Raw genomic sequence first — 60,948 nt, 5'->3', positions numbered from 1 at the left:
TAAGGCATTTCCCTCTTTCTAAAAGGAGGCAGAGCTGTGAGATCAAGTAAAAAGGGTTACCTTGACTAGATTAACCAGTAGTTCCCTCCCTTCTATTTGTAAAATCAATCGGAGGGAGAGGGAAGATTTCTACAATCTGGGGTTGCTTCATACTATTCGTCTCTGTCTTTCATATTCACTCATATGAAGTCATGGGCTAGAGAAGAGAATCAGCCCCTTATTCCAGTAATTTGTATTTCATTCATGGGAGACTATTTGCAAAGATGGAAGCACGAATTAATTGAGAGTGAACAAGCAAAATGGCAAGTGACTATGGCAAGGGATGAGAGATCCCTTGATTGGCAGTTGGAAGGGGCCAGGGAGGAGCAGGAAGAGTGGGCTGCCTCTTTTTGCTCTTGAAAAATAAAATGACATGATGCTCTAAGTCTTCAGTGCAAGTCAGGCCTAAAGTTATGGGTGTGGTGCTGCCCAGTGTTTCCTTCCTTAGCTTGAGATGATGCCAAAGGAGGAGGCGGCTACAAGTAGAGAAACCTTTACTGAGGCTGCAATGGCTCTCAGCCCAGCAGGCTGCCTGAGATTTAAGTCAACTAAAAATGTGTGGGCTTGTGGGAGGGGGGTGCCCTGCAAGAATAGAGGGACCTTGAGGCTATTCTCTCTGACCCTTGCCCTGAATGGCCCTAAGTGGAAACTCATTTGGGGATGATTCTACCAAGAGCCTAATGGAAAGGGAACGAGAAAACTCACTTAAGCAATTATAGAGGCCACAGACAGTACTGGGTTTATGATAAATGTCTATTGTGTGATCCCAAAATCCATTTAAACCTCACTCGGAGCCTCTTGGGAAATAAAAGAGAAAGTGCTTTGAGATCAGAGTAATTACATTTGCGACAGCAGGCTATTATCAAAGAACTTTTTCCATGCGTGACCACTTTTGATCCTTATAATGACTATGGCAGGAAGGACAGGTTTTATTAATCCTCTTTTTACAGATGGAGAAACTGAGGATCAGAAAGTGAAAGGATACGTGGCTAGTTAATGGGTCATATCCATTTTTCTTTTTTGCTTAATATCCCTGCTTTGCCCCTCTAAAGACCTACTGCTAAGTCAGGGGATGAGAGGATATCCCTAGATTTCAGTACTTGCTCGGCGAAGGGATGAGCAATAGAAAGGGACTGAGTGATAAGTCTGTGGGACACTAGAGGGCGTCACAGAGTACCAAAGCCCATAAAGCTATTTGGAGGGGCGGCGCTAGGACCCGGGGGGAGCCTGAAGGCTATTTTGATCGGCTTTATCTCCCCGGATTCTCCTCCCCCTTCCCTCCAGCATCCTTTCCACAATGTGGCCAATCGGTGGCCTCCACATCCAGTTACGTCACCTAAGAACGCCCCCGCTTCCCAAGGTCCCTAACCCGGTTCTTGTTGGGGCTGCCCCGAAAATCGCCTTATTGGAAAGTCTCGGAATTGTGCCTTTTCCCGAGGAGGTCTGGGCATCTCCGACCTTCGAGAAAGACATCAAGGCCCGGAGGTTGCGTCTTCCTCAGTGAAATATGTCGAAAGATTCCGCAGGCACCTCCTCCGCCGCCGCCTGGATCCGGCAGCTGCGAAGATAGCTGCGGGGCCTTGCGACGCCGGCGGTCGCTGGCAGCTCCTATGAGGGCACCGTCGCCGGTGTGCGATGTCCGGCTGGAGTTGCCGCTGCCAGCGCCGTCGCCACAGTCACCTCTGGGAACTCTGAGCGAGGCTCGCGCCGGCCCGGCCCCGCGTCTCATGGCCGCTAGCGGCGCCCTGGTGCCTGATCGGCTACGCCTGCCGCTCTGCTTCTTGGGCGTCTTCATCTGCTACTTCTACTACGGGATCCTGCAGGAGAAGATGTGAGCGCCCCCGACCCGGACCCCGATCCCCGATCCCCGGGGCTTTCAGGCCCGGCTAGATGCATGATCCTAGCCTGGCTGTGGCTTCTCCGAAGCCTCCGCCGACCCCCTCCTCCCCTCATTGTCTCCAGCCCCTGGGAGGCCTCCCGCCCCATCCCCTGCTCCATGGATCCCTGGCTCCCTGCGACCCCTTCAAGATCCCTAGATTCTGTCTTTCCCAGGACTCAGGACCACGTGGATGGTATGATTTATGCCCAGATCCTCCACGCTTTCTGTGACAGGAGGGAATGACAGCTAGGCCCCGCTGTGGTCAGGGGGTGGGTGCAACCCATCACTGAGAACAATAACAGAAGCTAGCTAACGCTCGTTTAGCGCTTTTAAAAGGTTATCTCATTGATCTCCCACCAGAATCCTGGGAGATATTATTGTTCCATTTACAGATGAGGAAACTGAGGGTAGGAGAGGTTAAGGGACTTGCCCAAGGTCACGAAGCTAGTAAGTGTTTGAGGTTAACTTTGATCTCAGGTCTTCTTGACACCAGGTTCAGGTGCTCTATGCACTATATGGGTAGGTAAGGAAGTAAACAGAATATTTACTGGAAACCTTACCCTTACCCTTCACCCTCACCTGTGTTTAAAGTCACATCCTGAGTAAGTAAGAAAAGAGAGACTTGAACTCAGGTCTTCATACTAATGAGGCCAAAGCTCTTTGCATGGCACTAGCACTATCCAAGACCAGTGATCATTTTGGAGTAGTTCTCTTGGTTTTCTTTGGAGAGTTGACTTGTTGGAGTAATGGATTTTGGCTCAGGCTAAATATCATTTCAAGCTTACTAGCAATGTGAACCATAAGCATGGTGTTTAATTTCTCTAAGTCTCATTTGCATTATCTGTGAAATGGGAATAATAATAATAATAGCACCCATATCCTTGATGGTTGTAAGGAGCTGTCTATAAAGTCCATTGCAAACTTTTGAGCACTGTATTGATAGCAGCTGCTTTTATCATTATCCTTATTTCTTTTTTTTCCTCCTGTTTCCTTTTCAGCACCAGAGGAAAGTATGGGGAGGGTGCCAAACAAGAGAAGTTCACATTTGCCTTAACCTTGGTCTTCATTCAGTGTGTGATCAATGCAGTATTTGCCAAGATCTGTGAGTACTCAGTCAGGGAGGTATCACCACTAAGGCCTTGGGTGCTGAGTGATCCTTGCCTGCCCCTTTAGGGTCTAAAGTCCCAGAACCATGCTGATACTGTCCCTATCTAGCTTTCTGCTCTAGAGCCCTCTGATATGTTTGGGAAATGATTCCTTAGGTAAATCTTTTTGTTAGAGGTAAGAAAAGAAGAGAATTGGTATCTTTTGTACTTAACACCCTTGCTAAAGATATATTTATTTCTTTATTTTAACTTTTTTTCCCTATCAACTTCAGGAATTTGTTGACCTGGTTTTGTTTTGTTTTTAATGATTTTCTCTCTTAGAACCACCTCTTTCTTCTTTCTCTTCCCTCTCTTACTCTCACTCCTACCACTGGGTATATTATCCAATTTAATCTGGTATATGCCCCCTGTGAAATAAATAGCCATAGACTCAGAGAAAAGAGAACATGTAGTCCCTTAGAAAGTTTCCATTTTAATGGGAAGTAGAGTAGAAACTGTCCCTGACCTTTGGGAGCTTCCTGTCTTAATGAAGAAAATTTTTTCAGAATTTCCATGCCCCTCTGCCCTGTGGTCAGTCCTAGCCCTCCCAGGCTTCTCTTGTATGTTTTTTGTCTTCTCCCAGTGATCCAGTTTTTTGACACTGCCAGGGTGGATCGGACCAGGAACTGGCTTTATGCAGCCTGCTCTCTCTCTTACCTGGGTGCCATGGTCTCCAGCAACTCTGCATTACAGTTTGTCAACTACCCAACTCAGGTGAAACTTCAAAGGATGGTATATGGGTGGGAGGGTGGCCAAGAGCAGATGCTTTGGTTTTTATAACTTAAGAGCTCTTTGCTTAGATTTGCAGTTCTATCCTAAAAGAGAACAGTATTAAATTGCAGATACAGGGCTCAGACTCAGTGAAAAAGGGAGATTTTTTTGGGTAGTTGAAAAGAAGTGACCAAAAACCTGAAATGATGGCAGCACCTGATAGATCTTAGAGTTTGATCAATTGTACCTTCCCCTCCTCTTTTTTTAAGGTCCTTGGCAAATCCTGTAAACCTATTCCAGGTAAGCAATGCTGACTTCCTCATTCCTATTCACTCTGTGACTTGAAGTTACATCTCAAGTCTTCTAATCCCAGCTCTCCATCTCCCTCCTGGCCTGTCCTCTGACTCCACCTTGCTGTATGACTTTTGCTATCCTACTTATTATTATATTCAGAATTGAGAGATTCTGCCTTTGTGTTATATTAACTATAATTTCTCATTATATTAAAATTTAAGATGTTCTCTCTTCTGCCAGCCCCTAGCACACAAACATATTACTTTCTGTTCTTTTAGATGACCATAGTATTCTACATATATACATTTTTAAATCTTTACCTTCTCTCTTAGAATCAATACTGTGTGTTGGTTCCAAGGCAGAAGAGTGGTAAGGGCTAGGCAAATGGGGGTTAAGTGACTTGCCCAGGGCCACATATTGTCTCTGGACGTGGCTCTCAAACCACTGAGACATGTAGCTGCCCCCTATGTCTTACTATATTATATTTGTATTATATTAGAGTTAAATGTGTCTGTGAGATGCCAGTAGACAACCTAATACTTTGCTTTTCCCTTTCCTCCAAGGCCCTGTGGAATGCCTTCCTATTCACTTGTCCTTTGCTCTTTCCCTCCAGCTTGTATTATGCCCTTTGCTCTGCTCAACCTACTGCCTAATTAGCCCTATCTCCATGCTAGTCCTAGGACCTTCTCCCCATTTCCCTAATGCCCTTCCCTTTAGATAACACCTTCCTACACCAAGATATTGGAATCCTGTCTGTTTCCTGGGAAGGTGGCTGAATCTTTGACTCTGCTTCCTCTTGGCAGTTATGCTCCTTGGAGTGACCCTCCTGAAGAAGAAGTACCCCATGGCTAAATACTTCTGTGTGCTTTTGATTGTGGCTGGAGTGGCCCTCTTCATGTACAAGCCAAAAAAGGGGGTTGGAGCTGATGAGCATCTGGTTGGCTATGGAGAGTTACTTCTGGTATGAGGTCACTGATGGGGCAGTTGTAACATTCTTTGTCCTCAGACACTCAGCTTTTCCCAGATCAAGGGGCCTGACCCTATGGCGGCTGTTGGGGGAAGCCTGGATATTGAGCTGCCTCTTTCCTTCCCCAGACAGTGCATGTGAGGTTTAATAGCCAAAGACTGTGTCCGCTTTGTGTCAAGGAGTTTTCTGCTAACTCCTGGACCCTGTAGCAGAAGATGACTAGAGATTGTACTGTCAATTCTCAAAGGCTAAGAAGTATTATCTCTTTCGATTCTGCCACACCTGGGTTCTGAGAATTCTAGAAACAGGAAAAAGTCTGTTAGTGTTCTGAGTCAGAGTTAGGGCTCTCTACCCCTAACCATTAGCCTTGGTGATTTAAGTATTAGTGGGGAAGGGAGTTGTCTGTTTCTCTGGAAAATGCTAAATCACCCATCCCACTGCCCTGAGGTTGGCTAAGAAAGAAGCATGATTTGCATGACCTAAAGAGCTGAGATGGGGCATCTACCAAAGAGTCATGGCAAGGTGGACAGGGACCTGAACTTGGAGTCAGGAAGAACAGGACTTAGATCCTATCTCCTGGGCAAGACATGTAATTGTTCTGGGCCTCAGTTTCCTTATTGTCAAATGAGGGGCTTGGGCTCAGTGACCTCTTGGCTCCCTTCCTGTTCTAAATCTCCAATCCTGTGAACCTCTGTACCTTGGCCTCTGCCTTATGACAGCTGTTCTCAGAGAGGCCTTGAGGTTGAGAGCCATGGCCTCCCTAGGGCTCAGAGCTTTGCTGATCCTTTCCCCTCATGCTGCTCCCTCATTTCTCAGCTGCTGTCTCTGACACTGGATGGACTGACAGGTGTCTCCCAGGATCACATGCGAGCTCATTACCAAACAGGCTCTAACCACATGATGCTGAACATAAACCTCTGGTCCACATTGCTCTTGGGAGCTGGTAAGAAGCCAGTTCCGCTATTTCTACCATTTCCCCCTGGATGACAACCTCTCCTGACCTAGACTCACCATTCTAATAATGGCAGCCTTTCAGGTGCCCATCAGCCAGCCTTATCTCCAAGATTTCACATATCAGAGACCTTGAATCTCAGAGAAACCCCTCACACTCCCATCACACTTCCACTGCTTGTTATCTGTATTGAACACATGGATGTAGTGGGCAATGATTGGGCACCTGCTGTGTGCAAAGCTCTAGGTCAAGAGAAGACAGAAGGTGGAGAGGAAGTTATGGCTTGGAGTGGGAAGGCAGACCCTGCCTTCAAGAAACATGTAGTCTGCCAGGGGACCAAGAAGCAAATGTAAATTGAATCCAGTTCTACATGATGGTTTCTACTCTGGTTGCTTGAGTGGGTTTAACTAGTTAATGGTCAGGCTTTGCCCACAACAGTGAGTTCCTTGAGATCCTAATTGATCAAATCCAAGCACAAACAGGGAAATTTGCATGGTGGGAGACAGGAATAATTTTCAAGCCCTAAACTCAACTGTGCTCTGTGTGTTTTCTTTCCCAATCCTAATTCTCCACAGAGATCTGAGTGACTCCCTAGGGTTTGGGGCTTCCTGATACACATGTGAAGGGAGCAATTTGTAGTGGGGGAGGGGGGTTCCCAGTTCCTTCCTCACATCAACCTGGTGTCTTATTCTCCCCACAGGAATCTTGTTCACTGGGGAGTTCTGGGACTTCCTTAGCTTTGCTGAGCGATATCCCGGTGTCCTTTACAACATCCTTCTGTTTGGTTTAACCAGTGCCCTGGGCCAGGTGAGCTCCCCAGAATGAATTTTGTCTAGCGAAGAGAAGATCCTATGAGCTTCCTTGCTGCTTTCTTTTGAAGGCTTTAATCCTGATCTTGGCCTGAACTTCTCTTTGTATTTCTCTTTCCAGAGCTTCATCTTCATGACAGTTGTATACTTTGGCCCCCTGACCTGCTCCATCATCACCACAACCCGAAAGTTCTTCACCATCTTGGCATCTGTGATCCTTTTTGCTAACCCTATCAGCTCCATGCAGTGGGTGGGCACTGTGCTGGTGTTCATGGGTGAGTTTTCCTGAAGCAAACATCTGTCTGGGCCCCCAGCATCTGTGACAGAGGTGACAAGCTTTAAGCACGATGGATTCTGTTTTGAAGGCATCTTTTAGTGTGGGGGAATGGTTTTTTTTGTTGTTGTTGTTTTGTTTTTTGTTTTTGAGACTAAATCTCCCAATCTTGTTCAGGTTGGAAATTCATTGGCCTTTAATAGGCCTGATCCTAATACTGATTGGCACAGAAGCTTTAACCTGGGGCATTTTTTTTCCCATCCTGGGCCTATTCATGTCTTCTCAGGCAGCCCAGGAACTAAATCCATTGGGGCTGGACTTAGAACCAATTTCCAATTTGCATTAGCCTCCCAGAGCCATCCCACAGGCTCAGCCTCCCTAGTAGCTAGGACTACAGAGCTACACCACCCTGCCCAGTGTAGGAATACATTTATTTACTGATTTCATTCATGTCTATTCTCCCTGGTCAGTTGTGGACCCACACCTTATACTAATTAGTTCATCCTAGCCATGGTCTTAGTCAAAGCACCTTAAAAAATGATGCCAATGGGTCAGATAGATAGCCCAGTGGATAGAACATCAGGCCTGGAAACAAGAGGATCTGGATTCAGATCTGACTTCAGACACTTCCTAGCTGTGACCCTGAGCAAGTCACTTAACCCTTGCCCTTTTGTCTTTGAATTGTTACTGTGACAGAAAGCAAGGGTTAAAAAAAAAAAAGAATTTGATAACAAGTAGCTTTCAACCTTTCTGTATTTTGCCAGTATTTTCCATGCTTTTCTGTATTTTAAGATTATTTCAGATGTTGATTGAGCATGGCTTATGCTCCCAAGGGAGATTCAATACCAGTATCATGTTCTGTTTTATTTAAAACCTCTGGTTTCTTTTTAGCTTCATCTAATTTATTTCACATCCTGGCTGTGTGCAGATCTATAGGGCTGGGCATGAGACCTATCTCCCATGGCATTTTCTTTCCCCTTGGGGAAGCTAAGATCATTTCTTTCTCTCCCTGTAGGTCTTGGCCTGGATGCCAAGTTTGGCAAAGGTTCCAAGAAGACATCCCTCTAGGAAGATCCAGGGATTCACTCTAAGGCCATTTAATTTATTTTCCCAAATCTCAGTATCTCCCTGAGAACTGGACTCAACAAAGGGAGAGAAAGGGGTTCGTTTTTTGTTTTGCTTTTTTGTTTTTGTTTTTTGTTTTTTGTTTTTTTAAAGAAAGAAATCATAGATTCTAAAAAAAGGATAATGTTGGGTTTTGCCTTTTTTTAAAAAACAGGAATGAGTAATAACTTTTGTTTGTGATAAGATGGAGGTGGGCAATAACCTAGCCTACCTCAATAAAAAAGAAGAGGGAGATTTTGATCATTTCCCCAGTTTTCTTCCTCTGTCTTGGTCTGATTGGGTCAAGCAGGTGATTTGCCAACAGTGTAAAGATGGAGGGAATACTGGAGAGGTCATCTGTTCTAGCCAGTCCCTCTCCCCAGTCTCTGGGGAAAGTCTCAAGATCACCACTTCAGACAGTTCATTCTCCAATATTTTCTCTTTCTGGTGTCCGAGAAGTTCATAGCAAAAGTAAAAGCAACTGTTATCTCCTCCTGGATTTTCTCTTGTTGTGATGGGGATGAAAAGCGTCCATAGCTGCAGAGCTGGCTGTGAATTTGATGTTTCTGACACCTCTGTCTCCCTTAAGGGAGAAGAAAACTTTCCAAAATGGAAACCGAGCCTGTGTAGGAAGGGAACTGGGAAGGTGTGGGAATGAGTATTTTTTCCTGTTTTCCTCCTTGGCTCTCCTGCTTTTAGTCTACCTCCTGCTGCCCCCCCCCAACCATTTAATGTGCCCCCCCATGTATGGGGGAGGAGCAGAAGGATAAATCCTGTCTCTTCCTCTATTCTCCATAGCTGATAAAGATTCACTGCCCTGTCAAACAGTCCCCCGCCAAGGTGCTGCAATGCCAGCTTCTGCCTGCTGAAGGGGGCATTCACAAAGAACCCTGGCATGTTGCCCCAATTGAAGTTTCGTTGTGAGTGTGTGTGTAGGAGAACCGCCCGCCCAGTGCTGTCTTCAAAGTTGGAGAGCTCAATCCTCCAAAGAGCAAACTTTACACATGAAAGTGCATTTTCACCAGCTGCCTCTCTGACTCCATCTGTTCAGCAGCCCCAGCCCCTTGGCTCTCCAGATGGGAGCCCAGCCTCCTTCCTGAGCGCTGGCTTCACCTCTCCCTAGCCAACCTTTCAAGCCTAGGTTCTGATTTCATTAATCTCCCTCCCTGGGCGGGGAAGGGGTGTTTCTGATACTGTCCCAAAGGACTGCTTTCCCTTTAAACTCCACCTCCTTGGAAGAAGAGTTGTACATTACATCTGGTCACATCTCACTCTCACCTTCCCCCTTCTTCCTTCTTCCTCAGCTTTCTCCATTCAGAAAGCTTGAAGCAATTAGGTCTCTTCCTGCTGGTAAAGATTCTCTCCAAACCTAGATTCTCCAGTGACTTATCCTAGATGGGTAGAGCATGTTGTTAACAAGACTCCAGTCTTTGATTTGCTTCCCACCTAGATGAGTTAGCTCACCACCAAGAAAAACTTGCTGCTTAAAAAATTGCCTGCTGTTGGCCACCAGGGTACCAGGCAAGAGCGTGGATGGCTTAGCATGACCTCTCCCAGCTACGAGAGGATAGCTCATAACATGCATCCAATTAAGATGGAATAGGAGCACAAACTATAGTCATGACAGAACAACATGGTAGCCCGTACTGGTTCAAAGTGATGGGGAGGAAAAAGGTATTTTAGGTTCTACAAATAAAAAAGGAAGAAGAGAGATTAGAATGGAACCAGATTCTCCTTTCCAGACTTCTTTAGAAATCTATAGTATGGCACTGGATGTGGAATCAAGAGATTGTGGTTTAGCGGTATCCAACTCTTCTTGACTGTAGACCATCCTGCCCTTGAGGTTTTCTTGGCATAGATACTGGAGAGTTTGGCCATTTGTGTCTCCAGCTCATTTTACAGACGAGGAAACAGAAGCCAACAGCTTAAGTGACTTGCATAGGGTCACACAACTAGGAAGTATCGGAGACTGGATTTGAACTCAGTTCTTCATGTCTCCAGGTTCAGTACTCTTATCTATTGAGCCACCAAACTGCCCCTCAATCAGGAGGACCAGGGTTAAAATATTAAATCTGTGACCCCTGAGTATCCTCTTTGGGATTCAGTTTCTTCCTTTATAAATTGAGGAGGTTGGACTTGATGGCTTTTAAGATTTCTTCCAACTCTTAAATCTATGATTTAATTTGGGAACTAAATTTTCAGCCTGGCAGAAAAGGACCCTTGTGTGAACCATAGAGCAGCTAGGTGGCACATTAATAGTGCTCCAGGCCTAGAGTCATGAAGACTCTTCTTCCTGAGTTCAAGTCCAGCCTTGGACACTTATTAGCTATGTGACCCAGGGTAAGTCACTTATCTCTGCTGGCCTCAGTTTCCTCATCTATAAAGTGAACTGGAGAAGGAAGTGGCAAACCTCTCTAGGATCTCTAGAAACCCCAAATAGGGCCATGAAGACTCAGGTTTGACTGAAAACCAACTCAACAAGTGAAACATAGAGACTTGCCCAGTTCAATCACAGAAAACACTTATTGTCTTCCCTTTCTTCAAGAGGGCAGAGTGGCCTGTGGGTCACCATGCTACTGGAAAATAATACATCTAATTTGGTCAATGTGTTTCCTCCTTGTGGAATAGGCCTCCAATGCTAAGCAATCCAGGTCTGAGATCTCATTTTGCTCATAGCTATCATAGCCTCAGATTTGCAAATCAAAAACGGTTTCACCTGTGGCCCTCTCTAGGTAGGCTGTAGCAGGAAGGGAATCAAAGGGATGGTTCCAGTGGTTTGTTGTGGATTCTCCTTCCCACCTCCCCCAGATTTTTTTGACTGATTAGTGTTGGAGTGAATTTTTTGAGCATGATTACAGCTGTGCATTTGGGGGTATTGGCAGGGAAACAAGACCTAGGAAAACCAGCCCTGGCTCCAATAGTGAATGATAACCTATAAAGATGATTGTTAAAAACTGACTGCAAAGGCAGCTGGGTAGCTCAGTGGATTGAGAGCCAGGCCTAGAGATGGGTGGTCCTGGTTCAGACAAGTCACTTAACCCCCATTGCCTAGCCCTTACCTCTCTTCTGCATTGGAACCAATACATAGTATTGATTCTAAGGCAGAAGGTAAGGATTTAAAAAACTGACAAACTGACTGCAGAGGCAGCTAGGTGGATTTAGAGACAAGAGATTTGGGGTTCAAATTTGACCTCAGATGCTTCCTAACTGTGTGACCCTGGGCAAGTTACTTAGCTACTATTGCCTAGCCCTTACTTCTCTTCTTCCTTAGAACCAATATCTAGGATCAATTCTAAGACAGAAGGTAATAGTTAAAAAACAAAACAAAACTGCAAATCTCTACTCCAAAACCCCTTTAAAGTAGGAAGGAGCTGGCTTTATGTCTCTTGTTTAGAGGAAGAAACTGAGACCTAGAAAGTTGAAGTGAGTTTCTCAAGGTCAGTGGAAAAGCAGGGATTAGAATAAAGAACTTCTGCCTCGAGGCTCAGCATTCACAGTCTGTCTTTCCTCCATGAAGACATTGTGTGCCCTCTCCATCTTCCCTGGTGTTCTGCCTCCCCACTTCTGTTGGTCCTGATTAATCAGCTTTTTACATTTTATGAGGTACAACTGGTCACTTGCCTCAGATGCCCTGGCAGAAAAACTGTCCTGGGCCTCTATAAGATCATCCAACCCTCCCTACTGGGAGAATACCATCTGTCTCGAGGAGTAATCATCTTTGTATTTTAGAGCTCTCTTCCTCTGAGAGCACATGAGTATTTAACATCTTGTTTTAGCCACCCAACATCCATAAGAATTGAGAACTTGCATTGGTGGAAGGATGACCAGATCACAGGCCTGTGACTTCCCTCCCCAATAAAAAGATAAGAAGCAGATTCCCAGAACTGAATGATTCTTCCCCTGTGACGTTGGCAAATAAAGCCAGAAAAGATAAATACAGTACCAAGGTCACACAGTTAAATGCAGAGCAGAAACCAGAAGCCTCTTCTTTAATTAAAGGTCATTTCCACTGTGGGCAGCTGGATGGTGCAGTAGATAGAGACCTGGGCCTGGAGTCAGGAAGATGATGCTTCCTGAGTTCAAATAGTCTCAGACACTTGGCTGTGTGACCCTGGGAAAGTCATAACTCTGATGGTTTCAGTTTCCCCATCCATCAAATGAGGTGGAGAAGGGAATGGCAAACCACTCCAATATCTTTGCCAAGAAGACCCCGAATGGAGTCCCCCAAAGTTGGCCACAGCTAAATGATTAAACAACAATAATGAAATGTTCATTATACTAAGAGTTAGCAAGCTCTTCTGCTGTGAGGAGCTCCTAGGGGATGCTGCTAGGTCTCAAACGTGTAGGAGAGAAGGGAGATTGAAGAAGCATGCAGAGGAAAGGCGGGGGGATGAGTGTATGTGGTGTGTGGGTGACTGGCTTCTCGAAGGCCAAGCCAGCACAGCACAAGCAGATCCCACTAAGCCAGAAAGCCTTCAAGTATGTCTTGGCTGAGGACCAGCCATGCTAAATTTAGGGATGCTCATCGCCAGGTTGGTTGCAGATGATGAATTCTGGGGCTCCAACAACTCTTACAGACCACTTAAGGTCTAGAGAACTTAGAATCAACAAGTATTCATTAAATATCTATCATCTGTTTTCCATCCAGATGGTACAGTGAATAGAGCCCTGGGCTCTATTATAAAGAAGTTATTGTATTATAATCTATATAAACATTATATATAAACATATTATTACATTATAATATATTATTATGTTATAAAGAATAGATAAGACTCCTCTTCCTGGGTTCAAATATGGCCTTGGACACTGCCAAGCTGTGTGATCTTGGGCAAGTCACTTCACTCTGTTTGCCTCAGTTTGCTCATCTCAAATGAGCTGGAGAAGAAATGGCACACCACTCCAGTGTCTTTGCCAAGAAAACCCCAAATAGGGTCACAAAGAGTTGGATGAGACAAAATGTGGTTAATAGATAGAGGAAATGCAAATTAAAAATGAACAGTCCCTGCCTTCACACAATTTATATTTCAGGAGGGCAAAGGCTCAGCCTTTTTTGTTTGTCATGAAACCCCACCCTCCTGCCCCCAGTAGACTGATGAAGCCTATGGACCCTTTCTTGGAATAATGCTTTCAAAAACCCTTACCTTCCATCTTGTGGAATCAATACTAAGAATTGGTTCCAAGGCAGAGAGTGATAAGGGCTAGGCAACTGGGGTTAAATGACTTGCCCAGGGTCACACTGCTAGGAAGTGTCTAAGGGCACATTTGAATCCAGGACTTCCCATCTCTAAGCCTGGCTCTCAATCCACTGAGCCACTTATTTGCCCCAGAATAAATGCCTTCAAACACATTAAAAACATAGGACTACAAAGGAAACTATTAGATTATATTTAGTTATTATATTTTTAAATGTTTGGACCCCAGGTTAAGAATCTCTGTAAAAGGATCAAATCACATTGAGATAAGCAAATGCAACATATAAATGAACACAGTGATGGGGGAAGGGGTAGAACCCAACACCTGGGGCAATTCAGAAAGACCTTTTGAAGGAGGCGGAGCCTTGAAGGGAGGTCAGGGTTCTAAAAGGTGAGGAAGAAGAGCACACCAGGTCTAGGAGATATCCATCTCAGAGGCATGGAGGTAAAGGGTGGAAGAGAGAGAGATGGATAGATGATAAATGGATGGATAGACAGATAGATGGTAGATGGATATATAGATGAATGGATGGATGAAAGGATGGCTAGATGGATAGATGGATGGATGAATAGATGGATGGATAGATGGATGGAAGGATGAATGGATGAATGGATGGATGGAAGGATGGCTGGATGGATGGATGAATGGATGAATAGATAAAGATGGATGGATAGATAGGGAGAGAAATGGATGGATAGGTGGATGGAAGGAAGGAGGAATAGATGAATGGGTAGATTGATAACAGATAATAAAGAATAGATAATAGATAAATAGAGAGATGATAGATACACATGTATGCGTGTATGTATTCTATACATGTATGTTTGGGTAGATCATATCGCTACATACACATACATTAATGTATGTACACATTAACACATACATGGATGCATGTCATCATACACACACATATATAGATGTGTGTGTGTAATGACAGGCAGGCTCATTTGGCCAAAACATCAGCCCAGAACACTGGCCTGGAGCCAGTTCAGGAAGGGTTTATATTCCAAACAGGAGTTTGTATTTGATCCTATAGTCAGGGGAAGCTGGTGCAGCCTCTTCAGCAGAGTGCCACGGTCAGCCTGTGCTTTAGGAATATCAATTTACCAGCTTTGTGAAGGATGGATTTGAAAGGGGAGAAACGATGCAGGGAGACCAATTAGAAGGCCAATCAATCAATAGATAAAGCATGTCTGCCCAGTGGTGTGCTGGTCTGTAGGCATACAAAGATGTAATGCAAGTCTCAGGGGCAGCTGGGTAGCTCAGTGGATTGAGAGCCAGTCCTAGAGATAGGAGGTCCTGGGTTCAAATGTGGCCTCAGACATTTCCCAGCTGTGTGACCCTGGGCAAGTCACTTGACTCCCATTGCCTAGCCCTTATTGCTCTTCTGTCTTGGAACCTCTTTACAGTATTGATTCTAAGATGGATGGTAAGGGCATAAAAAAATACAGTCTCAAAGGTTTCTAAGTTCCTTCTAGCTCTAAAATTATTATTTTTTAAACCCTTACCTTCTGTCTTCTTTTACATGACTTCTTTGGTCCTCAGTTTCCTCATCTGTAAAATGAGGAGGTTGGACCCAATGATTTCTAAGGTCCCTTCTAGTTCTAAATCTATGATCCTGTATATAATGATTATAATTTTAAAACTCTTACCTTCTGACTTTGAATCAATACTAAGTATTGGTTCCAAGGCAGAAGAGCAGTAAGGACTAGGCAAAAATGGGGGCTAAGTGACTTGCCCAGGGTCACACAGCTAGAAAGTGTCTGAGGCCAGATTTGAACCCTGACATCTCTAGACCTGGCTCGCTATCCACTGAGCCAGTCAGTGGCCTGTCTCTAAAATTATGATCCTGCCTCCAGGAGTTTACACTCTATGGGAGGAAGAATGCACATAGAGGTATATGCAGAGGTAAGCATTGGGGTGGAGGGGATGAACAGCTCTGTGGGGGGATCAGAAAAGGTCTTGGTTGGTGGCCCAAACTGAGCTATGAAAGAAGCTGGGGATTCTGAAAGCCAGTGAGGATGAGGGAGCATATTCTAGGCCTGATAAACCTTCCCACTTGGGTAAACTAAGGCACATGAATATGTAATAAACCTGGAAAGTCAGGTTGTAAAGTTCTTAATGCCCAACAGAGGAGTCAGTATCTGTTCCTAGAAGCAATAGGAAACAGAAAGACTTTTCTCAAGGAGGAATGTGTCATAACCAGAACTTTGCTTTAAGAGTATCACTTTGGGAGACAGCTGGGTGGCTCAGTGGGTGGAAAGTCAGGCCCAGAGATGGGAGGTGCTGGGTTCAAATCTGGCCCCAGACACGTCTTAGCTGGGTGACCCTGGACAAGTCACTTAACCCCCATTGCCTGGCCCTCATGATGCTTCTGTCTTGCAACCAATACACAGTTTTGATTCCAGGACAGAGGGTCAGGGTTTAAAGTTAATTAATTAATTTAATAAATCTGTCTATGACTTTGGCTACTGTGTGGAAGATGAATGAATTGGAGAGGGCAGAGACCCATCAAAGGCTCTGGTAAGCAGAGCGGAGCATCTATACAGGCTCCCTTGATGGGACAAGGGAAGATCCTAAGAGGTATAGGTTTTGTGGGGAAAGAGAATGAATTCTGATTTGGACACATTGAGTTGAATATGCTTACAGAACATATGTGCAGTGAGGTGGCACCGTGCAGTCTCAAGATACTACTGTGTGACCCTAGATAAGTCACTTAACTCTGTCTTCGTTTTCTCATCTGACAAATGAGCTGGAGAAGGAAATGGCAAGTATCTTTTGTCCAGTATCTTTTGCCAAGAAAACTCCAAATGGGATCATGAAGAGTCAGACACAACTAAAAAAAATGACTCGACAACGACACAGGCCATTTGGGGTTTGAAATGTCCAATAAGCACTTGATTGTGTAAGAATCAAATTTGGGAAAGAGTCTGGGCTGGGTTTATCCGAGATTTATTTTCCCAGAATTGATCATTGAACTCATCATAGCTGATGAGATCACTCAGAATTTGGAAAGCTAAGAGGAAAAAGACAGAGCACACTCCCAGAAATGGGCAAAGCATGAAAGATGATCTAGCAAAGGAGACTGAGAAAAAGTGGCTGTACAGATAGGAGAACCAAGACAGGAAAGGTAGCCAACAGTTCAGGAGAGATCATGAGGGCCTGGACTAGTATGGCAGAAGAGGTAGATAGATGGGCAGCAAGGTGACACAATGGAGAGCGCACTGGGCATGGAATCAAGAGGATTCATCTTCATGAGTTCAAATCTGACCCTAGACAATTATTAGCTTTAAACCTGGGCACGTCGCTTAATATGTTGGCCTCAGTTTCCTCACCTGTAATATGAGTTGGAGAAGGAAATGGCAAACCACTCCATATCTTTGCCAAGAAAACCCCAAAATGGAGTCAGGAAGAGTCAAATACAACTGAACAATAACAATGATAGATGAAAGACGGGGACAGAATGAGAGACAATATTTAATAAAATATACAGTGAGGGAACAGGGGGATAAAAATTTAAAAATAGAAATTTTGAAGGAGGTGAAGTGTTGAAGAGAGATCAGGGTTCCAAGAGGTAAGGAGGAAGAGCACTGCAGGTAGAAGGAATGGTCCTTACAAAGGCGTAGAGACAGGAGCTGTGAGAGGGTGGGAAGGTGGATTCAATTAGACTTGGAAACTAACTGCATGTAGGGAAATGTGAGTGGGAGCAGGGAGGTAAGAACGACTGGTGTGGGGGCAGCTGGGTGGCTCAATGGATTGACCTCAGACACTTCCTAGCTGTGTGACCCTGGGTAAGTACTTAACCCTCTCCCCAACTGCCTACCACTCTTCTGCGTTGGAACCAATACACAGTATTAATTCTAAGATGGAAGGTAAGGATTAAAAAAAAAATGCATGGAGGTGGGATATGTATGGGGCAACTAGGTAGTGCAGGGGATAGAGAAGACTCATTTTCTTGAGTTCAAATCTTGACCCTTCCCAGCTGTGTGACCCTGGACAAGTCACTTAACCCCCATTGCCTAGCCCTTACCCCTCTTCTGCCTTGGAACCCATACCCAGTATTGATTCCAAGATGGAAGGTGGGGGTTTAAAAAAAATAAAGATCACCTGATGGAGCATGGTGGGGAAAGACAAAATATAACCAAGAATCGTCAGACCTTAATCTCCCCTATTTGACTCACTCAGGTTCCCAGTATTCTGAGATAGTAAATTCTGTGAGATAAAAGAGAAGTACATTATGATCCAATAGAAAAAAAAAAAAGGGTCTTGGGTTCAAATCCTAGCTTCACTTTTTGTTTGTGTGACCTCTATCTAATCACAAGCTCTCTACCCCAGTTTCTCCATCTGTTAAATAAAGGAATTGGATTTGTGCCTCAAGGAACATTTTAATTCTGAATTTAGGCTTCTGTCGATACCAGAATCCCCTGTGTTCACCCATAGAGATCCCTAGTCTTCTCTCCCCTTTGGAGCCCCCGATGATGGGACCAGGGAGGGCAGGCTCTGTGAGTGAGTGGAGGGATTGTTTGTGACTTCCTGCCCCCTGCCTGGTGCTGTGTGCTTTCAGAGCATCTGGGTAGCTAGAGCGGGCACTGGCACTGTGTCTCAGGTTGGCACCTGACCAGGCTCTCTCTATTTCCTCTAGTGCAGAGCCCTAGCACAGGGACGCTACCCAGACTGCAGCTCTCGGCTCACACGCACCATACAAACCTGAAGCTCTGCAGCCTTCTCTAAAAGCCTCTGCAAGGCAGGCACGAGGCGGTCCTAGGCCTCTTTTGCTTACAGGGGATGGCAGTGTGGCTCCAAGGTCATAGACCCACAGAGTGTTGGATCGGAACCAGACCTGGGGCACTATCTGATCTAAGCCACAGGGATGCTGGAGCCAGAAAAAGCCAACTGTTAAATTTTCAGTGTGAGTTTCTATCTTGACAATGGGAAAATGCTACAAATCGGGATTTGATTTATCATTTTGTCTGTTACTTGGACTTAAAAAAGGTGATGGGGAAATGTTAATAATGCAGATTGAACTTAAAAATATATTGGGAAGGGACAGGTAGATGACTCAGTAGATTGAGGGCCAGGCCTAGAGCTGGGAGGTCCTGGATCCAAATGTGGCCTCAGATACTTCTTGGCTGAGTGACCCTGGGCAAGTCATTTATCCCCATTGCCTAGCCTTTACCCCTCTTCTGCCTTGGAATCAATACACAGTATTGATTCTAAGATGGAAGGTAAAGATTTTAATTTTTTAATTTTAATTTTTTATTTAGAATATTTTTCCATGGTTAAATGATTCATGATTTCCCCTCCCCTTCCATCCCCCTTCTGGAGCTGACAAACAATTCCATTGTTCAAAGAAGGTAAAGAATCTTTTTTTAAAAGTGCATCATCAGGGATACATTTCCCTCCCAGAAAGTTAGTTGTTAACATTTACCAGCACATTAAGTGTCATTTGTACAGAAGAAGAAACAGGTCCAGAGAGGGAGAGTGAATTGTCTGAGGTCACACAGTGAGAGTGATGGCGCTAGGACGGAACTTAGAGGTCCAGGATTCTTCCCACTGTGCTCTCATTGAGAAAGGCACTACTAATCAGCTTCCCTGCTACAGAGCTCCTTTCACTGATCCCTCCTCTGCAGGCCTGACAGTGCAAAGCTGACCCAGCACCCCTCTTCTCCTTCACCTCCAGGAGCTGGCTCCCTATTACCCCTAAAATAAAAAATAAACTCCTTTGTGTGGTATTTATGGCCCTTCACAACACGGTGCCAACCAACCCTGCCAGCCTTCTTATAGCTTTGTTGTTCAGTCGTGTGTGACTCTTCATGGCCCCATGGACCATATTGTTCATGGGGTTTTCTTGGCAAAGTTTGCCATTTCCTACTCCAAAGGATTAAGGCAAACAGAGGTTAAGTGACTTGCTTAGGAAGCATTTGTCATGTACTTGCTATGTAGCAAGCACTGTGCTAGGTGCTAGAGATAGAAAGCTGAAGACAAGAACAGGCATCACCCTCAAGTAACTTATGTGCTTATGGGGGGAAACAATACCCACAAAACACCAAGGAATAAGGAAAGAGCAGCTAGGTGGCACCATAGTGCATAGACTACCGGGCTTGGAATCAGGATGGTTCATCTTCATGAGTCTAGACTCAGGTATTTCCTAGCTGTGTGACCCTGGGCAAGTCACTTTATCCCATTTGCCTCAGTTTCCTCATCTGTAAAGTGAACTGGAAAAGGAAATGGCAAACCACTCCAGTATCTTTACCAAGAAAACTCTGAATGGGGTCATGGAGAGTCACATGTGACTGGAACAACTGAACAACAACTAGGGAGAATAAAGAAAGGTGTGAGGGTGAGAGGTAAATAAATGGATAAATAAAGCATTTTATGAAGTGTTTACTAGGTGCCAGGCACTGTGCTAAGTGTTGGGGATACAAATAGGAAAATAACACAGTCCCTGCTCTCTCATTCTAATGAAGGAGACCACAAGGTGGATCCTGGGCATTTTCAGTAAATAATATCCTTTGTTCAGATCCAAAGATCTTGGGCTTACAGATCTCCAGCTAGAAGGGACCTCAGAGTCCACCAGCCTCATTCTGGAGATATTCCTGTCACATAGTTGCCACTTCATAAAAACTCATTGAATTGAGTTGAGGTAGGATTTCAACCCTGGAGTTCCTGACTCCAAATCCATCATAAGAAACTGGGGCGTCCAGCAAGAAAAGGGAGGGGAAGGCAGAGGCAAATGGGGAGAGAGTCAAAGAAAAAAAATGAGGGAAGGAAAGAAAACATGCCCACGGAAAGAATAGAATGGGTGAGAAACAAAAGAATAGAGGCATCTAGGTAGCACAGTATAGAGTACCAGAAGCTCCTAGGTTCCAATCTGGCCTCAGATACTTCCTGAGTATTTGACCCTGGACAGGTCACTTAGCCCCATTTGCCTCACCCTTGCTCTTCTGTCTTAGTTGTTAATAAGTCAGAATGTAAGGGCTTAAAAAAAAAAGGAAGCAAGAAATAAAGGAATAAAAGGTCAGGAAAAAAGAGGAAGAAGTGGAAAGAAGGGATAGGTCTAATGAAGAAAGTGGGAAGAAGCAGACAGCTTGAAAAACCAAGAGAAGGATGTATGTTATGAGAGATGTGAGTAGAGACAAAATGAATGCTAATGCCTCTTATTATCCTCATGTCTGTCAGAGGCCCAGAGAGGCTAAGGGACTTGGCCAGGTCCTCAGACATTGGATCTAGTTCCTACCCATTGCAAGATGCTGTCCAGAAGGAAGGATGATGCAGATTAACATGGGCTGACTCCATTGCAGAAGGGGTGGAAAGAAGAACAGTGTTGAGGTAATTAAGCCTCTGAAGCAAAGTATTTAATGAACTTCTTGGGACCAAGCACCCTGGACAGCAGTCTAGTTATAGGCAAGAAGAGGGTGAATGTGTGTGCTTAAACTAGCATCCCATCCCCACTAGGGCTGGAAAACTCAAGCAGACTGTTGTATAGTTCTTATACCCTACCTCCGTGGCACCAAGGGACATGGAAGAAATGATCCAGAAGCATTGTGAGGATCACAAGATGATAGATTTAAAGCTTAAAGGGACCATTTAATCCCCTGCTTTATAGATGAGGTCAAATGAAATACAAAATCATACAGATTAGGCTAGGTTTTGAATCAAGAGCTTCCGATTTTGAATGCTCTGCCTCTGAAACATCCAGTGTCTCCCCCATTCTCCTGTCAACAATTCTTTGAGTAGGCAAAAAGGGCCCCTAGGGGCAACTAGGTGGCTCAGTTGATAGGGAGCCAAGCAGGCCTGGGTTCAAATAGGACTTCTGATACTTCCTATCTGTGTGACTTTGGGCAAGTCATTTTTCCCTAATTTCCTAACCTTTCCCACTGCTCTGCATGGAACCAATACTTAATATAAATTCTAAAACAGAAGGTAAGGGTTCAAAAAAAAAGGAGAGGGGGGCCTGGTGTTCCAAATGGCCCAGAGGGCATAGCGAATTAAACAGAACATCCCTTTCTTTCAGTTTTCTTCTGGGAATGGAGGTGCAAACCTAGTCTCTGGCAGCAGGGGGCATTGTTTCCTTAAAAGTGTGTCTGATTCCTAGTCTTCTGAAAAGCATTGGGTCAATCCATCCAAACCTGGGATTCCTTTCTGATCCTTTCCCCTATGGAGCCACCTGTCCCTGGTCTTCATCATAAATAAAACAGTTGCATGCCCTTTACTCATTGCCCCTTCTGCTCTTTGCAAGGGAATGATGGAATGAGGGAGATTGGAACCCAAAGGCTTCTTGAAACCAGCCATTCCGCTAATGATTAGCGCATGAACTGTGTGCATGAAGTGAATGTGTGTGTATGTTTACTGCCTTGGTGGGTTCTCTTCTTGTCAACCTTTTCCTTGTGCCTAGAAGATGGGGGGTTGGAGGAAAATGAGGAGGAGGTAGGTACAGCTCATTGCTGACTGCCTGGCGTCTTCACTAGAGCTGCCCTAATTGGCAGCCAGGTTAGGGAAAGAATCCACATGGGCTCTTAGAACAAGTGGAAGGAAACATCTAGCAAAGTTGCATTCCATCTCCTCCGTCTCTTTCTCTTCCCTCTCCAAGCTCCCATCTCCTTCCATCTCCAAACTCCCCATAGCTTCTGTCATTCAAGGAGGAGTTCAGTTGGTCAGAGCAAAGATGGCTCATGCCCTTAGTTCAAAAGAGGTGCCCCAAATCAAACCTCAGCCACCTCTGAAGTGAAACCAGAGAGAATTCAGCTGTCTTGCTTTTTGTTTGGTTTTTATCATAGTGAGGAGATTTAGCCTAGAGCACATTAGAGGCAGAGATGATTAAGAGGAGTTTTCCTTCTCATAGCAGAGCAGGAGACAAAATCAACAATTCTGCCCATTGTGTACCAAGAAATTACTGCAACCTAACCATCAGCAGAATGGCTGGCTTCAGTTTTTTATCTCGCTCTCCTCCATCCTTCTAGAACTGAAACAATCAATAATCTCTCCCAGGCTCCCCTGGGGGTGGGGCAAGGTTAAGAGTCTGAAGTAGGAGTAAAACGTTTTTTCTCTGTATCAATCAAACCAATAATAATAATAACAACTCATATTTATAATCAGCCATATTGTCTTCTTTGATGTTTACACCATTAACATTTTTCACCCCAGACCTCACATGGTTAAGTGGCTATTATCTATTATCCTCAAGGTCATTCTCTCTCCTTTCTTAAGGAGTTCAGTGTCTGGCGCATTGTCTTCTTTTTCTTTCTCAACTCCTACCTTATACATGAGTCTGAAATCAGCCTCAGACACTTACTAGTGTAACTAGTTCTAGGATGACAGCAATCCCTTGATCCCCTGATGGTGGCAAGACATATATGTCACATTAGTGTGTGACCCTGAGCGAGTCACTCAACCCTGTTGGCCTTGGTTTCCTCATCTGTAAAATGAATTGGAGAAGGTATCTCTGTCATGAAAACTCCAAAATGGGGGCAGCCAGGCCTAGAGATGAGAGATCCTGGATTCAAATCTTACCTCAGACACTTCCTAGCTGTGTGACCCTGGGCAAATCACTTGGCCTCAATTGCTTAGCCCTTACCACTCTTCTGCCTTGGAACCACTACATAGTATTGATTCTAAGATGGAAGGTAAGGGCTTTAAAAAATACTGAAATGTCAATGAATGAGCATTTATTCAACAACTAGCTCACATCAGGCACTATGCTTGGCACTAGTGATGGAAAACTAAAATAAAGGAGACAGAAGATAAGGGTTAAAACAAAAGAAAAAAAAATCCCAAAATACAGTCATGAAGAGTCGCATTGGACACAACTGGAATGATCCAACAATGAAAAGCTTTATACAAGGGACTTCAATATTCATGTTGATGTCCCCTCAAACATCCCAACTTCCCAGTCATGCAGTCTCCTCAAATCCCATGACCTACTCACTCTTCCATTCCACCCTTGTCAGGAAAAAGGACAATTGCACCCAGGATCTTACTTACTATTATCCACATATTCCATTTCCATGATCAAAAACTCTGATATCCCTCAATCTGCCCATTGCTCCCTTTCTCCTGCTCCATTTCTCTCTATTCCTCACTCTCATCTAAGATCTTTAATCCCTCCACCTCTCAGTACTCTGTCATTACTCTTTACTCTATCATGACTCTCCTCCCAGTCTCTACCCTCTATCCTAACCAATTCAACTCCATCTTGTCCTTGAATCCCTTACCCCCTTGTCCCTATTGCTGCTTATCCTTTGTATAATGGAGGTAATCAGCGGAGTCTTCCTTACCCTCTCCTTCCATTGAGGGATTCCAAACTATTTCCAGTGAGTTACATGTAGGGCTCAGTACAGAAGGATTTGCATGACATCATTTAGGATGACACAGCAGTCCCTTGGTCCCCTGATGGTGGCAAGACATATATAAGTCAAAGAAGATTGGCTGCTGAGCCAGGAAGACATGCTTGCTTGGTAGATTTTATGCAGAGAGACAACTTTTGCTCTCTCCTTCTTCCTCTCTCCCAAATGTAAAATATGGAACTCTCTTGACTTTCGATCTTCCCATGAGGTGAAGGACAAGAGAATTCCCTTCCATCCCATTCCTATGGTTAGGTTGTGAAAACCACCACTAAACCTCCTCAAAAGTGGGCAAGGAAAAGATTCATATTAACATTGTCATCATTGGGCACATAGACTCTGGGAAATCTGCCACTCCTGGCCACCTCATCTACAAATGTGGCGGAATCAATAAGACTCATACATGGCAAAGAGAACATGCATTGCCTAGGGTGACTCTAAGCCTACCTTAGGCCAACTCTACTTCTTCTGCTGTATGTTTGTTTCCCTGGACATGTGACTGAACAAGTCATCCCAACAAATCATATTTCCAGTCCAAGAGGTGACTTCATGAATGAGAGGTTGGGAGCCTCTGAACTCCTGGGTTTCTCAGTTGGTGCTACTTGCCATGAGGGAGGTGCTTCCTACACCTATTTTTTTTGTGTGTGGAGATACCCACTGGGAGGAAAGGGGAAGGCGAAATCTTAGCTTGCTAGAATAACTTGAGAGAACTCTTTACAGGGTAGAAGGTGAAAGTGAAATGGTTATTCAACAGTCCCATTAAGTGAAACCCCCCTTTAAAAAAATCCTTACCTTCTGTCTTAGAATCAATATTAAGTATTGGTTCCTAGGCAGAAGAGCAATAAGGACTAGGCAGTGGAGGTTCAGTGACCTGCCCATGTCTGAGGCCAGATATTAAGCCATCTCCAGGCCTAACTCTCCATCCACTGAGCCACCTAGCTGCCCCCTCATCCTCCATTTTTAAGAAGGACCAATAACATCATGACTTGCTTTTGAATTGGATTTAAGTGAGGCAGAATTGCACAAAGTTGACTTTTCCAGAATCATCAAAGTTCGGTCATAAGACAAAAGTCAGGATGACTGGGAATAGCTTGGGATGCAGGGGATAACACTGGCTTCTTTGATGTCTGACTGAGCTCTAAGCACTCCATAGTTCCTGCTCTAACTGCCATCATGGTCATTGCAACAAATGGTATAGTTCAGTTCTCTCTTGGGGATGGCCTACACATCAGCCATGCCTAATCTGATTTCCCCCAGGAAATATGATTTCCCTCATGGCTTTGAGGCTCTGAAAGTCTGAAAGATTGATCCCTCTCATTGAAAGCTAGGCTCCCCCAAGACTGAAGCCAGTGTGCCTAAATCAAAAGCTTGGGAGCCCTGAAAGGGAGAAGACATCGCAGTCCCCTCACACAGGAGTGGGAACTGTGGTTACACTTGTCAAACCCTGATTATTTCCACCCAACTCATTTTCTCCATGTCTACTCTTTTACTAAGAAAATGGAATCCATTCTCCTTGAGTTCCCTCTTCTGTCCTTCTCTTCATCTCAAAGCCCTTTGACATCATCTCCTATTCTCTCCTAGCCTCTGAGAAGAAAGTAACTTTTCTTCTCCCTTCTCTGTCAGATTGTCCCTTCTTCTATCCTTTCCCTCTCTCACCTTCAGTCTCTCCACATTTGCTTGTTCTTTCTCTATATTGCCTTAAAACATGCCCATTTTCTTTCTTTGAGCAGGTGACCTTATGACTTTGGAAAGTTCTAGAGGTTTTCAGTTACAGCAGTGGTATTACCTCTTGGCATAATAGTGGCAGTCATGTTCATTGGAACAGCAATGACAGAAGACCAGGAAAAAGATAAGCCAGCTTGGTCTTTTGCCAACAGGATTGATTGTACAGGGGGGACCCCGACAAGTTAAGGGGAAAAATTAATCAGCTGATCAAAGCTCTTAACACAACTTTATGTACTGATGAAGCTTAATTTGTAATTATAGATATGTTGCTGAATTCTGTTAAAATTGTTCTGCTAATATGCACCACAATTTTTCTATCTTTACCATAACAAGAAACATCCCAAGTCATGTTGCCATTTGGGTATCTCACTTTCCCTGTAGGGAAAACCTAGACATGAACCATGACTATATTGAATGTCTTCCCTATTGTTAGGGTTTATTTATTTATGAACCAAGGAGTGCTGGAAGCCCACTACTCCTAGTACATGGTCAGGTTCCCCCTGAATGAACCCAAGGCAAATGACAACATTTGGACATAGGACAAACAGTGGGGTAGGATACCAGGTCTTAGAGCTCCAAAAAAGAAATGTCTGTTTGACTTTTTAAAAGTCCTCAACAAGGGCAGCTAGGTGGTGCAGTAGATAGAACATTAGGCTTTTTAAAATTAAATTAAATTAAATTTTTAAAGGGTTCCCCCCTCTAGGTTATATGTTTCTTGTTCTCTCTCTCCCCTTTTCCCTCCCCCCTCCCAGAGTTGATAAGGAATTCCCCTGGGTTACACATATATTATCACTCAAATCCTATTTCCATATTATTCATGTTTGTAAAAGAGTAATCTTTTAAAACCAAAACCCCAAATCCTATACCCATATAAACAAGTGATAAATCATATGTGTTCTTCTCTATTTCTACTCCCACAGTTCTTTCTCCAGATATTGATAGCATTTTTTCTCCTAAGTCCCTCAGAGTTGCCCTGGATCATTGCATTGCTTTTAGTGGCAAAGTTAATTATAAGAGCATCAGGCTTGAGTTAGAAAGTGCATTTGAGGGGGCAGCTGGGCTGCTCAATGGATTGAGAACCAGGCCTAGAAATGGGAGATCCTAGATTCAAATTTGGCCTCAGAGACTTCCTAGTCATGACACTTAACCCCCATTGCCCAGCCCTTACTGATCTTCTGTCTTGGAACCAATATGCAGAAGGTAAGAGTTAAAAAAAATTTTTTTTAAATAAAGGTTAGGAGTGGAAGCAATTAGGTAGCACAGTGGATAGTCAGGAGGACCTGGATTCAAATGAGGCCTCAGATACTTCCTAGCTGTGTGTCCCTGGGCAAGTCACTTAACCCCCATTGCCTTTCGCCCTTACTGCTCTTCTACCGTAGAAACCCTAACCCTAAATCTGCACTTAATATCAATTCTAAGACAGAAAGTAAGGACTTAAAAAAATTTTTTTTAATGCCCAGAGTTGTAAAAATGTTTTGGCCCTCCCTTCATACCGGAGAAGAAATCTGTATTTTTTTTCTTTTTCTTTGATGGGGTGTTTACAGTACCTTATTGTAAAATTTGGGGTACATATTTGGTCATTGGCTATATGTGGGTCAGTGTTAATATTTCTAACCTTTGTGTGTCCTCTGCCAGCTTTCATGTTCTTTTCGCAAAGGTTCACTTTTTACTTATTTAAACTTTAAAAAAGAAATTGTGGTGGCAGCTACATAGCACAGTGGATTGAGAGCCAGGCCAAGAGACAGGAGGTCCTGGGTTGAAATTTGGCTTCAGATACTTTCTAGCTGTGATTGTGAACAAGTCACTTACCCCCAGTAAAGTAAGCATGATTGAATCCAAGAGTGTGAAAATCATCCCATTTTTCCCCTTGCTCCCATTTCCATGAAGTCATGGAAGTAGATTACTACAGAGGTATCTCTAGGCCAGGCACTAGAGTCCCCAGTGGGGGAAGCAGCCCTCTCTTCCCTCACCCCCCCTTCCCAGGGATATAGCTAAGACCAGGCTACTGGAGTGTTAAACCAGGGTGCTAAATTATGAAGACATTGAAAGTATTTGTATTCCTTCAGCAAAGTATAGTCATCAGAGCTTAATGTCTAGTTAACTAGAATAATACATTAAAATATGAAGCTCCCAGAAAGTGAGCTGGGCTGAGCTCCTTTCCCATCTTGCACTGCTTCCCTCACCTCCACCTTTACCCTACCTCAACTGAGGACTCATGTCATGCCTCCTTCCCTGGAAGCAGCTCTGGATATCCTTCTAGGACACAGAAATGTCTACTTACAGTTCTGCCTTTCCCCAGAAGAACAAATATTTCCATTTAATCAGGCAAAGTTCAGTGGCACAGAACTCTAGACTTGAAGTTTGAAGACTGAGTTCAAATCTGACTTTGAACAAATACTTCCTAGCTGTGTGACCCTGGGCAAGTCTTGGAAACTCTCTCAGTTTCCGTTTCCTCATCTTTAAAATGGGGGTAATAATACCTACCCCATAGGGTTGTGGTGAGGATTAGAGGAAATAACATGTAAAGTCCTGGGCAAGCCTTCCAGCGCCATGTAAATGTTATCTTTTGTTCTGTCTTTGTCCTCTACATGTCTTTCTTCCTCTTTTCTCCCCCTTTCCCACCTCTCTTCCTTTCTCTGTTGCTGCACCCCTCCCCTGTCTCTGTCTCTGTCTCTGTCTCTGTCTCTGTCTCTGTCTCTGTCTCTGTCTCTGTCTCTGTCTCTGTCTCTGTCTCTGTCTCTGTCTCTGTTTATCTCTCTCTGGCTCCCTCTGTCTCTCTTTCTGGCTCTGTCTGTCTGTCTCTTCCCCCTTCTCCTTTTCCAAATACCTTTCTTCTCAATCAATTTCTAATTCTTTTCTCTCTTCTCCTCCCCACAGCTTCTCTTCTGGTTGTAAGCCCTTCTCTGGCATTGGGTTCCCAGGTTTCTTGCCAGCCATGCAGAACCACTCCAGCTTTGTATCCTCTGGTCAATTATCCCTCTGTCACTGCTAACACAAGTCCCAGGGCTCCCTTACCCTCTCCCCTCCCCCTCCCCCACTCCCCCGAATCTATCCAGCATTGCTTCCTTCCCCAACGCTGATGGCTGTGGTAAAGCCAAGGATTAATTTCTATTTGTGGAAGAAGAGCTGACTTCAATAAGCCAGAGGACATTGGCAGCTCTGTGAGCTCCCTTACTCAGTGAACCCCAGCAGAGTTAAGAGAATCTTAGGAAAGGGGAAATCATTTTGGCGACCATTAGGGCTGGGAGGAAGCAGCAGGCTCAGGTTTTAATGAATATGGGATCAAAAGCATCTTAGAGTAAACCAGCCCTTAAAAAAACAAGTGCCCAGTGACTCTGGAGGGAGCATCGAGGCACTTCCAAGGGAAAACAAAGCTGTGAGTCAAAAGCATCGCAAACCCACTTCCTCGTTTGTCCACGTTCCTGAGGATAATGTCTGGCTCAGAAATTAACTTTGCTGCTTTCCCAGTAGAGGTAAAAATAGAATCCATAAACATAGCTACTAGTAATTTCTAGCTTTGAGGTCTTTTCAGGGAGGGCTGGCTCCCCACTGAGGGCCCTGAGGAATCGGAAGGGCATTGAGGGCAGGAGCCTTCCGTGGTCCTGGGGAAGAGGACAGCTGGAGACAGAGAACAGCCTGCCAAGTTCCTAGCAGAGACTCTTTTTTAATCTCACTCATTTTTTTCCATCTTACCTCCCCCCGTTAAGATTATTTTGCTTGCCAAATTTTACTGACTTTTTTTTCGAACTCAGGTTACAATTGCTCTCCCTCAGGAAGACTTAATGATTCACCCTATTCTAAACCCTCCAGGACACTCTTTGCTGGTACTGCAATTATGGTAGCTGAAATTATTATGGTGCTTTCCAAAGCAACACACACACACACACACACACACACACACACACACAGCATTAGAACAATGGTGTTGGACCTGGACTCAAACCCCATCCAACACTTGACAGCTTCAAGATCCTAGATCCTGGGCATAACTCATTTAATCTCTCTGAGAAGTCTTCATTTTTAAAATGAAGATGATAGAACCCAGGGATGTGCTGGTAAATATTTAACTACTGGCTCTCTAAAGAAAAAAAAAATACCCTATATATGCTTTTGAGTTTAAGAAACATTATCATTTTTTCCATTTCAAGTCTAGACAATCAACAAACTAAATCAAACCCTGATTTGTAGCTTTTGCAGTTGGATTTGTCTCCAACCCACCTCTGAGTACCCCACAGGGTTAAGGTATCAAGTGACATAATGTACATAAAGAGGTCTGCAAAGAAGGAGATGTATGAATGTTATTTGTATTATTGTTATAACCAAATCTTATATTATTGTTATATTATATCACAAAAACTCTGCGAAGTAGATTAATGAAAGTATTACTATCCTCATTTATAAAGAAACTAAAATTCAGAAAAGTTTTTAAAAATATAACATTTTATTTTTCCCCAATTATAGGGAAAAACTATTTTCAACATTCATTTTCCAAAATTTTGAGTTTCAAATTCTCTCCTTCCCTGTTTCCCTTCCCCTCCTCTCTCTCTAAATGGTAAGCAATTTGATTTAGGTTACACATGTGTGATCATGCAAAATATATTTTCATATTGGGCATTTTGTAGAAGACATTTTTTTAAAAACAAAGAAAAGAAAGTTAAAAGTAGTATGCTGCAATCTGCATTCAGACTCCATCAATTCTTTTTCTGGAGGCAGATAGCATTTTTTGTCTTGAATCCCTTTGAATTGTCTTGGACCTTTGTATTACTGAGAATAGCTAAATCATTTGCAGTTCATCATACATTATTGCTGTTACAGTATACAAAGTTCTCCTGGTTCTTCTCACTTCACTTTGCATCAGTTCATGTAAGTCTTTCCAGGTTTTTTGTAACATCCCCACTTTCATTTCTTTCTTTCTTTCCTCCTTTCTTTCCTTCCTCTTTTTTTCCTTCCTCTTCCTTCCCTGCCCCCTCCTTCTTCTTCTTTCCTTATAACCCTTACCTTCTGCCTTAGAATGGATACTTAGTATTAGTTCCAAGGCAAAAAAGCAGTAAGGGCTAGGCAATGGAAGTGAAGTGACTTGTCCAAGGTCACACAGCTAGGAAGTGCTTAATATCAGATTTGAAACCAGAATCTCCCATCTCTAGTCCTGGCTCTCTATCCATTGAGCCATCTAGTTACCCCCTCTCTTTTCACTCTTATTAATGCAATCTCTGCATTTCTTGCTCACCATTCAACTGAAACTATGGCCTTCAAAGTTATTTATGATCTCTTAAATGCCAAATCCAATGGTTTTTTTCTTAATCCTCATCCTTCTTAACCTCTCTATACCATTTGATGCTATTGAACACCTTTTCTTGGATGTTCTCTCCTCTCCAGGCTTTCATAATATTAAGTTTCAGTTCTACTATGTGTCTCTTTGTTCCATCTCTGTTTCCTTTCTGGATTTTCAACCATATCAATCCACTAGCTGTGAGCATTCCCATAAGACTCTTTCCTGGAGTCTCTTCTCTTTTCCCTTTACGTTATTTCACTTGGTGATCTCATTAGCTCAAATAATTTGGAGAAAGGATGGTTAGGCTTCTACAGTTCAAAATTCTATGAGACAAATCAGATCAAGAGGGAAAAGACAACCTTAAAAAAACTTCAACAACTCAAACACAAATGATTGAATTGAGTTAAAAGAAGGGAGTTATAAAAAGAGGACAATGGGGCTATACAGAGAAACACAGATTTTCAAAAGACATGTATAAAAGATGAAAGCAAATAAGAAGTAACTGAGAATAGATACAAAAAATTAGCATGGTCTTGTAAGAATAACATCAGGAACACAATAGCTCAGACAGAACTGAATTTTGCAATGAATGCTAAAGATTCAAAATAAAAAGTTTTTTATAGATATGTTGAGACCACTGCTTTGTCCATTGTGATTATACATGATAGAGAGAAAGCAATCCTACTCAATTCTCATTTTATTTTTCTAGCAAGTAATGTGATATTAAAATTGGGAAGAACAGAATGAAAGATGGATAATAAAGAATCAAAACCCAAGATAAGCAAGATGGTGATGGAGAACATGTAGAAACCCTCAGTGTGCTTAAGTCATCAGACCCAGATGACCTGCAGGTATCTCAGGATACTGAAGGAACTTGTAGAAATTTCATGTAATTGCTGAACCACTATTGATTAAAACATAAATCCCTGAGAATAAAAGAAGTACTTTTGTATGTAGACAAAAGTTCCCATTTTCAAGAGGAGCAGCAAGAAGTTGGACTACTTCAATTATTGACCCATGAGCTTGACTTTGATTTCAAAATTCTAGAATTCATCACTAAAGAAACAGTTAATACTTAGGGAAACAGTCATCACTAGGAACCAGCATGGATTCACCAAAATCAGGCATGCCAACTAAATTAACTTCTTTTCTGGAAGACCAGGGATCCTTAAATACAAATTCTCAGCAAGCATTATTTTGACTTGTATTGAGACCAACAAAATATATGGTATACATGTAAATATCAATAGGGATCTATGAGGTTAAAAAGGCATCTTTATAGTCAAAAAGTTTATTCTCATATCCATATAATTGGATTTTTGAAAGGAGCTTGACAATGTTTCTTACAATATCCTTGTGAATAGAGTAGAGAAATATGGGCTGGATGACAGTAAGTTGGATATTAGACAGCTTCCCCTTTCTTCTAAATCTTCTTTTCACTCAGACAAACATCTCCCCTTTCTTCTAAATCTTCTTTTCACTCAGACAAACATTTCTAGTTCCTTTGAGTGATCCCTAGATAGCATGGACTTAAGGCCCTTCTTGTTTTCCTCATTCTGAATACTTTTTCCAGCTTGTCAATATGCTTCTTTTCTCCTCTTCCTGCCCCTACCTTTCCCTCTCCTCCCCTCTTCCTCTTCTTTCTTCCCCTCCCCCCTCTTCTTCTCTTCCTCCTTCTCCTTTAAAAAAAAAAAACAACTCTTGCCTTCTGCCTTAGTATCAGTTTTAAGAGAGAAGACTGGCAAAGACTAGGTACTGGTTGGTGTGTGTGTGTGTGTGTGTGTGTGTGTGTGTGTGTGTGTGTGAAGTGACTTGCCCAAGATCACACTATTAGGAAGTGTCTAAGGTCAGATTTGAACCCAGATCCTTCCAACTCTGAGCCTGGTGTTCTATCCATTATGCTACCTAGCTGCCCCTAATAATATATTTCTTTTTTTTTTAAACCCTTACCCTCCATCTTAAAATCAGCTCTGTGTATTTGTACCAAGGCAGAATAGTGGTAAGGGGCTAGAGCTAGACAATAGTGGTTAAGTGACTTGCCCAGGGTCACACAGCTAGGAAGTATCTGAGGTCAGATTTAAACCCAGGACCTTCCATCTGTAGGCTTGGCTCTCAATCCACTGAGCCACTTAGCCCCTCCCAATAGACTTCTTAAACTGTGGTATGCAGAGCTCACCCCAATATTCCACATGAGATCTGACAAAGTCCAATGGAACTATCCCCTCCTTACTCTCAAAAGTTCTGCCTGTCCAATGCGTCCTAAGGGTGTATTAACTTTTTTGGCTGCCACATCACCCATCTTGTCCTCAAAGCCTATTAAAAATGCCAAGTCATTTTCAGACCAACTTCCCCTTGGCCATGTTTTTCCCATCTCATACTTGTGAAGTTCATTTTTTTTTTAATTTAGGTAAAAGACTTTATATTTCTCCTTATTCGGGTTATTAGATTCAGTCCAATGGTTTAGCCTGTCAAGATCTTTTTGGATTTGGATCCTGACTCTCTAATTCAGTGTATTAGTTATCTTTCCCAGACTTGCAACATTTGCAAATTTGATGAGCATGCCATATCTGCTTTTATGCAAGTCCTTGATAAAAACGTTAAATAGACTTCCAGTTAAGATGGTATCGTGAAAGGTCACAGAGGAGCCCAACCATCCCACATATACTCCATCAAAGATCCAAAAATAGCACCAGACCAAATAATGATCAAGAAATCCAAAGAGAAACTCTTCTAAGTGGCTTCATCCAGCCCAGGGACTACATATACAAAGAGACAGCCAGAAGGCTGAAGAATCCCTCCAGTAGGGAAGCAAGTGTGAAACAGACAAATAGCTTGACATCTCAACCCAGAGATGTTCCAGGATACCAGAAGCCTTCAGCCCTCTGTACCCAGGGTGCAGGAAGCTCAGAGTGATTGGGACAAAGACACCCCAGAGCTGATGAACCCTATAGCACTTTGACTGTGGATGCAGGGACAGATACAGACGTGGGAGCAGGAGCACAATTATGCTTTGACTTCAAAGCTTCCTGGGAGACTGGAAGTCTATAATGATATGCCCAGAGACACCATGGAGGGCCCTGAAAACCATAGTGCTCTGAATGAAACTTGCCAAAATTCCAAGTGCAGATACATCAGGGGAGAGGAAATCAGGGGCAGGAGCCCAGGTAACTGGGGTCAGAAACAAAAAGAGTCTAACAACCATTCAAGAGTTTGGAAATGGGCAGAGCCTGGCCCTACCCCAAAATCCGAAGCCAGGAACTAAAGCTAGATGGAGATATGAAAAAACACAAGACCCCGACAAGGTAAAAGAATATTTTGAGGTAAGAGATTCCCAAGAGATCAAGCAGAAGAAGAGGAAAACTCTACAAGTATGAGGAGAGACTAGAAAATGGCTTGGTCAGAAAGACTCTGAGTACCTGGCCCACATACTTGCTTTGCTTGCCCCTAGGCTAACTCATGATAAAGTGATTACATCCTAACAGGAGAAGGAAGATGGGCTAGTGTCTCTTCAGAGGGAATCAAGGAAGACAGAGAGCCTAAACGTGCTTATAGGTAATAGGGAAGTGATCAGGAGCCAGTGGAGTTTATTAAATAGGAGAATGATAAAGTAGAACCTGTGCTTTAGGAATATCAATTTTTGCTTTGGGTAGGAAGAGGGGAGAGACTTAAGATGGAGGCCAATTAGGAGTCTGTTAAATAGTTCAGGCAGCAACTAGTATGTTCCCTTTCCATATTACATTGTAATAATAATACTTTTATTATAATGTATTAGAAAAATTAATTAATAGCAGTTTAATTAATTAATAAATAAAAGCTAACATTTATATAGCACTTACTTTGTGCCAGACACTATGCTAAGAGCTTTGCAATTATTATCTTGCTTAATCTTTACAGTGAGTTTGGGAGGTAGGTGTTCTTATCCCCATTTTACAGATGCAGAAACTGAGGCAGAGGTTGTTACAATTATAATTCTCTAAAGAGACTGATTTTTGAGTAAGAATATCAGTTTATTGATTTATATTAGTCTATTGATTAGGCCATCACCATAACCAACAATGTGACATAGATTAATGGCCCTCTTGATGAAGAGAGACCCCAAAGCTTGGTCAGGCAGATCAATAAAGTTTAAAAGCTCATTGTGCAGCTCCTCCCTTGAAGATCCCAAGACTTTGCTAGCAGGCCAATAGGTGGTCCACCCCTCCTCATCTCCATGTCATGGGGAGGGAGGCACACATGCAGAAAAAGAACCCTTCCTTGTCCCCTTCATTTATTAACCAAATTTTGTTAAAATAGTCACATTCCTGAGGATTCCCAAGAACAAAAGTAATGCCAAAAAAAAACAAACCCAGAAGACTGGATAGAATCTCCAATCCAGAACTCAGTCAGAGGAATACACAGAAATTCTCAATTAATTTTACACAAAAGTTAATATAGCATATAAAAAAATAAAGTCTCCCAAAGTTAATTAACTTGCCCAGGGTCACAAAGCTAGAAAATGTCTGAGGCCAAATTTGAACTCAGGTCTTTCTGACTCCAGACACAATTCTTTATCTTCTGTGCCTATTTTGTATATATCATATAGCCAATCCATTGGTTTTTTCAATTATCTCATTATTGTGGGAGCTCTTGCCTTTGTTAGCTCCTAGGATATTCTATTTTCCTAGTTTTCTTTCTGTTTCTCTTGCCATTCTTCTCTGATGGCTCCTTTCTCCTCATGCAGTGTAATCATGGATTCTTTCCATTGTTCTATTTTTGTCTCATTCTTCTATTTTTTTTAAACCTTTACTTTCTGTCTTAGTAATAACTCCAAGACAGACAAAGGCTAGGCAAATAGGGTTAAGTGACTTGCCCAGGATCACACAACTAGGAGGTGTCTAAGACCAAATTTGAACCCAGGTACCCCCAAATTCAGGTCTGGCAACACTAGCTATCTGCTGTGCCTCCTAGCTGCCTCTTTTGTTCTCTTTATAATCCTGTCCTTGTTCTCATCCACTTCCATTGTTTCAGCTATCATGTTTATATAAATGATGCAAGAATGTATCATCCAGAGGAAAGACCACTGGCCCTGAAACCTGAAAACATCTAGTTTCCAAATTTAATTCGCTGGGTGAGCAAGTCTCTGAGCCGCACAGGTTGTTCACTTGTAAAATAGAAATGATATTGATAGTACACAATTTTTAGGATTATTGTGAAGATCAAATGAGATACATATATAAAATAAATGGCAGTTGTTTGGATTCCTGAATTTATACCTTCTTCTTTTACTTCTTTCTATATATTCACTGGATGCATCTGCCTAGATGCAGAGAAGGCTAAAGCTTTAAAGGAAGTGAAGTCTCTAGCAGGTCTCACTAATTAGCTTCCTCCTTTAGGTGTTACATGGAGGGAGCTATCAGGTTGGTTTTGAGTTTCTAGCTGGGAAGGGTCCAGATATAAAGAGTTCTAAGCAAAATAAGGGAGGCAGCTAAGTAGTGCAATGGTTAGAGTGTTGGAGTCAAGAAGATCTAAGTTTAAATCTGGTCTCAGATACTTACTATCTATGTAACCCTGCTCAAGTCATTTAACCCCATTTGCCTTGGTTTCCTCATCTGTCAAATGAGCCGGAGAAGGAAATGGCAAATGGCTCCAATATCTTATGGAGAAACCCCCAAATGACGTCATGAAGAATCAGCCACAACTGAACAACTACAAAGCCAGAGAAGGAATATCTGGAGCAGAGACAGTGCATTTCAAGTAAGGTTAGCCTGGGGTGGAGGGTGGAGGTGGGAAATGGGAGGGTTTCTAGAGATTAACCAAACTAGTAAGAATGCCTGGGCTTTCTTCTACTCCTGACTCACTATATTTTCCACTTTTGTCCTAGTGGCCTTCTCACTTTGAAGATGCCTTCCTCTTGTAGGTCTCCTCCTTTCATTGGTGAGTTCCTCCTTGGAATTAATATTTGGGGAGTACTCATACCAGCCATGTTCATTTCTTTTCCTTTAAAAACAAACAAACCAACCCTTACCTTCTGTCTTAGAGTCAATACTGTATATTGGTTCCAAGGCAGAAGAGTGGTAAGGACTAGGCAATGAAGGTTAAGTGACTTGCCCAGGATCACACAAACTTCCTAAGTGTCTGAGGTCAGATCTGAACCCAGAACCTCCCATCTCTAGGACTGATTCTCAATCCACTGAGCCACCTAAGCTGCCTCTGCCATGTTAATTTGTTTTTTTTTTTTTAAATCCTTACCTTCTGTCTTGGAGTCAATACTGTGTATTGGCTCCAAGGCAGAAGAGTGGTAAGGGCTAGGCAATGAGGGTCAAGTGACTTGCCCAGGGTCACACAGCTGGGAAGTGGCTGAGGCCAGATTTGAACCTAGGACCTCCCATCTCTGGGCCTGGCTCTCAATCCACTGAGCTACCCAGCTGCCCCCTGCCGTGTTAATTTCTAACCCAGTTTCAGCCCCTGACTCTCTGGGCTACTTTTCTATCTGATCCCTTTGTTTATCTGTCTCCTCCTTCCCCTTATAGTTTTTCAGGTCCCCTTTTATATATTGTCTTCTCTCAATAGAATATGACATTTGTATTCACAACATTTAGCATAGTGTCTGACACATAGCAAACACTTAATAAATTCTCTATCTAGCCATCCTCGGAAGTGTATAGAGTACCAGCTCTTGGGTAAATGTGTTCTAGCTAAATCTGATGTTCTGAAACACAAATGATGTGGACAATCCTCCCCAGGCACTGGGGACATATGTGAAATAATACCTTTTGTTTCTGACTGTTACCTGGGTCTAACTAACACAGAGTTTAAAAAGGCCAAGTCCTCCCTAGATGTTGCCATGCCCCATGCCACTCCAATAGATATTTAGGTAGTATTTTATAAATGTAACCCAACTGTAAACGTGTCTCATAAAAACTTGGATACTGTTACTGTGTAATTAAGAAGGAGTAGAATGTATTTTTAAGAAACCCTTACTTTCTGTGTTAGAATTGATACTAAATATCGGTTCTAAAGCAGAAAAGAGGTAAAGGCTAGGCAACTAAGTGATTTACTTGCCCAGGGTCACACAGTTAAATATCTGAGACTACATTTGAGCCCAGGTCTGCCTATCTCCAGACTTGGCTTTCTATCCACTGAGCCACCAAACTGGCACAAGAGAGAATATAATTTTAAGGAAAGCTGGAATTTAGCTGTCATTCTGGAGAAACTGCTAACTGGCATGGATGGAAGATACTATTTGAGGTACAAAGAGAACAGAATAAGAGAACTTTTTTCTTGAGAGACATAGAGAATTATCTTTAAGAAAGATAGAAGAGACTTTTAAAAATAAATCTAGTTTAATATTTATCTTAGAAAGAAATACTATGAAGAGAATTCTTTTTTTTAAGTTCACTTAATTTTTTTTTAATTTAAAAAAATATTTCCCCATATTTCCATATTTCATTTTCTTTCCCTCCCCCCTCCTGGATCCAATAAGCACTTCAATTTGAGTTATACAAATGTTATCACTTATACCTATTTCCATATTATTCATTTTTGCAATAGAGCAATCTTTTAAAACCAACCCCCCAAATCACATATCCATAAACAAATGATATCATCTTAAAATATTTTGAGAGCCATCCTGAGAGATCTGAATGGTGGGACTGTGTTTCCAGAGTTTAGAAGTCAGACATTTCAGCTGATGATCAGAAGTAACTCTGCCTATGATTTTTATTACAGAGCTACATCTTTGTAATATTGAAATATGGAATGGAAGAGTACTCATTAAGTGCTTACTGAATGTTAAGCATTGTGAATACAAACTAGAAATTCAAGTATTCTCAAAGAACCCATATTCTAATTGGACGAGAATAGCTTTTAAAGGAGAATTTAGCTGAAGATCAGATGAAAAATATTGATCCTTAGGATTTAGCTACAGGGGAGATAGCCATATTCATAGAGTTCTTAGGGTTCAAGGGTGGGGCAGATGGCAATGGGTATGAACAACCATGTCTACTTCATATCCAGGGAGCTGGAGAGGTTCAGGCACACAACTCTTTGGTAAGATAAGATCTGAGAAGGCAGGTGAGGGTATTGCACAAAAGGGTTCTGAGACAGTCTAGTAGGTTCTACTTTCTAGCACTTACAAGTGAGAATTTGGGTGGATAGAGTTTGGGTTGAAGTTATTTTATTGGGAGAGGAGATCCTACACCAATCTATTTGCACTGTTAACAAGTGAATTATAGAGCTTCTGAGATTAGGGTGTTGGAGAGAGAGACAGACGGAGAGAGATAGAGTTTACAGAAAGAGTTTTTGCCAGTTCATTTTATAAACTGAAGTAAGGGCTCAGAACTCATTTGATTAATTAATGAATGAAGATATATATTTGCATTTATATAGTGAAATATTACAACATTTTGTCTGTTTAAAAATTTGGAATGACAACTAATAAGATAGTCATGCAAGGGATGAGAAGAGCTGGTAGTTTGTTCTATTTGTTGAATAGAGAAGTATATCACATTCTTGACTTCATTCCATTTGCTAGTTATGTGACCCTGGGCAAATCACTCAAACCCTGTTGACCTCAGTTTATTCATTTGTCAAATGAGTTGGAAAAGGAAATGGCAAACCATGCCAGTATATTTGCCAATAAAACCCAAATGGAATCACCAAGAGTCAGACACCTAAAGACTCAAGGTATTATCTTCCCCATTTTACTTGCTGGTTGAGCAAGTCTCTCAGCCACAGTTTTTTCACCTGTAAACAAATGAGAGTTGTTGTGAGTTCAGAGAAATTAAATGACTTGTCCAAGGTTACACACTTGTGTCTGAGTGTCTGAGGTTTCTTCCTGATTCCAAATCCCTGTGTTCAATTCCCTAAAATTGTATGCTACACTCACTTTTCCTGAATGAAATTATACTATGACTTCCCTACAATGTGAGAAAGTAGAAAGAAATCAGGCAATCTCTCCTTCAATACCCAGCAAGCCACCAACTCAAAGGTTACTCTAGAAAACTTGGACCATGGCTGGGTATAGCTAGAAAAACCCATAAATTGTTGATTGATACATAGTAGAGTACTGTTTAAATGATCAAAATGATAATGTCAGGATGTGGTGGGTGCCCCTAGACTAGGGACAGAGGAAAATTATGTGTTATTACCTTCATAAGAGGGACAGGTACATGGCACAGTGGAGAGAGTACTGGGCCTGGAGTCAGCAAGACCTGAGTCCAAATCTGGACACAGACACTTCCTAGCTGTGCGACCCTGGGCAAGTCACTTAACTCCATTTGCCTCAGTTTTTTCATCTGTAGATTGAGCTGGAGAAGAAAATACCCATTCTGGTATCTTTGCCAGGAAAACCCCAAAAGGGGTCACAAAGAGTTAGACATAATTGAAATAACCAAACAATAATAATAATGGAGAGGAGAGCCTTAACAACTGGGGAAACTAAAAAAAGATGGGAGGTATGAATATGGCATCTTTTCCTCCCCTGATGCTTTGTAAAGAGCTGGGATATAAGTATATTCTGAGCAGGGCCAGACTGTGGAGGATTATCAGAAAATTATCAAGCTTTCTTTGTGACTTAAAGATTGACTCAGGAGTGTTTGTTTTAGTATGGACTCCATAGCTATGAATGTGGCAGCCCAAGACTTCCTGTCTTGAGTTCCTACTTCCTTTCTGGGAAATACCCTTGCAGGACTAAACCAAGAAGTGGTCACATTCTTGAGAAGATAAAAACTTTCTTTATCATACAACCCTGGGGTTGAGGTTTGGGGGTGGGAAAGAATATATCACTTAACTGGATTATTGTTCTAAACAATCTCCTGGTTACATAAAAACTCAACACATTCCCTAGAGTTGGGAATCTTGGAGCCTAGTGTCAATATGGAATCTAGAAACCCCAAACTTGTAGCCTAGTAAGATCTGATGAACCCCAAGTTTTAGGATTAGCTTGTAAATGGGAGATCCCAAATCTTGTACTTTTCTCCTGTTCCTCTGAGAATCCACACTGAAGGGAATCTCAGGCTAGCAGTTTCAGACTGAATAATGGACCCTGAGGTAAATAGCATTCCTAGTTAGGTGGGACTAAGCATAAGCTAAGTGACTTTTTGCCTTAGAAGCTTCCCCATTGTACCACATCTCCCCTTCAGAGATCAGTCTGATGTGCAGCCTACTGGGCTAAAGAGTCACTCAACTTAGACTTAGCTCCACCTAACTTGGATTTTCTTTTACCTTAGGGTTCATTATTCAGTCTGAAACTGCTAGCCTGAGATTCCATTCAGGGTGGATTCTCACAGGAACAAGTACAAGCTTTAGGGTCTCCAACTTACAAGCTAGTCCTAAAACTTGACGTGCATCAGATCTTACTAGGTTACAAGTTTGACGTTTCTAGATTCCATGTTGACACTAGCACGGATGCCTCCTGATCCTAGGCATTTTTACCATAAATGTCACTTAAAACAGCATTCATGGAATAGTTCTTGACCAGAAAAGGACCTATGAACAAGTAGACATGTATAATCTTTATTCTGTCATTTTACATATTAATCAGGCAACCCAGTTTCATATGCAGGTATGCAAACTATAGTGGTAGTCTCTCGGCGACCGAGAATGACAATTGTCTTTGTGCATTATCATCTATTGATGTACCCTCATGTGGCTTTGAAGTCCAAAGGCTGAGGCACAGAGTTTGTGGCACATGGGGCATGGGACACCAGTTGTTACGGGAGGTGCAGTTGTGGCCTGATGTCAGTGTTCACAAGCAGTGGCAAGACGTCGATGTCGTTCCTCTTCAAAGGTGGTGGCGGCATGGTGAATGTGGGTTCGTCAGCTGCTTCTGTCAGAGGCAGCGAGTTCTAGTTGCTTTGGTGTAATGCCAGCCCACTTCAAGTTTGACTTTAGCTGATCCTTGAATCTTTTCTTTGGTCGGCCTTGTTTCCTGAGTCCAGCTGACAGTTCACCATAGAATACCTGTCTTGGTATTCGCTGTGGGTCCATGCGGATGATGTGTCTAGACCATCATAGCTGGGTTTTGAGGACCATGACTTTGATGCTGGTGGAGTTGGCTCTGTCGAGGACTTCCTGGTTGGTGATTTGGTCCTGCCATCGGATCCTCATGATTGACCGGAGAGAACGTTGGTGGAATTGCTCCAGCTGTTTCATGTGCTTTTGGTACAGTGTCCATGTCTCACAACCGTACAGGAGCAAGCTGAAGACCACCATGTTATACACTTTGAGCTTCGTCGCAGTGCTTATACCTCTGTGTTGGAGGACTTTGGAGCGCAGTCGCCCGAGTGCCTGGCTGGCCTTTTGGATCCTGGTATATTTTTCTCCAAACAGTTCATAAAAATTCTTAGTAGAAAAGGGCTCCCCTTTACCTACCAGTTACTGGAGCTGTAAGAGTTAAAATAGTTTGTTGTCATAAACTGTAGTGATTAAAATAGTGGAAGACTTAAATTGTAGTAGATATAAGAGTGGATGAGTAAATTGTGACCCCAGAAAATATGTTTTCACTACAGTGTCTTGTTTCAAAATCAATATATAAGGTGGTCGCCAGGGAAAAATTCCCAATTATTCAATATACCCAAGTCAACTGGGATTTATAGAGATTTAATTAATACAAATGAGGAATTAAGAAAGAGAGAGAGAGAGAGAGAAAGGAAATAATGAGAAAAAGGCTATACCAGCCTAGGCCGGCATGAGCCAGCCTAGGAAGAGAGGGATCAGTCAGTCTTTTATCACTCACCACAAGATCTGTCCAAGCAAGGATTCAGAGGGACAGAGTCTCCTCAGAGGGAGTTCCAGCTAGAGTCAGCCTCCCTCAGATTGTCTTCAAGAGACTGTCTTAAGAGACTGTTTCTTTAGGAGACTGTCATCTCCTTATAAAGGGAATTTTCTCCTATGTCACCTCCCCTAAGTTCTCCCATCTACCAATCACAGTAGATGTTTTTCAAAGGACAGACCATTCTTAGTTCACACCTAAGAAGACTAATCTTTTGAGTAATTCACACCTGAGTAGACTAGAATCTCTGAGTAAGTTCTCACCTCTTTGCTCCTTGTAAGTTCACAAGTTGCCTGACCTTTATAGGTACTTAGCACCCTTTTGTATTATATCCAAAAATAGGCACAGCTTAAGAACTTTTTGTCTTACTATAAGTATGGGTTTAAGTACTTTTCATTGTTCAGCAAAGAGTTTACAACTTTATCTTCCCCTAAGGCATACTTACGTATGGTGAAGTAGAGTTCTCACATTCCTAATCAAGTACCTTCACTGCTCAAATGGGGAATGATCCCAATGGGGAATGGTCTTAACCCAACCTTATGAAGTAGGGTCTGGGAATTTTTTTAAGGTTCACAATCCAATCTTATGAAGTAGGGTCTGAGAATTTTTAAGGTTCACAGAGCTCAACAGAGAAATGGAACCAGTTCAGAGACGCAGTGAAGGAAACATCAAAGGCAGTCTTAGGCCCCAAACAACGCAACCACCAGGACTGGTTCGACGAGAACAGTCCTATGAAGACCTATTGAGCAAAAAGAACAAAGTCTTTATGGAGTGGCAAAATAACCCAAACTCTGCTCCTAAAAAGGACAGATTCAAGTCTCTCCAAGCCACCACACAGTGTGAGATCAGGAAAATGCAAGACCGATGGTGGGAAAAAAAGGCAGAAGAAATCCAGTGCTTTGCTGATACGAAAAACTACAAACAATTTTTCAGTGTCCTCAAGACTGTCTATGGGCCATTAAAACCTACCACCACTCCCTTGCTATCCTCTGACGGTGACACTCTCATAAAAGACAAAAAAGGCATCAGCAACAGGTGGAAAGAGCACTTCAGTCAGCTTCTCAACAGACCTTCTTCAGTCGACCAAAGCGCCCTTGACCAGATCCCCCAAAACCGCACCATTGAACAACTTGATGTCCCTCCTTCAATAGAGGAAGTCCAAAAAGCCATTAAACAAATGAGTATAGGCAAGGCACCCGGTAAAGATGGGATCCCAACCAAGGTGTACAAGGCCTTAAAGGGAAAGATGCTTCAGGCATTCCACATAGTGCTGACCAGCATATGGGAAGAGGAAGACATGCTCCCAGAACTCAGAGATGCCTCCATCGTAGCCCTATACAAGAACAAAGGCGCACGAGCAGCCTGTGACAACTACAGAGGAATCTCACTACTCTCCACTGCTGGAAAGATCCTTGCCCGTGTTATACTCAACAGACTCCTGTCATCTGTTTCAGAGCAGAACCTACCTGAATCACAATGTGGCTTCTGACCAGATCGCAGCACCATCAACATGGTCTTCACGGTGAGGCAAATGCAGGAAAAATGCCTTGAGCAGAACCTGAGTCTCTACATTGTCTTCATAGACCTGACAAAGGCGTTCGACACAGTGAACAGGGACACATTGTGGGTGATCCTTAGCAAGCTCGGTTGCCCAGCAAAATTCGTCAAACTGATCCAGCTCTTTCATGTCGACATGACAGGGGAAGTCCTATCTGGTGGAGAGACTTCCGATCGTTTCAACATCTCCAATGGCGTGAAACAAGGCTGTGTCCTTGCTCTGGTACTATTCAACCTATTTTTCACCCAGGTATTACGACATGCTGTGATGGATCTAAATCTGGGTGTCTACATCAAATACCGACTGGATGGCTCACTATTCGACCTTTGCCACCTGACTGCAAAAACAAAGACAACAGAGAGACTCATCCTGGAAGCTCTCTTTGCAGATGACTGTGCTCTCATGGCCCACCAAGAAAATCATCTCCAAACCACTGTGGACAGGTTCTCTACCGCAACAAAACTGTTTGGCCTGACGATCAGCCTCAGCAAAACAGAGGTGCTGTTCCAACCTGCACCAGGGAGGCCAACTAACCAGCTGTACATTACAATCGACGGCATGCAGCTTTCTAATGTCAACACTTTCAAGTACTTGGGCAGCACCATCACCAACGATGGGTCCCTAGACCATGAGATTAATGCCAGGATCCAAAAGGCCAGCCAGGTACTCGGGCGGCTGTGCTCTAAAGTCCTCCACCACAGCGGTCGGTGTAAGCACTGCGATGACACTCAAAGTGTATAATGCAGTGGTCCTCAGCTCACTCTTGTACAGTTGTGAGACATGGACACTGTACCAAAAGCACATGAAACAGCTGGAGTAATTCCACCAATGCTCCCACCGGTCAATCATGAGGATCCGATGGCAGGACCAAATCACCAACCAGGAAGTCCTCGACAGAGCCAACTCCACCAGCATTGAAGTCATGGTCCTCAAAACCCAGTTATGATGGTCTGGACACATCATCCGCATGGACCCACAGTGAATACCAAGACAGGTATTCTATGGTGAACTGTCAGCTGGACTCAGGAAACAAGGTCAACCAAAGAAAAGATACAAGGATCAGCTAAAGTCAAACTTGAAGTGGGTTGGCATTACACCAAAGCAACTAGAACTTGCTGCCTCTGTCAGAAGCAGCTGGCGGACCCACATTAACCATGCCGCCGCCACCTTTGAAGATGAACAACATCGACGTCTTGTCTCTGCGCGTGAACGCCAACACCAGGCCACAACTGCACCTCCCGTAACAACTGGCGTTCCATGCCCCATGTGCCACAAACTTTGCACCTCAGTCTTTGGACTTCAAAGCCATATGAGGGTACACCATAGATGAAAATGCACAAAGACAATTGTCATTCTCGGTCACCGAGAGACTACTACTCTGTCATTTTACATATTAACCAGGCAACCCAGTTTCATATGCAGGTATGCAAACTATATTTTTCTCCAAATAGTTCATAAAAATTCTTAGTAGAAAAGGGCTCCCCTTTACCTACCAGTTACTGGAGTAAGAACTCACCATTTTACAAAAACTGCTATGAAAATCTGCCTGCAGACTGGCGGAAATTAGTGTTAGACAAGTACCTTATACCATACACCAAGACAGGTTCCAAATGTGCACATGACAAGTATAAAAGATTACATCACAGACAAATTATTGGAAAAGTAAGGAGGATATCACCTTTTGGATCTGTGAATAAGGGAGGAATTCATGATGAAACAAATGATAAAGAAGATCACACAAAAGAAAATGAACAACTTTGATGATATGAAATTTAAAAGGTTTTGCACAAAAAAATTAGAAGAAAAAAAGGTGGCTGGGGAAAAAAATCTGCAAAAAATTTCTCTGATAAAGGTCTCATTTCCAAGTCATATAAGGAACTGATTCAAATTAATGAGAATAAGAGCTATTACTAAATAGATAAATGGTCAAATGTTATTAAAGGGTAGTTTTCAAAAAGAAAGAAATCTGAGGTATCAACAATCATGTGAAAAAATGCTCTAAATTACTAATAATTAAGAAGTGAAAATTAGAGCAACTTTGAAGTTCCCTCTCACACCCATTGCAATTGCAAAGATGACATTAGAGAAAAATGTCAAAAGCTGGAAGGGCTGTGGGAAAACAGACAGAGACAGTAAAGTGTTGTTGATGGAGCTGTGAGTTGGCCCAGCAATTCTGGAAAGTAATTTGGAACTATGACCAAAAGGTTACCAAACTATGCATCTCCTTTGATCCAACTATACCACTGCCAAGCCAATACTCCAAAGAAATCAAAGATAAAAAAGACCTACATGTACAAAAAATATTTATAGCAGTTTTTTTCATGGGAACCAACAATTAGCCACTTAAGGAGAAGGTCTATCAACTGGGGAATGGTTGACAAATGGTTTAATCTAGAGTGACCTGGACATAGATCTTGGCTTGGCAACTTATTTTTTTTTCTTTAGAATATTTTTCCATGGTTATATGATTCATGATTCCCCTCCCCACTTACCTTCTTCCCTCCCCCCTCCTGGAGCTGACAAGCAGTTCCACTGGGTTATAAATGGATCATTGTTCAAAAGCTATTTCTATGTTTTTCATATTTGCAGTAGAGTGATCTTTTAACATCAAAACCTTAATCATATCCCCACGAACTACATGATCGATCATGTTTTTCTTTTGTGTTTCTGTTGCCACAATTCTATCTCTGGATATGGATAGCGTTCTTTCTCAGAAGTTTCTCTGGATTGTCATGGGTCATTGCATTCATTGCTCCTAGCAGAAAAGTCTATTACATTCAATTGTGCCATAACATATCAATCTCTATGTACAATGTTCTTCTGGTTCTGCTCCTTTCGGTCTGCAACAGTTCTTGGAGGTCATTCCAATTCACATGGGATTCCTCCAGTTCATTATTCCTTTTAGCACAATAGTATTCCATCACCAACGTATACCACAATTTGTTCAGCCATTCCCCAATTGATGGACACCCCCTCCATTTTCCAATTTTTTTGACACCACAAAGAGCGTGGCTATAAATATTCTTGTACAAGTATTTTTCCTTATTATCTCTTTGGGGTACAAACCCAACAGTGGCTGGGTCAAAGGACAGGCAGTTCCAAGGCAGAAGAGTAGTAGGGGCTAGGCAATGGGGGTTAAATGACTTCCCAAGGTCACAGAGCTAGAAGTGTGTAAAGTCAAATTTGAACACAGGACCTCCTTCCTGACTCTGGTCCTGATTCTCAATCCACTGAGTCCCCTAACTGCCCCCACCTTCTGACTCTTGTTACAATAATCAAGACATCTTTACCATATCTTGACCATTTGCATACCATGTTGCCTGCACTGTAGCCAGAATCTTCATTCTCTGCTTCTCCTTGTTCTCAAGAATACTCTCACTAGAAAAATATTTGTACAAAAATATTCATAGCTGTGTTCTTTGTAGTGACAAAAAATTGGAAAATGAGGGGATGCCCTTCGATTGGGGAATGGCTGGACAAATTATGGTATCTGATGGCGATGGAATACTATTGTGCTGAAAGGAATAATAAACTGGAGGAATTCTATGGGAACTGGAACAACCTCCAGGAACTGATTGAAGAGTGAGAGGAGCAGAACCAGAACATTGTACACAGAAACTGATACACTGTGGTACAATCGGATATAATGGACTACTCTACTAGCAATGATCCAGGACAATTCTGATGGACTTATGAGAAAGAACACTACCCACATCCAGAGAAAGAACTGTGGGAGTAGAAACCCAGAAGAAAAACAACTGCTTGATCACATGGATGGATGGGGATATGACTGGGAATGTAGACTCTAAACGATCACCCTGGTGCAAACATCAATAATATGGAAATTGGTCTTGATCAATGAATGACACATGGAAAACCCAGTGGAATTGCTTGTTGGCTACAGGAGAGGGGGTGGGAGGAGGGGAAGGAAAGAACATGATTTATCTAACCATGGAAAAATATTCTAAATTAATTAATTAAGTAAATAAACGGAAAAAAAAAGAATACTCCCATTAGAACCTTATATTCCTTGGGGTGGGGGAGTGAGCTTTTTACCTTATCTTGCCCAGAAATAGGTCTCCACACTACTTCTTGGCCATATCCATACTATAGCTGATCCAAGCCATACTGGTGTTCCCCTCTGTGCAGAACTGTATTTTTTATTTAGGCAGCATATACTTTGAATATACTCTCTGAACTCTCATCTGCACTGAGAAGTCAAGAGCCCAAAGTGTGGCTTTTGTATCCCCTCAGGACTCTAGGGATAGCCCTGAAGACTTGAGGGATTGTCTTTTCCAATAAAAATTATTATGGCAGCAGCTAGGTGGCACCATGGATAGAGAGCCAAGCCTAGAGACAGGAGGTCCTGGGTTCCAATTTGATCTCAGCTACTTCCTAGCTGTGTAAACCTGGACAAGTCACTTAACTCCCCCCCACCCCACCCCATTGCTTAGCCCTTACTACTCTTCTTCCTTGAAACCAATTCTTGGACTCTTCTTCATAAAGCCTAAAAGCTGTTTTCCAGGTTCTCCTTGGTTCCTCATGTAGACACTGCTATCAAATGTCCCACTTCCTGCCCTTAACTTCTGTCTTAGTATCAATTTTTTTAAACCCTTCCTTTTTGTCTTAGATGTAATACTAAATATTGGTTCCAAGGCAGAAGAACAAGGGCTAGGCAAAGGGGGTTAAGTGACTTGCCCAGAGTCACACAGCTAGGAAGTATCTGTGATCACATTTGAACCCAAGACCTCCTATTGGTAGGCCTGGTTCTCTATCCACTGTGCCACCTAGCTGGCCTCTTTCCATGTTTTCCTAAAATTAATCTCATCATTTCTTGTGCACAGTAGTGTTCCATCACAATCATGTGCTATAACTCAACAATGGTGAACCTTTTAGAGATCAAGTGCCCAAACTTCAACCCTCTTGCCATATGTGAGCTGCCTCCTTACCCCAGACAGGGGAAGGAAGAAGTGCTCCCATTGGGCTGGTGGGCAGAGGGACAAGTCATGGGAGAAATGTCCTCAGGTGCACTTAGAGAGGAGGAAGGGAGTATCCCCCTCTGGCATATGTGCCATAGGTTTGCCAACATAGTTATAACTTGTTTAGCTGTCCCCCAATTGATAGGTGTCCCCTCAGTTTCCAGTTCTTTGACTCCACAAAGAGAGCTGCTATAAATATTTTAGGACATATAGGATTTTTTTCCTTTTCCTAAGGTAAAGATTCTTAACTGTGATCTACAACTTGGAAGAGGAAAAAAATGATGTCAATTTCATTATAACTGGTTTATTTTGTAATCCTATGTTTTTTATTTTATCATTTAAAACATTCTTCTGAAGAGAGGTTCATTGGGTTCAGTTTATCAGAGGGGTCCATGACCCAAAAAAGGTAGAGAATCCCAGGTTTAGGGGGAGTGCTATGAAATCAAACTGTAAAGGCAGGTGGAAGCCAAATTACAAAGGGTTTTTAATATCAGACTGAAGAGTTTGTGTTGTATTCTAAAGGCATTACTTGACCTTTGAAGATTTTTGAGTTGGTGCAGAGAATTGGACATGGGGAAGTCGAAGAGTCAAATCTCTGTTATTTTAAGAAAAATCAATAAGAGGCAGCCTGACCTGGTAGATAGAGAACTGGCCTCAGATGCCATAAAACCCAGGTTCAATTCCTGCTCTTGACACATACTGGTCATGGGATCCTAGATAAATCATTTAACCTATTAGGGTTCTAGAAGGTATAGCCCTACATCTGGTAGAGTTTCCTATTTCACTGAAATAATAGGCCAAGTCCCTATTCCTATCTTTATCCCATCAATTTGGTAGCTAGAGGATATCTGGGAGAGGGGAGGAGCTGTAGGCAAAGAGACCAATTAGGATCATTATTTTAAGCATTTGGGGCAACTAGGTGGTGCAGTGGATAGGATGCTGGGTTTGGTGTCAGGAAAATCCATCTTCCTAAATTCTAATCTAATTTCAGACACTTACTAGCTGTGTGACCCTGGGCAAGTCACTTCAACCCATTTGCCTCCATTTCTTCAACTATCAAATGAGCTGGAGAAGGAAATGGCAAACTACTCCAATATCTCTACCAAGAAAACCCTAGATAAGGTCATGAAGAATGGGACATGACTGAAACAACTGTATTTTAAAGGTCCCTGTGGCAAGGGATGATGAAGGTCTGAAAGTCATGGGTATGAAGAGAAGGGAATTTATCACCTTTTACTCTAATACTGACCCCTTCATCTGTTCACCCTCATCTCTACCCCCACCAGCACTAATGTAATTTGTTTTCCCAGCCCTATCCTTGGACTGCTTAAGATTTAGAACTGGAAGATATTTTCTAGATCATTGAATCTAACTTGATTTGAAAAAGATCATAGGATTTAGAGGTTAAACAGAACAGAGAGATCCCTAAATTCCAACTCAAGAGAAAAGGAAACTGAGGTCTTAAGAATCCAAGAAATTTACCTGAGGTAATACAATAGCACATAACACTTTAAGGTTTGTAAAGCAGTTTATAAATGTTGAGTCATTTCAGATGTGTTCAACTCATCTTGACTCCATTTTGAGATTTTCTTGGAAATGATATCGGATTGGTTTGCCATTTCTTTCTCCATTTCACTTTAAATATGGGGAAACTGAGGCTGGCAGGGTTAAGTGACTTGCCAGGGGTCATACAGCTAATAAGAATCTGAGGTCTGATTTGAACTCAGGAAGATGAGTCTTCCCGATTCCAAGCCCAGTGCTATATTCACTACACTACCTAGCTGCCTCTTTACAAATATTACTTCATTTTATTTTTACAACAACTCCCCCCCTCCCCAGGGGCTATTGTTATTATGATCATTTTACAGATAAAGAAACTAAGCCCAGGGTCACACAGCCAGTAAACATCTGAGGCCAGATTTATTATGCCCATTTTACAAATAAGGAAACTGAGAAGGTTAAGTGACTTGCCCAGGGCCACACAGCTTGGTAAGTATCTGAAATCAGACTTGAACTTAGGTTCTCCCGATGCCAAGTCCAGCTATCTATCAATTGTCCCGTCACCTGGCAGAACCAGAATTCAAGAACCAATCCTCTGGTTTCAAAGCCAATACTTTTTCCTGCTGCTTTTAGTCCCTGAGACAAACATGACTCAGAGTAATGATGTCAGATGCCCAAAGTCATACAAGTTGTAAGCAAATTGCAAAGTCAAGATTTGGACCCAAGTTTCCCAACTCCAGATCCAGTGTTCTTTCCAGGACAACACCACACTGTCTCAGCAGTGGGCACATGTGTTCTATCCTTCCTATGTCGTTGTTATTCAGTTTTCCAGTCTTCATGATCCCATGTATACTATCCTTGAGGTTTTCCTGGAAAATTAGATACTGGAGTGGTTAGCCATTTTCTTCTTCAGTGGATTAAGGTAAATAGGTTAAATGACTTGCCCAGGGTCACAGAGCTACTAAGTATCTGAGGCTACATTTGAATTCAGGTCTTCCTGACTCCAAGCCCAGTACCTGTCTATTGAGCCATCTAGCTTTTAAGAATGTACTCAGTATGTAAATCTTTTTTCTTTTCCATTTGACTAGTTCCTCCTAGAAAAAGAACTTTATTTCTTCTGAAATATTCCTCCCTCTCCTCTCTTCTTCCCCCTACCCTCTCCTCTCTCTCCATCATTCTTTCTCCCTCTCCCCCTCAATCTCTCTCTCAACTTCTCTCTGTCTCTCTTCCTCTCTGTCTCTGTCTCTCTCCACCCACCCCCCTTCTCCCTCTCCCTAAATGGGTTGATCCAATATACAATAATGCCACCTAAATTGAGAGACTGAGGAATTCACCTACTGTACATTGCCTGTCAGATTACTGGAGTTTAGCATGGTATTATATTAGAGTGGAGGTGAGGATTCCTATGTGATAATCTCATCTAACTCATTCACTTCCCAGATGAGGATACTGAGGTACAGTCAGGGTCAATGTTTAACAACCAACTCTTGGGGCAGGGCTGAATATACCAATTTTTTAGTGTAATCTACATTATTAACCTTTTGTCCTTTGCTTTTTTAAGATTTAAGCAACAAAACAATAAATCAAGCCCCAATTTGTACTGTTTGCCCATTTGGGAGGTACAAATGCTAATGTGAAAAATGTAATAATCTTTGCTTAAGAGTCTGTAAGACAAAATGAATCATATGGAAATGGGTTCGAGTGATATTATATATGTATCACCCAGTGGAATTGCTTGTCAACTCTGGGAGGGGGCAGGGATATGGGGAGGGAGACAACATAAATCATGGAACCATGAAAAAAATTAAAAATTAAAGAAAGAGTCTGTAAGAGCTGTTTCCAACACACCAATGGACCATAACCAACCAATAGACATTTACTAAGTGCCTAGCCCTGCCAGCCCTGGGAATACAAAAAAGAAGCAAAGGACAGTCTCTACCCTCAGGGATCTTGCAATCTAATGGGAGAGACAGCAGACAAACAAGCATATTCAAAACAATTTATATTGGAGATAAATAGGAAATAATAGAAGTAAGGCAATAGAATTAAGAGGGATTGGGGGAGGGGGGGAAGGCTTCCTGGAGAAGGAGGCATTGTAGTTGGGACTTAAGGAAGCCAGGGAGGAGAGAGCACATTCCAGGAACGGGGGACAGCCAGAGAGCACCTTGAGAGGAGAGATGGAGCATCTTGTTATTGGAACATCCAGGAGACCAGTGTCATTGGACTGAAGAGTACCTGGGAGGAAGTAAGGTGTAAAAAGACTAGAAAGGCAGGAGGGGGTTAGATCATGAAGGGTTCTGAATGCCAAACAAAGCATCTTGTATTTCCTCCTAGAAGCAGTAGGAAGCTACTGGGGTTTATTGAGTAGAGAGTTGGGAGTGGGGAAGATGAAATGATCAGTCCTGCATTTAGGAAAATCCCAGTAGTGGCCAAATGGAGAATGGATTGGCATGGGGAGAGATTGGAGGCAGGCAGAGCCTCCAGCAAGCTAGTGAAATAATCAAGTGCCTGTTCTAGAGTAGTGGCAGAAGCCTCAGAAGACAGAAAAAAAAATGTGGCAAAGGTCAAATTGAACCTTAATAAAGGTTTGTGCAAATGGGGCAAGCAAAGAGTTGGGGGAAGTGGCTGCCTGGAGAAGGAAGTGTATCCAGAAACTAGCGAAGCGAATCTGTCGTCAGCTCAGGCTAGCACTTTGGGGAGGAAATCACTTGCGGTTCAACCTCCGGGGCTAGGAGGAAGTAAGCACTTCCTGGGACCATGCTGCCAGCAACCTCCACATGTCAGCACCCTTGGAAAAGCCCCAGACACCCTGTCCCAGTTACTGCTCTGCACTGAGGTCAGGAAGCAGAAGTTAATTGTCCCACATAACGTGACAAAGTCAATGGCAGAACCCAGGCTCGACCAGGTCAGTTTCAATTGCTGGCCAATCCCTGAGCCTTCTTACTTCCCCCTTGCCTTTCCTCACCTCAACAGTGAAATGGGGCCAAAGATCCTCATTTAATAAGATAGCTATTAGACCCTTCCTTGTAAGGCCATCTGGGACTGGGGGTGGGGAGGGTGGGGGGGACAAGGCTGAGTTCAGATCTTTGGATAAGCGCTTTGAAAGCCTTTTCCGTGGGAGAAGGAAAATGAGTTGTACTGTTTCCCCCCAGTAAACTGCCTGCCTTTGTGTGTTTGGCTGTTGCATGGATAAAAGACTCATTAAGTCCCTCTTGTGGACCCACAGATTCTGTGATTTTTTTTTGTTTGTTGCAATAACAAAACAAACAATTTTTTTAACAGCCAAAAGATGAAATAATAAAATAACTCCGTTTTGTGGTGCGTTCTCCCCCACCCTTCATCAAAAGCCTGGGTGCGTTTTTAATTAGTGCTGCATTTTCAATAATTCGTATCTGTGCATGGTGCAGATTCTTCCCTGGATAAGGGAGAGATAATAATGAGAATCTTGTTTTTCAGTCCCGCACTGAAGGGATGCCTGGTATATTTAATCATGCTGTAGAAATCCTGGCAGCTTTCTCTGAGCCTGGCCTCCCGCTCTAATTACATTTCTAGATTTTAGTAAATTGAAAGGGAAAATGTAGGAACAAAATAATTAAAACCAAAGAGGAAGTGCATATTAAAAAGGAGCGGCTGTTTAAAATTCTTCCATACTGAGCATCCAAGGACATCAACAATTGTTTAATCAGTCCACACCGAATGGAAGGCGTTTAGACTCAGGGGGGAACAGATCACACCCCCAGCCAGGTGGGGAGGCCCCCAGATCCAGGGTAAGAGAGACTGTATCAACAGGGCCAGCCTTCTCAACGTTCTCTCTGGGAGCTCTGCAAGAATTTTGGCTCAGCTCCAGCAGGTTCCAGTGAACTGACTCACAGTTTCACTTCTAGGGCTCTCTACACAGGACTCCTGGGTCCCCAGAGCAACCAGATTATTGTAACTACTCTGCCTGCTTGTAAATAGGGGAAACTTTGTATTCTGAGCCTCTAACCTCATCCTTTCTTCTCCCTTTCCCTCTCTAAGGGGCTTAATTTAACTACTAGTTCCCATGCTAATTAGCTCTCTAACACATCACTAATAGGTTAATAATAATAAATATTAATAATATATTAAAATAATAATTAACAATAGGTTACTAATAAAAATGAAGTTGAGAAATGTAGGTGACCTACTCGAGATCCCAGTTAGTAAGATTTGCTTCTAAATACTGTTTTGGCATTCACAGTCCTTCATTATCTAAGTCTTTTACAACTTCCTCCAGCAGTTTTACTCTTTAATTCAGTGATGTTGGTCCCTGGGTTGTCCCACAAAAAAGACACTCCATCTCTTGGCTCCTGACGGTCTTCTGGTCTTCCCTCTTCAAATGCTTTAATTCTGCCCACTGACTTCCTCTATTTGTTGTTGTTCAGTTGAATCCAACTATTTGTGACCCCATTTGGATTTTCTTTTTTTTTTTTTTTCAAAGAGACTGGAGTGGTTTGCCATTTCCTTCTCCAGCTTATTTGACAGATGAGGAAATTGAAGCCAACAGGGTTAAATGACTTGGTTAAGGTCACATAGCTAGTATATGTCTGAATTCAAATTTGAACTCAGGTCTTCCTGACTCCAGGTCTAGCACTCTATATCCACTGTAACAGCTTTCGGCCTGACTTCCTTTAAGATCCAACTAAATCCTATCTTTTACAGGAACATTTTCCCAACTAGAATTCCTTAGTACCTTCCCTCTGATAATTATTTCTTGTTTACCTTGTTTATACCTTACTTTGTGTGTGTGTGTGTATTAGGTGTATATATATATATATATATATATATATATATATATATATATATATATTTGTTTGCATGTTGTCTCCCTTATAAATTCCTTGAGCTCAGGGACTGATTTTTGCCTCTTTTTATATCCTCAGAGCAGGTGCTCAATAAATGTGTATTGATTCATTGATCTGCACTTTACCTTCTTTACAAGGCTGTTATCAGAGCAAAGAGGGGAAGTGGATAATGTTGGACTCAGAGTGAGGAATACCCAGCCTCAGACCCTTATTTACTTCGGGACACTTGAGCAAGTCACTAAACTCAGTTTCCTCATTTGTAAAATGGGGATAATAATGGCACTTTACCTCTTAGGATTGTTGTTGTGAGGATCAAATTTGTAAAGCACCTTGAAAATCTTAAAGTACTTTATAAGTCCTAGCTATTATTATTTTATTCCAGAGAGTCAATGTGATTAAGAACTTGGCAAATTTTAAAGCAGTCTTTTTTTTTTTTAAACCCTTACCTTCCGTCAATACTGTGTATTGGCTCCAAGGCAGAAGAGTGGTAAGGGCTAGGCAATGGGGGTCAAGTGACTTGCCCAGGGTCACACAGCCGGGAAGTGTCTGAGGCCAGATTTGAACCTAGGACCTCCCGTCTCTAGGGCTAGCTCTCAACACACTGAGCTACCCAGCTGCCCCCTAAAGCAGTCATTTAATAAGTATTATATACTCTACTAGGCACTGTATCACCCTTACTTATTATTAGCAAGCTTTAAAGCTTATATGAAATGCAAGTTTTCTTAGAGGGGATATGGATAAGCAGAGACAATACACTGTTGGTGGAATGAACTGATCCAAACATTCTGGAGAGCAATCTGGAATTCTGCCCAAGGAGTTATGTAACTGTATATACCCTTTGACCCAGAAATGTCACTATTAATTCTGCTTCCTAAGGTGATCAGGTAAAAAGGGAAAGAACCTCTACATTCTAAAATATTTATAGCAGCTCTCATTGTGGTGGCAAAGAACTGGAAATTAAGATGATGCCCATCAATTGTGGAATAGCTGAACAAATTGTGATTTATTATTGTGATGGAATACTATTGGGAGGTAAGAAATAATGAGATTAGAAGCTAGGAAGTGTCTAAATTCAAATTTGAACCCAGGACCTCCCATCCCTAGGTCTGGCTCTCAATACACTGAGCTACCCAGCTGCCCCCCAAATGAGTTTTTAAAAAAAGAAATGTGAATTCTTTCTGCTCTCTTTTCTATCAAAATGTGCTCGAAGGAAAGGATCTGATAAACTCATTTATGGGACCTCAAAGAGAAAAAGAGATACTGGCACAGAAACTAAAGAAAACATTAGTAGATAAATCCTAGTGAGCAGATTAAGTGTTGTCCTTCTACTTGAAGAGGACCAAAATGACATTGCTGGTTCTATCTTTTGACTGGTACAGGAGTCAAAGGGAGCAGGTAAGTCCTAGGGAGGTGTCTTAGGCACATAAATGTTTCTGATTTGGTCAAGATCACAAAGCTAAGTGAGGAAGAGAGAAAGGGGATTTGACTTTAAGGCTTCCAGAAACCAAGGGAGACACTTAAAAAAAACAAACCCAAAACCCTTACCTTCCATCTTAGAGTTGATGCCATATATTGATTCCAAGGCAGATGAGTGGTAAAGGCTAGGCAATGGGGGTCAAGTGACTTGCCCAGGGTCACACAGCTAGGAAGTCTGAGGCCAGATGGAACCCAGGACCTCCTGTCTCTAGGCCTTGGCTCTCTATCCATTAGCCACTTGGTTGCCCAAACCCAGACACTTTCCCCCCTGAACCTTGCTGGCCCCTTTCCTTGACCACAAAAGAGGCACAAATGATTGATATTAAAGGAATTGTGAGTTTCCAAGGATATTTGAATTTTAGTGAGGGATGTAGCTCTTCTGTAGCTTCAGTCAAAGTAATAAATATTTGTTGATTACTTTGGCAAATGAAGTCCTGAATATGGTGGGTTTTTTTTTTTTTTAGATGACTAAGCCTGTTGTTTGGGCCTCTGCAACCTGGCTCCAACCTACCTTTCCAGGGTTTTTCTGAATCACTTTGGGACTCTGCCTTAGAGGCAAGTTGGCTATTCCCAGAAAACCTGACACATCACCTAAGGAGTCCTACCCCCACCCCAACCCTTTCCTTGCATTCCCTGATGCCAGCCTAGTCCTAGGAAAGTGATCCCTCCACACTTTAGCCTTTCAGATTCCTTCTCTTCCCTCCAGACTTAACTCAAGTCACTTCTCTTTCTTCTTTGATACCTTGGGTGTTAATGTGTTCTCAAATATTCTTAGAGAATCTTTTTGGAGGTCTCCTTTGTCACCTTTACTTCATCTTATTTTTCCCTTTCTTGTGAATAGCTTTTATTCTCCAAGTAGAATGCAGGCGTGAGAGCATAGGGACTGTTTTGCATTTTATTTTTCTAGTTTCACTTCCAGTAAAACAGGCAGCGTATGGGTTTAATAAAGGCTCATGGAATTGAATTGGTTTTTTTATATCTCTAGCTCTAACACACTGCCTTATGTGTGACTGTCTTTTTAAGTATTTTGTAATGGGGAGCTGACCCCCATTGGACACAGACCTCATCAGTTTACTCTGCTGAAACAACCTTTTCAGGTGAAAGAAGTTGAGAACTTGGCTTCTGGGAAATTTTTAATGATGTATAAGAAGAATATGCAGAGCAGGCATGGTCTTGGGCAAGCCAACCAACCATGTGATAAAAGGAAGGGTATTTGACTTTGGGGCCATTTCAAGACTTTCTCACTTTCTCTTTTGCCTTATTATTATTTCCTTCTGAGCCTTCTTTGGGACTCTAGTGATCTAGAGACAGGATTGTGAAGAGAAGGGCCTCAGGATGGAAGCTTCCCCTTTCAGAAGCCAGATGACTTCCCAAAACAGACCAGTTTTGGGCCATTCTCTTTGTTATTTTCTATTTAACAGGATTAGAATACCCTACATTCAGTTTCTTTCTTTTTATTTTTTAAAAGACCCTTACCTTCATATTGGAATCTAAGCTATATACTGGTTCCAAAGCAGCAGAGCGGTAAGGGTTAGGCAATGGGGATTAAGTGACTTGCCCAGAGTCACACAGCTAGGGAGTATCAGGACAAATTTGAACCCAGGAGCCCTGACTCTCAATCCACTAAACCACCTAGCTGCTTCAACCTTGAGTTCAGTTTCAAAAGGTTGGAAGAAGGAATTATATGAACACAACTACAAAACATTTTCCGCACAATTAAAACCAGATCTAAATAATTGGAAAAACATGAATTGCTCATGGGTAGGATGATCTAACATAATAAAAATGACAATACTACCCAAATTAATGTACTTATTCAGTGTCATACCTATCAAAATACCAAGAAACTTTTTATTGAATTAGAAAAAGTAATAACAAAGTTCATTTGGAAGAACAAAAGAGCAAGAATATCAAGGGAAATAATGAAAAAAAAGTGAAGGATGGGAGTCTAGCAGTACTATATAAGTATACTTAAACTGTACTAAAAAGCAGTCATCAAAACAATATGGTATTGGCTAAGAGACAGAAGGGAGGATCAATGGAATACTTGAGATAAATGCCCTCAGCAAGACAGTATACAATAAACTCAAAGATCCCAGCTTTTAGGATAAGAACCCACTGTTTGACAAAAACTGCTGGGGAAATTGGAAAACAATATGGGAGATATTAGGTGTAGACCAACATCTCGTACCCTATATCAAAATAAATTCAGAATGGGTAAATTACCTAAATATAAAGAAGGAAACTATAAGTAAATTAGGTGAACATAAAATAGTATACCTGTCAGCTCTATGGGAAATAAAAGAATTTAATATCAAGCAAGAAATAGAGAATATCACAAAATATAAAATGAATAATTTTGATTACAATAAATTAAAAAGGTTTTGAACAAACAAAACCAATGCAACTAAAATTAGAAGGGAAGCAACAAATTGGGGGAAAATCTTTATAACAAAAACTTCTGACAAAGGTCTTAGTTTTCAAATATATAAGGAACTAAAACAATTGTACAAAAAATCAAGCCATTCCCCAATTGAGAAATGAGCAAGGAACATGAATAGACAGTTTTCAGATAAAGAAATCAAAACTATCAATAAGAACATGAAAAAAGGTGTTCTAAATCTCTTATAATTAGAGAATTGCAAATCAAAACAACTCTGAGATACCACCTCACACCTAGCAGATTGACTAATATGACAGCAAAGGAAAGTAATAAATGTTGGAGAGGATGTGGCAAAATTGGGACATTAATGCATTGCTGTTGGAGTTCTAAATTGATCCAACCACTCTGGAAGATAATTTGGAATTATGCCCAAAGGAATTTAAATGGCTGCTTGCCCTTTGATCCGGTCATACCACTGGGTTTGTACCCAAAGAGATAATAAGGGAAAAAACTTGTATAAAAATATTTATAGTTGCATTCTTTGTGGTGGCAAAAAATTGGAAAATGAGGGGGTGTCCATCTATTGGGGAATGGCTGAACAAATTATGTTATCTGTTGGTGATGGAATACTATTGTGCTGAAAGGAATAATAAACTAGAGGAATTCTATGTGAACTGGAATAACTTCCAGGAATTGTTGCAGAGTGAAAGGAGCAGAACCAGGAGAATGTTGTACACAGAGACTGATACATTATGGCACAATTAAATGAAATGGACTTCTCTACTGACAGCATTACAGGACAATTCTGAGGGACTGGTGAGAAAGAACACTATCCACATTCAGAGAAAGAACTCCAGGAGTAGAAACACAGAAGAAAAACATTTCCTTGATTACATGGTTTGATGAGGATATGAATGGGGATGTAGACTCTAAATGGTCACTCTACTGTAAATATTAATAATATGGAAATAGGTATTGATCGATGATGCTTGTGAAACCCAGTTGAATTGCTCATTGGCTATGGTGGGAGAAGGAAGAGGGAGGGGAAGGAATATGAATCATGGAACCATGGGAAAATCTTTTAAAATGAATGAATAAATAAATAAATAAATGAAAAATTTTAAGATTGGGAAAAATATCTCCAGAAAAAAAAAATGATTCAAACAAACCTTATCTTCCATCTCAGAAAGAATGCTGTGTCTTGGTTCCAAGGCAGAAGAGTGAAAAGGGTTATACAAGGCAGGTTAAGTGAATTGCCCAGGGTCACACACCTAGGAAGTGTCTAAGGCCAAATTTAAACCCAGGACCTCCCACTTGACTGGGTTTTGAAGTTAGCCCTGCATTGATGTCCTGAGAAAGAAGGAACATCCTCTAGGAATGACCTTTGGGCCCCAGCCCAGCAGTGACTGAGAAAGACTCATCCAAGAGTGATGATACTACCTTGTGAACTTGGTAGAACCAATGCTAGGTAGGAACTGAGCCAAGTTTTAAGCTAACTCCTCCCCAGAAACTGAGGTGGAATAAATAGGGAAGAGGAAGCCTCAGAGGTCCTGAGAAAAATGTTGGTGCTATGCCTCTTGCCATTTCTTTGAAGTAAATATTCTTTTGTAAATCCACCTGATGTGAAGTGGTTAAATGGAATTGAGGTGCTCATCACTGCCTCTTCTCCATGGGGGGATATAACATGCAGGCTTGAGCCAATTGCAATGGAGACATCCTAATCTCTCAGGTACCACAGAACCCTGAGGAGATGTAGCAGCCTGCCTCTGG

At 42.3% G+C, this 60,948-nt stretch overlaps 1 protein-coding gene across 3 annotated transcripts; it reads left to right on the top strand.

Annotated features, from left to right (window-relative positions):
• The first annotated feature begins 1,363 nt into the window (after positions 1 to 1,363).
• On the top strand, positions 1,364 to 8,668 carry SLC35B1 (solute carrier family 35 member B1). 3 transcript variants are annotated; one of them, XM_001373968.5, is made up of 9 exons: positions 1,364 to 1,870; positions 2,917 to 3,020; positions 3,647 to 3,777; positions 4,044 to 4,074; positions 4,872 to 5,029; positions 5,852 to 5,978; positions 6,688 to 6,794; positions 6,918 to 7,071; positions 8,086 to 8,668. In XM_001373968.5, the coding sequence occupies exons 1-9, from the start codon at positions 1,650 to 1,652 to the stop codon at positions 8,136 to 8,138; spliced, it is 1,086 nt and encodes a 361-aa protein (XP_001374005.2). In that variant the 5' UTR covers positions 1,364 to 1,649; the 3' UTR covers positions 8,139 to 8,668. The 3 variants fall into 3 exon arrangements, with proteins under 3 accessions (XP_001374005.2, XP_016286029.1, XP_007482451.1); XM_016430543.2 differs by having other exon boundaries at positions 1,416 to 2,111; XM_007482389.3 differs by having other exon boundaries at positions 1,429 to 2,111; positions 3,672 to 3,777.
• Positions 8,669 to 60,948: the final 52,280 nt, after the last annotated feature.

The sequence above is a fragment of the Monodelphis domestica genome, chromosome 2, assembly GCF_027887165.1.
Source record: "Monodelphis domestica isolate mMonDom1 chromosome 2, mMonDom1.pri, whole genome shotgun sequence".
Taxonomy (NCBI): Eukaryota; Metazoa; Chordata; class Mammalia; order Didelphimorphia; family Didelphidae; genus Monodelphis; species Monodelphis domestica.
This window is presented reverse-complemented; position numbering and strand designations above follow the sequence as displayed.

Bases quoted from the DNA above. Each gene is read 5' to 3' on its own strand.
- SLC35B1 (XM_001373968.5), top strand. From the start codon at position 1,650: ATGAGGGCACCGTCGCCGGTGTGCGATGTCCGGCTGGAGTTGCCGCTG. The intron at 1,871-2,916 runs GTGAGCGCCCCC...TTTCCTTTTCAG, and splicing joins GGGATCCTGCAGGAGAAGAT to CACCAGAGGAAAGTATGGGG. The intron at 3,778-4,043 runs GTGAAACTTCAA...TCTTTTTTTAAG, and splicing joins TTGTCAACTACCCAACTCAG to GTCCTTGGCAAATCCTGTAA.